The 68,549-nt window shown below is 36.9% G+C and overlaps 1 protein-coding gene and 1 long non-coding RNA gene across 2 annotated transcripts; one reads left to right on the top strand and one right to left on the bottom strand.

Annotated features, from left to right (window-relative positions):
- Positions 1 to 5,873: 5,873 nt before the first annotated feature.
- Positions 5,874 to 11,593, bottom strand: LOC141439313 (UDP-glucosyltransferase 2-like). The gene is made up of 7 exons (XM_074103585.1): positions 11,553 to 11,593; positions 9,968 to 10,260; positions 9,019 to 9,216; positions 8,566 to 8,788; positions 7,627 to 7,846; positions 6,658 to 6,874; positions 5,874 to 6,157 (listed from the first exon to the last, which is right to left on the bottom strand). The coding sequence occupies exons 2-7, from the start codon at positions 10,135 to 10,137 to the stop codon at positions 5,890 to 5,892; spliced, it is 1,296 nt and encodes a 431-aa protein (XP_073959686.1). The 5' UTR covers positions 10,138 to 10,260; positions 11,553 to 11,593; the 3' UTR covers positions 5,874 to 5,889.
- Positions 11,594 to 30,415: 18,822 nt separating this feature from the next.
- On the top strand, positions 30,416 to 31,759 carry LOC141439321 (uncharacterized). Its single transcript, XR_012452583.1, has 2 exons — positions 30,416 to 30,479; positions 30,598 to 31,759. It is a non-coding gene; the product is annotated as an uncharacterized lncRNA (long non-coding RNA).
- Positions 31,760 to 68,549: the final 36,790 nt, after the last annotated feature.

Here is a 68,549-nt window from a genome sequence, read left to right on the forward strand (position 1 = left end):
AAATATACCAAACCGCATACTTCGTATTACGAGACAGAGGTGTGGCTGCAGCCTTAACCAGGGGTCATTTGTCACTCGCCCTGAGACGAGTATAACAAGTGCTCAATATTAGATAACGAAACATTTTACATTATTAAATAATAATTCATTAATTAATAATTTCTCTCGAATCTTTAGTTTCGTTATATTAGCCGTAGAATGTCCACTGTTGGAAATAGGCCTTCCATATACTCGTAGACCTCCAGTTGCTTTGGTTGGAAGTGGCCTGCATCCACCGTGAAACTGGCTTTAACCAGCTTTAACCAGGCTTTAACCAGGTCATCCGTCTATTTCATTGGTGGACGTCTTTGAGTATCGTACGCCGCGCTTGACGATTCGCGGTCATCATTCTATAACTTTTCGGCCCAATGGCCATTTTGTTCTATGTACTATAATGGCCTGTCCATTGCCACTAGATCGAGCCAATTTGCTTGGTTATGTCAGCGACCCTGGATCTTCTACGTATCTCTTCATTTCTCATTCGATCCCGTAGAGAAACCCCGAGCGTAGCTCTCTCCATAGCGCTCAGAGCAATTCTAAGCCTATTTACAAGGCTTCACCACCACATCTCGGATCCATAAGTCATCACTGACAACACCATACTTGTTCAAGACTTTTGTCTTTAGACACTGAACATTTTTGGAGAGAAAGAGGAAAGCGCGTCCATCAACCTTCAAGCAGTTGTTTTGATGCGTGGAAATTCCGCCAAAGTGTATACCAAGACAGTCAGCAATGTTACGTATGTGTATGCTGATGATGGTTCTCCTCTGCGATTCTAAAATTGGACAGTCAGCTATCATTGAAAATTGTATAATGTTATTTTACATAAATTTCATTAGAACTATACCTACTAGTACTAACTACCTACCTGACCTGATACTATCTTACTATTTATAACCTACTTTTCACTATGAAATAGTTCTTGGGCAAGGTCACGGATAGCAACAAAATCTATATGATTTCGTGGTCTATTCGTTTAATTACAAGCTTTTGTTTAACTTGCAATATTCGTATGTTTATTTCTATGTAGTGGCTTTTAAATGTACACAGTCAAAAAGCAAAAAGTCAGAAAAAACAATATGAAATAAAAATGATTAAATCGTCAGGCTGTTTTAAGTCCATATTTCCTCATTAACGATAGAATATAATAAAACTATAAAAATAGATAAAACCATTCTACATTCGCCAACGCCAACTACAACAAGTTCAAACCTCATTTCACAGGTGAACAGAGTGCGTTACCGCATTGCAGTTTCCGATACATCCCCACTGGGAATACCGGCTTTAAATCAGTTCGGACTTAACACGGTCGCCGGTAATGCGATGAGCATGCAAATGAAAGTTCAACCACATTCAGAGGTGTTTTCGGTAAACAATGCGATGCTTCGAAAAACTGAAAGCTTCGGGATTAAAGTAGAAGATGCTTGATTTATTTGCATGGCTTATGTCACATTGAACCTTTCTGAAAAGGGAATGAACCAATCCATCATGGGTTTAAGGTTAATTCAACATGCAAATGGGTGACTTCATCATTTGTGGTTTCAGCACACGAAACGGGCCTACAACGTCCTGCGGGTGCAGTACAACAACGCGTTCAGGATGCTACTAGGGCTACCGCGACACTGCAGCGCGTCCGCTATGTTCGCTGAGACGCGCACAGACGGCTTTCTCGCTATAATGCGTAAGAAGACGGCTTCTCTTCTTCAGCGTGTGCGCAGTAGCAATAATAGTATCCTGAGCATGATTGCAAACCGGCTGACAGCCCTTTGTGGTGGCACATGACTAAAAGGTCATAGGGGCCATATAATTTTAATTTGTATTGTAATTTTATTTTTATTTTTAATTAAGTAGGTATTTACTAACATAGTCGTATAGTTTTTTTTCTATTGTTTCTTTTAAATACTAACACTAATATGGATGAGCTTGTTTTGTCTGAAATAAATGATTATTATTATTATCATCATCATCAATCAGCCGTATGACATTCACTATTTGACCTAGGACTCTCTATAGTCTTCTAGTTGTTTCGGTTGGAAGCGGCAGCTTCTAGCGTGAAATCATAGTAAAAGAGAACAAGTATGCACACTCCGACCCTTTAGGAGACTTAACTGCCAACTCCGGCGCGGACGCTTAGGGTTGTCGATGTCTATTTTAGATTAATTAATTACCTACCGCCAAATAATTTTAGTGTGAAAGTTACTTAACTTAAAATTGTCTAATATCTGTGTCTAGAGAAACAAGATTCTTTGCCGCTCTATTATAATTATTATACTACATTTTTAAAATATTATTTATAAATTCGCCGAAGTGGTGATGGCGACTGTGTACACAGTGTGGCGACTGTGTACATACTACTCATGTTTCCTACACATAATACTATTTATTATTTTTATTCGTCCTTGCACGAAACCATCACACTACACTTATATACTACTAATTTACAACTATACCTAATACAAAAAATACGTAAGTACGAGTACGCGAATGTAAAATGTGATCATCTCGCGAAGCGAGCGCAAGACGAGAGAGCTAAAATCGACTTAATCCTCCTTAAGTGTGTGCGTGCGGCGGGTGCGTGCGTACCAACCGCGTGCGTACCTTTGTTCGTAGTAAACTTACTTTGTTCTCTTTTTCTATGGTGAAATGATGGCTTGGCTATTTTGTTTTAGGGATAGCGATAAATGAATTCTACGCTGATGGAGACCTACTTTCATATCCTACTTCCTACTTACATATTATTATATTATAAATGCGAAAGTTTGTGTGTGTGTGTGTGTGTGTGTGTTTCCCCCCACGGGATAGGGATAAAATCTCGAAATAACAACCGCTGGGCCAAGTCATGAAATTTGGTATGTAGGTAGCTGGACGTCTGGACACAAAGGCTACTTTTTATTCCGATATTCCCGCGGGACAGGGATAAAATCTTGAAATTTCAACCGCTGGGTTAAAAGTCACGAAATTTTGTACAGTTGTTCTTAACACAACCTTAATGAAGATCACGATATAAATTTTGAGATTTCCCAGGGGAATTTTGTAAAATCCCGGAATTTCAAATCAATGTAACTACCACATCGAATAGTGTATGCATGCGAAGCCGCGGGTAAACTCTAGTTTACCATAAATACGATATTTAAGACACTATGTAAAACAATTATAACACGTAACAGGCTATAGTAGACGATCAAGCAAACTTAACTTGATTCTGAACAGAAAGTCAAAGTCAAAGTCAAAGTATCTTTATTTGTAAACATAGGTGGTTACATACACACAAGGTGTTATAGCGTAATTATTGGTATCACTATGTTTCGCCCACAGGCATACAAATAATTTGCAAGTTTAAATGTACATACCTAATGCAAAAATTATAAAATTAAAATTTTCAAAAATAAATAAATTACGAGTAAATATCCTAATACAATACATTTGAAAAAAACAAACCATGTCAAACTATTTAATACAATACGTTATAATAAAATTGTGGGAATAGATTTATTAAGATAGGCCAAAATTAATTTTATAATGTCATAATAATGTCAAAAATTTCTTACACCTATAAAGTGATCATCGACTCTATAATATGCCTTCTCCACACACCATTTATACAGTTTAGCTTTGAATGTTGGGAGCTCAGTCTGCTTAAGTTCTTCGGGCAAGTGATTAAATATTTTGACTGACATATACAGCATAAAGAAGAAAAAACGTTAAAAAAACATCCTCCAGTTTCTTACTCTCCTTTATATTGAAATCTTTCGCCGACATTTGTATTTCAATTTCAAAAGCAGAAACTCCCAAAGCACAGTAAATTTAGTTTTCTATGTTTCCGAAATGGGCTACAAAATTTTATTATAATTTTAATCTGCCTTCGCATGAGCAACGTGGCGAAGTATACCTGCGGGATCCATTCTCGAAATTCGTATCGACCCTGCCAAGTTCTAACAGGTTTGTGGGGAAAACTGGAAAATAAAGGAAGGAAGAATTTGAATTTTAGAATTACTTAAATTCGAAAAAAAATAAAAGAATAGTTCGAGACCTATAAATAACAAGAGAACCTATAAAAAGTTTATGGTATTTAAATTAACGTTGGGAAATTCAAAAAATACAAAACCCTCGCCTCGCGGGTTAAGCTCAAACTTGGTTTTATTTTTTATAATTAAATATTCTATTTTCACTTTTTCAATACGTGTCTCGTATATTTTTATTTTATAGAAAAACAAAATGACAAGAGATCAATGTGTAATGTTTATTATACAAACATACCAAAACAGATTAAGTGTATTATATAGCTTACTGTAGTTCTTCTAATAATTTTCATGCAAATAATGATAAAAAAGTAAGTTTGTACTATATTCTTATCTGCTTTTGTGCATCTCGTTCTTAACTGTATGTGCGAGTACCTGTCTTAGAGTCTTAAATAAATATTGAATGGAAATTGGCTCAATTGAAGAAGCAATAAGTAAGCTAGAGCGTGTAAGGCCACGAAGGAGGGTTCTGTAGCCAAGAATATAATGATAGTTTTATTGCTATGCTATATATATATTAATACATAGAGTTTAGACTATTAATATTATAATTTTGTTTATTCATAGACAGCTACTAGCTACATTTCTAAAACTGACGATGATTTATTTAGTACTCGATTAAAGAAGTAGGTAAATAATACTTAACTAAAAATAGATGAAATGTACCTCCAGTACCAGTACAAAAGGCAGATATAGGAATGCTGATAAGTAACTAAATATTAGTTTAATTATGCTCAGATTCGAAAAACATATAATTTTAATTGTAAATAATGCATGTAAAATATTATATACACAATTAGCGACTAAAATCTTATTAATTCACTGAAAACTTTTAAGTTCCTTACCTACACACGTATTATGTACATAAAATATTTTTTATTCTTTTTATAACAACGAATAGTTAGACCCTTGATTCCTTTGTACAACTAAAGACAAAAATCTTTCCTCAATCTTCCGGAACTAGCCTATTGTGAGTTGGTGACATAAATAAATGTTTGTGTTCCAGTCATGCATTTTATTTGCATTTTTTTACTGTAATAGAGGCAGACCGAAGAGGAGATGGAGGGACGACTTAGATGCCTATAGTGTGGGATGGCGGGAGCTCACCTTTGATAGGCAGGAGTGGAGCAAGAGAGGAGAGGCCTTTGCCCAGCAGTGGACACAAAAAAAGGCTAATAAAAAAAAATTGGTGTGAATTGACTTTACAATTCTTGATTTATCAAAATAATACCACCGGTTTCGGAAATCTTCGCTCAAAATTAGGACCCTATTCTTCTTCTTCAATTTAAGAGCTACGCTCTTGTCGGTGGAGTAATTGCCACTCCGCACGGTATGCGGCCGGCTGTTTGACTTCCTAATACGACACAACACCCACTCTCTCCTTCACCTGGTCAAAATTAAGAAGGTCAAAAGAATTAGGCCATCGCGCGCTGTTCCTTCGGGAACTTTTCCGGGATAAAAAGTAGCCTACATATGGCACTACTGTACTGTGTACTGTGGCCCAAAAACTATCTTTATGCCAAAAAGGACGTCAATCTGTCGCTCGCCGTTTCGACGTGAAAGAGGGACAAACATACAAACACGCAAACACACACTTTCACATCTATAATATTAGTATGGATTTAATTTCTATTCAATCATCATCATCATCATCCCAGCCTATATACGTCCCACTGCAGGGCACAGGCCTCCCCTCAGAATGAGAGGGCTTGGGCCATAGTTCCCACGCGGGCCCAGTGCGGATTGGGAACTTTCTATTCAATGGAAAGTATTTATTCACCCGAAACTCTATCAGGACTAAATAAAACCAATACCAAAAATTACTAATAATTTAATTTAACTTTTTAGAACTACAGACTATTTTTTTTGTACACTGATACTTTTTAACTAGATATACAAACACTGAAACAACAGCTACAATATATAAAACTACATCCAGAAACATTTTCTGGTACCAGGGCATCATGGATGCGGGGGAGCGCAAATGTGGCGCTCCGCCTGTTTTGATGACGTGCTCTACCCAATGGACCAACTCCTTGCCGGGAGATACTGGACGGTCGTGGTATATCTGAGAGAGTTCCATGGCCTGTTGTTTATACCTGCAGAAAGATTTTTTTAATTTTATTGCTTGTGAAGACATATAAAGCTTCTTCTAGCTAAAATAACAATCAAAAAAACTGAATCACGCACCAGAACCCTTTCGTGATCAATTTTACTAGGGGTATGATGTCTTTGGTAGATGGGATGTCAACATTCTTTCTTTCTTTTCTTTCTTTCTTTCAACATGACATTTAGCACAAGCGTTCTACCATGGTACGCAATTCAGTTTCTTTGACTGTACCTATATCAACGAGTTAATTTTCAACACACGGTTATGTATCGGTAACTGATCCCATCAGAATGGTGCGTCAAATATTTGTAATAGGAAAAGATAGGGACAAAATGACTTGAATCACACTGAATGCCCGCTGAAATTAAGAGCTGAAGTCGATATGTTAACATTAAAACGTAATTTATGTGAGTAAATTTCGTAAATTATATATTGCTTTACTTTACAAAAATTTGACCGTTTTTAAAGAAATATCATTAAAGCACTTACGAGGGATGTCTGATTTTTTGGATCGCGAGTCTCAAGTCTTCTACCAAATTCAAAGTGAAATCAACTTTGACGGTACGTCCAGATATGACATCCCTGTTCACATTGATGAATTGGTCGAAGTATAGGGGTATTCCAATGGTTGGTACTCCAAAATGAATGGATTCAAGGGTAGAGAGCAGACCACCGTGTGAGATGAAGAATTTACATTTCGGGTGAGCTGAAAAGAAAAAAAAGAAATTTCATAACATTGCGTAAAATTCGCATAAAGCATAAATTATTGCGAAAACATTCTCTCGTCATTTGTTTATTATTAAGACACAGCTGAAAGTAGATTTCTCTGTCAACGTTTATAATCTTACTCCAAGTGCCTCTCCAACTAGTAAAGGTTGACAATCAGTTCCGCGTGTCTGATTCGGTCTTTTGCCAGTTTGCAGCGGTGCTCTTTATTTCCCGTCCATTCCCGAGTATTAGTGTTCACAGTGCGTTTACATAATAATCTTATCATATGTAATAACTTTAAATTAACATTATTTATGCATTTATTTATGTGTTTCGGGAACAAAACAGTTCTAAAAATCATGATCAAATTCACAATGTGGGGTTTTTTGGACGTCAAAAATCGATTTTGCTTTATCTTACCTCTGGGAAAACGCATTTTTTTTTTAGTTTTCATGTATTATTCGTGTGTAATGAGATGGGACATTTCTTACACAAAAACCAGAATGTAACCTAGCTGACGAAACATTGTACTTGCAAATTCATTATCATTCGTATCAGCTTTAATAGAAGGTCGTAAAGGACTTTTAAACGCCATCTTTCGTTTTTGAAATGAAATGAAACGGAAGGAAATTAAGTGAAATAGTTTATTTTGCTTTAAGCACGATGATTTTGCTTTAGTCAGTAATATGGTTTAGTGATGACTAATAAATTTGAAGTAAATATGTACCTATACATTTATTGCCAACTTACATAGTATACTTTGTTGTGGAGCCCATGGCACAATATGTACATTTTTAGGTACATTAAGCAGTTTATCCTCGTATTTCCACATCACGGTTTCCTTCAAGCTTCCAAATAAATCTAGCAAGGCCTTTGTAACGTGTTCCGGTATATCCTTACTTCTCCAAAGAGAGCCCATGCTGAAGTAAATGAAACCATGCTGGGCGTTATCCAGAATAGTTTTGATTTCCTGTAAAATTATTTAATCACTTACATCTTCCTTTCATCACAAAATACCTACTTCCCGAAAAAATCTATCATTGATTCCAATTTTAGATCTAAACAAAATATTTTTCATTTCATAACGAATCATGATGATCTAATAACTTACTATGATGATCTAATATCTCTTGGCATGGAGAGATCAATTTGTTATGTCTTTTTGGCTTGTCGTTATTTTCTTTCTTCAGAAATACACATATTTGACAAGATTAAAACAATATGCATACATACAAGAGAACGAGAAATGTTTCCTTATAACTAAAAAAAATATTTAACTCACGATAATGGAAACTCTTCAGATTTTTTTTATTTAAGTATTTATATAAATTTATTCCTATCAAAAAGCAAACACCTCAATCTGTATGAAAACCAACAGTGTCACTTTTTTATATCTACTGTGACGTCTCAAGAGCGAATTAGCGATGTGAATTCCCCGATGTCCGCCCAAAATCGATTCAAATGCGCCGCCCGCCCTCGCCGTGTGGCTCGAGTCAGTCACTAGTTATGATTTAGTCATTTAGCGGTCAGTCTTTGTATGGGGCCAACCTCGACGTTTGGTCGGGGTTCGGACACGCGAAGTAGATGCATTTGCGTAATCTAGTGTAATCTATATCTGTGTGTTCTAACATGACGATATTTTAAGGACAACCGTGTGAATTTCGATGAAAGGCAACAAGCTTAACTTACAGTTGGTACAGGTTTGGTAGGAGTTTCGATGTGGTATCCTCCGATGAATTTAAAGTTCTGAGGAACGCTAGTAATACGCCCATTGCCAACATAATCGTTAGACAGAACTAGCGATGCGTTGTAAATGAGAGCATCATAATCTGGCAGTGGCTTGTTTTTCTTTGCCATCAATGGTCCGAAGAATTCGTAGTAAAAACCTCTTTCTAGCGGCAAAGTCTTGTACCTGTAAGATATTAATAAGGTTATTACGATGTCTCAGTTATTTTGCAGTATCTAATAATGGTCAATGTCATAAAAAAAATGTGGGAATCAAACCAGAGGACGCCCGTTTAAATATAAGTATAAAATTTGACAAGCAGCATTTTGACGGAAACGAGTGACTGTGGTGGCGGAAAGAAAGGAGGCCTTTGCGCAGAAGGACATGAATTAGGTTTAACAAAAATAATTATTTACCACTTCATGAATTGCCACTTTATTTGCGACCATACTTTCTTAACACGTGTACCAACAGAGTGGTGTGGAGGAATATCTGACGTGAGGTAGTCAAAAGCATATGCAGGGTTAGTGGTTTCGTCGATCAAACGTAGTGTTTGCCAGTGAGATCCCATTGAATATTCCCAAATCATAGGGCAGTCATAATAAGCAGCCAAACTGTAAAAGAAAAGAAAGGTTAAAATGAATCAGCCATTTGTAATCATTGAAAGTCTTCTAGGCTGAAACCAAACGAGCGTATTTTTTGAGTTGTAAGTCGCGTATTTTTGTTTGCGTAATTTTGGTTTCATACAATGTGTACGACTCATTTTGAATTACCGTGTGGCACAAACTGGATTTTTGTATAAAACCGAATGCAGCAGACATTACGCGACTCACAACCCAAAAAACAAATACACACCTTTGGCTTCATCCTTATTGTACATTTTCAAAAATTCTGTACCCAAGAACTACGACTCATAGCACAGAATCATTATGGTGAAGCTAGGTTTTGATGAAGTCAGTATTGACTGCCAGTACTGGCAGCCAGCGTTGGCTTGTTATTGGCCTCGTATAAACAGTTTTTTAAGACAAGCCAGAGCTGGCTGCTGGCAGCCATTGGCTGGAATAGAGCGCCGGCCTATTTTTCAAGCCCACAAGCCATAATCCAGTTGGTCTCATATAAACAACAAGGGCTAGACGCTGGCTTGTCTGGAAACTGGCGTCAGCGTTACGTTGTTCATCGAAACCTTGAATTAGATAGACTTTAGGCGTTGGAAAATATTCAGACAAATTGTCGGCCATTATCACTGTGATAGATGCCAGCACAAAGTCAAAATCAGGTGCAGTTTAAAAAAAAGACTACAGTCATGTTTGCGTAAACCTAGTACTAACTAAAATGTTACAAATCTGAACAGTTACATATACTCACGCTGCATATATTTCAGATTCAACAAAATCACAAATAACAACATCGAATGTTACACTGGGATCATTCAAAAGCGCCAGCATTTGTTTATTTTCAAAAGTAGCTATTCCTACTTCTACGCTACTTATTTGAAGGTATTCGATTTCGCCATCTTCATCGAGTGGGTGAGACATTAGATAGCTGATATTCAATGAATCATCCTCTGCGATTAAATTTAGATGAGTGTCACTCAGATCAACTTGCCGAAAATTATTACTAGAAATATCTTTCACAGGATACGCAGATACGTAAGTCACCTAAAAAGAAAAATAAACTTTACTGCTCCCTTCGGACTGAATGTTGATTGTAATGTAGGTCATCTGGCATCTCCGTCGTTGCGCCAAATTATGAGATGGCAATCTATTTCATATTTAGATTTGTCTACAATACAATGACTCTTTATTGTACACCAGAAAAAGTAAGCGATACAGAAAACAGGTACACAGAGAGAAAATCTACCGATCTATCTATCTAGTCTACTTTCTTTGATAAGATAATAATTGAAAATACAAACTGAAATATAGATGCACAGAAAAAACAGAAAAATAAGACCATCACTGGGAATCGAACCCAGGTCCTCGGTATTCCGTACCGCGTGCTATACCGCTACACCACTGATGGTCAACGGTACCGACACGAATTTCCCTATGCATCTCATATCTCAGCTTGTGTTTCTTACTTAGTCACTTAAGCAGCGACGCTAGCGGGTAGACGGGATGACCGTAAAAGTAAAAATTTGGAATTGAAATAAAAAATACAAAAAGATTCCAAAAAACCAATCTTAAGATAATAATGTTCCCAATCGTCGATGATACTGCATTTCCATTGCCACGTAACCAACACTGGCTTATGCTACATGCTAGGAGAGCTTTAAAATTAAATGTCTCTATGTTTATACCAGCCGCGAAACACACACACACAAACATCGCGCCTTTTTCTAAAATGGGGTAGGCAGAGCACACGAAACGTTACCGCTTCGGAGCCTTTTAGCAATTTTAAGTTTGACAAAAACGGTACAATACGAGTAGTGACGGGGTGCTAGCCTGTCGCCTACAGTATACCTTAAAATGAAATCCCAATTTTCCACTTTTTGTAGGTTATGCGACATTAAAAATTGTTATACGCGGCATTGCAGAGGTATCATCGACGCAATGTTATTCCAGCAATAGAAAAGTATTTATTGCAAATATTTTATCAGTGATAACTCAAAGGAATTATGTACAAATACACATTAAATCTTAACTGCAGTTATCCCAAGAAAATGCTATTGTCTTATCACTTCCTCACAACGATCAGTAAACAAACTTTATCGTTCGCCACAACATAACCTTGAACACTGTCCGGTAATTACAGCTAACCTCGTGTCCAGCGTTGATCAAATGCCGTACATAACCTACACCAAGTATGTTTAAACTCCTTATTGGTATCGGAGCTAACAATAGTATTTTATACGCAAAAGCGCGCCATGCTAAACTCAGCACTAACAATATTGACTTTAGATTCATTATAAACTAGGAACTTATAATCAATTCGAAGCAATGAGAATTACTATTTTTCCGTCGTAGTGGAAAAACGATGCACAACTGACTGAGCTCCTGAAAAACTACAATGGTATATAAATCAAATCTTAAATCACGCGTGCGTAATTTGACAATGCTACACATATGTTTTCTACGTGTTTGATAAGATTGTATACTATATCAAAACCATAAAACACCGGCGTGATATCATTAAAATATTTATCAATGTTTACATGACAATTAAAATTAGACGCTTCACTGGCAGCACCACAACTTTTTCAAATTAACTTGCCTTTTTTGAGTGCAGTGTATCAAGTCTTTATATTCTATCAGTTGCCAAAAGTTTTCCAGCCTTTTGAATCCAACATCTACCAAGCTACTGACAATTTAAGTCACTGTGATCACGAAATAGTTTCACTTTAAATTTGATTAACTCATTGAAGTTTTTCAACAAATTACAAAATACTTTAATACTGTGTGGTTAATGCATTAGTAAACAACAACTTAATTCATAAATAACACTATTATCGAAGCACAAAGCGTACGCTATACTGTATCAGAAATATGAGTGTACCGGGCGTCACTCAGGGTGATCAATTTTCGATTTTCTGGTTACCACTTGTCGGATGTAGGGCCCTGATGTTCCAGTCCAGATGTCGACACGATTTTCTAGAGACATGACTGACATCCGACACGAAACAGATCCGACACCCGACATGTGGGAACGGGCTCTAAGTTTTTAATAGTGCAAACGTTAATAATAAAACAAACATTGTTACTCTCAAAGAGAATAACAACATGTTTTGACAGACAGTTGAATTCCCCAGCAGATAACTGAAAATCCAATTCAAAACACTGGTAATGTTGAGTCAACTCAACAAATCTGACAGATATGGAACTTTAAACTATTGAGGTGACAAGGTGGAAACAAAAAACAATCGTGGAATATGCCGCACGTATTTTTAGACTTCCGGAGACGCCATAGTACGAAGACACATGGCTTTTGGTTTATTATAATATGCTCGTGTTATCCCGTAGCTATGTTACTGCGAGTACTGCCTTTTCGCAACGTAACGTTTGGCAACCTGTTTCATTTCGCAACTTTTCATTTCGCAAACTCTAAAACTGTAAACATTTAAGGATTTATTTCAGGGCCATCGTGTAGAACCCTTTGGGTTAGGTTGGGTTAGTTTTATAAAAATTCTGAAATATTTACAGTTTCAGAAATATTAAACAGTTGGGAAATGAAAAGTTGCGAAATGAAACAGGTTGCCAAACGTTATTCGCCGAAACATTAGTAAACCATGTTTCTGTCCAAGAAAGACAAAAAATGCTGAAGCTTTATTTCGACAAAGATTCAAAACTTCTGTGTAAGAACACGACATGGCATTTACAAATTCTATAATGTACAGCGTTAAAATTGTTTACTTTTAAGTTAGGACTGTTCTTTTTTTTTCTTATTTATGTAATTTTGATTGTGTGTGTTTGCAGTAACAAATAAACGTTTTATCTATCTATCTATCTATCTTAAATTGACTTTTTGTCACGTTATCAAGAGTCAATGACGTCCGTAGTGCGTTTTTAGAACAGTAAACCAAAAAAAAACGAAAAAAATACTTCGATTTGTTTTGCCGCTCGACAGAATACGCAGTAGGTATAACTACAAGAATATATACATTATACAAGGTTTCACAATAAGAGTTTGTAATATTTGGTCTAGTGTTTGAACATGTCCGTCCATAGCACCAATTCAATGATGTAGCGTCTTTGACGCGTTACATTTTGAACATCGGCCAAATATATGTACAGAAACATTCGTTAATTAAGAAAAAGTGTGTTAATGTCAGCCAGCCAGCTCCGAGGCATAAAAAATATGAAAAGTTTGCAGTTAAGAAACTGAATCGTGTACCATTTGTGCTACTGCGAAAGAAATCATAGAAAAATGTATTATGAGAAGGTTCCACGCTGGATAATTCCATATTTTTGCACTTGACTGTATCATTGTGTGTATGTTTTTGGCGAATTCCCACGGGAATTTAAAAAAAATTTTCAAAGTCTTCAAAGTTTAATTTCTTTGCTCACCCGCGAGCAAAGAAACTTTTAGTTCATTGATATGGACCTCCGCAAAGTAACGCCTGATTCAATTAATTAGGTTAGGTTAGGTTCGATATTTTGACCGTCGATATATCGTCAATATTTAACTATCGATATTTAAATTTTCTATATTCAGATACGTGACCCAGCAAAGTCACTGGCAACGTAGGCGTTGCCAACACTCACAAGAGAGAGCTTGATACATTCGAATTTCGTCCGTAATTTAAAGGGAAGTAGAAAATCAACAAATCCTAGCTATATGGGGAACTACACAGACAAGGATTACCGGATACCCCCGTCAAGATAGGGGGGGGGGGATATCCTGCCTAATATTAGCGGAAAAGGTTGAAACTGCTGATTTATCTCGACTAGGGCGCTGTTGCCGACCTAATAGAGACGGGTATGAAGTATTTCGGGTTCCAGATGTAATCGCGCTGTTTGTGCTAGACAGAGATAGATGAAGCCAATAAATTGGGAATGTCATTATTGACTGTTTTTTGTTACGGGGAAAAATACCAAAATACAAAGTATCTCTGGCCATAGGGCTTTAAATGCAAGGTTTGATTCTACTAGCATAACAGAGCTACTTTTGTTGAGGAAAGCAGGAAAATGGTCTCGGCGCCGAATATAATACTACTTTTTGAAAACACGACCAGTGTTCCTAAAATACAATACAATACAATAACTTTTTATTGAACACCAACACATAGTAGGCAGTTCAGAAAACATAATCATCATTGTCTTCATTATTTTATTTTTTTGGAATGAGATTGAGATTTTTTTGTAGACGGAGTAGCTGGCAACAGCTAGTAATTTTAAACAAAGCTTTTTCTTCAACATCCTTAAAATACTGCAATAAAATAAAATTAGGATAAATGTCTACCTTGATTAGATTTGAAATTGGACGTGGGTGGTAACAAAGCCTTATAATGTTATATATAGCAAAGGTTAGCTGGGTTCAAAGGCGTATGAAGGACAATAATACTCGCGTTACTGAATAGGTTGAAATTTGCATTAAAAATGTTGTCATCTAAATTGACTTCGAATTGACCACTTTGTCTCAGTAATCAAAAATCCTTCCATTTTATTTTCTCCAATAAGGTACTTACAAATTAATTGATGATTTACAATATTTTTTTACATTATGTTTTAAAATATAATCAGGAGATGAAAAATATTAATAATCGGCCAAAATTTAATGTGTTGTCTCACGCACAGCAATGTCATTACATTACACTGCTTTTAATTAATTAGGTACAATGAATAATATTGTTAAAACAAATAGTCAATGGATTCATTAATAGACATTTATGATAACTACCCCGTAAGTTTTCAATCATACAACTATATTTACGACTTTGCTATGCGTTTGATAATGACAACTCATTACCTAGTAGGTAATACCTATTATAAATTAAGTAAGTACCTAACAAGCTTTTGAAAGAGTAACAATGAATTTGTACCAAAAAATATTTTCAAAATAAAAATTATCACAGGAAAAATACATTGCATTTACGTCACCCAAATAACCCGCTACAGCTCACAAATACAAATTTTTGCCGAACCCGAAAATTTGGTCATAACCGGCCAAAACCGAAATAGTAAAAAAAATCTCTATATACCTGTATTTTATTTACTACTTACTTGGTGTTATGATAATGTATTGTAGTCACCGAAACCGTAACCGGACTTTTGGTCATTCACTACTATCTTTTGATCTTTTGACAATATATTTATATAATACATAAAACACCTATTTCAACTTCACATTGTTAGAGTACCTGCGCGCTACTATTTATCTACACTAAGTAAAACTAGATAAGTTTGTAAGTTTGTCCGAGTTGGTACATTCGTTGTCACACGTACTAAACTCTGGCGAGACTTTAATGGAACTAACTTGCTGGCTAAACAATGTGTAGAATTTAGGTTAGCTAGTGTAAATTTGTAGAGAAAATACTGCTTACGTTAAGAGCGTTTATACCTGCTGTGCTGGCAACGTTGCATTTTTGTTAGTTTTTGTCGATTATTCCATAAAAATTGAATGAAAATTAAAAATGTGATCTGATAGAACTGTTCTTAATATATAAGTTAATGTGTCTACTGCAATAATTATTCGTGATAGACTTTTATTTTCTTTAAAAACAGTTAATAAACATTTGTTCGTTTTTAAAGAATATAAAAGTCTATCACGAATAATTATTGCAGTAGACACGTTAACTTATATATTAAGAACAGTTCTAACAGACCACATTTTTAATTTTCATTCAATTTTTATGGAATAATCGAGAAAAACTAACAAAAATTCAACGTTGCCAGCTCAGCCGGTATAAACGCTCTTAAAGTTCTATAAAAGCTTTAGAAAGGCCTCAAAACAACATGCCACTGTTGCAATTTATTACTTTCTGTCACACGGTGACGATGATGTCAGTTTTCTAGTACCATCGGTCTCTGAGCTTACCCACGTACAGACAGACGGACAGACATGGCTAAACTATAAGGGTTCCTAGTTGACTACGGAACCCCAAAAACAAACAAGGTAAAGAATCTTCACAACCGATCACCACCACCGTAATGCGTCAGAGTAAGTAGTGATGGTGATAGTTGGGTTTGTGTGTGTTCTTACAGTGTGGAGATGGAGGAACTGCATGAACTAACAGTTATTGCAGTTGTAAGGTCGCGGTTAAGCAAAGTAATACGGTATTTGACAACTCCTGAATTTGCCATATCTTAATATTATTATGAAAATATAAATATACAGACAAGAAAAAAGAAAACTTAAATCGGTTGAAAATTGGATTTATAGTGAATTTTTGAAAAAAACTATGTATACCTGTCTCTTTCTCAAACGCTTTTCTCTATGCAGCAAGTATGGCGGTACTGGCGTGTGACGTCACATGCCAGTATGTCTTTCTCTGTCTAATCTTTAATTTCAAACCCCCATAACTTTGTTATTTGTAAAGGTAGCTTAAAAAATGTTTCTTTATTCGATAACAGGCATTGTGCAGTTTTAATTTATAAAACATCTACAAAATAGTCAAATACCGTATTGTTTGTAGTTCATTGATATGTTGTTGTTGTTCAAAGTAACGCCTGATTCAATAAATGATTCGATGATACTGCAATGCCACGAAACTAACAAGGCATTTTTATCAGGAGAGCATTAAAATTAGAAAATCGTTGTTTATAAATACCAGCTGTAAAATCTCAAATTTGCCATTTTTGTAGATTACGCGGCATTGCAGTATCATCGACGAATATTTCTCATTAGTTCGTTCAAATCCAACTTAATAGCCGGTAGCTTACGAAACTACTTACTCTCCCAAAGTCATCCGAACATTCTCCATAAACCAAAATGGGGTCATCAAAACAAACAAAAGACACACGTATGGCAGCAAGATTGTCGGCGTGCAGTACGTGGCACGTAGCGAGTCCAGCAGACGCGGTCATAACGAGCCAGACGTGGGCCTGCCTGACTGCCCATTACACAGGGCTGTCTCTACATCTATGTAGCAGGTAAGAAAGAAAATGATTATTCGGCATATCCTCGTGAGTCCTCGTGTATTTTATAAAGAACAAATTAACGCTAAGAATAACCGCCGCATGTACTTCATGAAACACAGATTGGGCATTGAATAAATTTTAAATATATTTAAATTATATCCAAAATATCAAAACTGGAGACTCACGTCTAGGTTTTAAGTATTTATCTGTTAAAAAAAGTTGGAACTCAGGAGTGTGATAGAGTGTAGTAGGACATGTTTGCTGTTCCGCTCTCTCCCGATGCTCTGGCTACTTCAGAAGTAATTATTTTGTTCAATGGCGTTATAAGCTGTGTTATGTTACTTGAAACATGGTTTCACATATATAAAAAAAATCTCTTCTATTGTGCTAGTTTCAATTATTTTCTTTCTATTATATTTATTATGTCATGTCGCAGGACTGACTGATATTTATAACAACAATTAGCGCATACACAGGCTAAAATATTACATACTAACATAAATAGTTATTTGTGTCGCAGGGGAGCAAGATGATGTATTTACGGCGACGGAGCTATATTGAATCCAGAATGTAGCGAAGGATTCTACAATAGAATCCTGAGCGTAATGACGGATTCAAGTGTTAACGCCCAAGATGAAAATAATTTTGCTCCCGAGTGACTCATACAACTTTTCACAACGAGTATGACGAAAATTTAAATTAAACAATTCTAAATCTAATTAAAGAGCATTTAGTATAGAAAATGGCGTGGTTTAACTATTATCAACTTCAAAAAATTTCATTTGCAAAAAAACACTTAGAAAAGCCTTGAAAAGAAAAGTTGCACTTTGATCCCTCTCGTCAGGGAGGAAAAGTTACTTTTCTGAATGAGAGGTGTGAAAAATACATAGATGCTGTTATAAAAAGATCCTGCATGCATGCTCTGCATGTCGCTGGTTGAACACCAGAAGTGGTCTTCGTCCAGGCCACAGTAACAACAAGGTACACAATAACATTTTATTTAAAGCCAAAAAGGCTGGCAGCTCAGCAATGATGAGATATGGAACCACAGTGTTAATAGCATTATTTCATTATGCTGGAAAGCTGCATCATTGGGCCTGCTTGATTGCTTATTACATAGACCTGTCTATAGATAATCTACCAGGTTAGAAAATAAGAAAGAAAGAAAAATTATTCGGCATAAAAACAAAGAAATAACAAGGTACATAATAACGTTTTAATGAACTACAAACACTTATTTCACTCACCCGCGACCTAACGATAGCATAGCTACGTTTGTCTATTCAACCAATATGTGTTCACACAGCTCCTCAATCTGATCTGAGCACACACATACATCACATGAGTCCAACTGTCATCACTAGCACACTACACATTCACGTTTCGAACTCAACCACAGAATACAGTTATCTGTTGTTCTTGGGGTGAAGCCAGATAGATATTTTTTTGAGTCGTGGGGTAATTTCTGCTGCTTTCGGTTTTATACAAAACTCCAGTTTGTGCCACACGGCGACTGAAAATGAGTTGACAATAACAGTGGTGATGATGGTCCTATTAACGCGACATTTCGAAAGGAATCGTTTTATTTCACTTAAGGTATCTTATCGATGGATTTCAATATCATGTTTTTTTTAATATGTAGCCTGTTATATGTCCCACTGCTGGGCAAAGGCCTCCCCTTTCTTTCGCCACTCTTCCCTATCATGAGCATGCGCCTGCCAATCGAAACTCAACGAGATATATATATTTTTTTAAACAGATTTACAATATTATTAAATGATATGTATACATCACAAGTATTTAACACAACTTTATTTTTAACACAGTAAGTTCGCTATTTGAAGGGATCGCTAATGCGGATCGGAATTATTTCCAAATATCCCTGTCCATGATATAATCGTTAACTTTATAATACGCCTTTGATATTAATGTCTTCTTGACAATAGATCTCAATTTTGTATCCGTTTCATTTATAATATTTTTTGGAATTTTATTATAAAACCGTATGCAATTTCCCAGAAAAGACTTTTTGGTTTTAGCCAGTCTGTAAGATGGAACTTTAAGCTTCCCTGTATTTCTAGTAGCCTTTGGCTTATCAACGTTAGTGGGAAAATCACATATGTTCTTCCTAACATACATGATTATTTCAAAAACATAAACTGTCTGGATGCATGCGGCAGACATGTCCAGCCCAGTCCCACTTCAGCTTGGCGGTCTTGATACCCACATCGGTTATACGGATATAGAGGGCAGTATCGTGTTTCTGATTCGATCAGTTCTTCGAACACCCAGAATATTGCGCTCCATTGCTCGTTGGCAAGCCTTGAGCCTGGACTTTTGAGCTTCAGTCAATGACCAAGTCTGGGCGCCGTAGGTTAAGATTGTGTGCATTCTTCCTATCATAATGTAGTGACAAATAAATAAATATGTAATTAAATTTGCATTTCGATGCAGAGCCAGCCCTGTGGCGGCTGTCTTTATGGCCACACCAGAACCAATTCTACACGGTACCGGCAGTCGTCTGCTCCGTTTTTATATCAACGAGCTGCTACGTGCAGTAGGGGTTTGCCCAGAAACACTACATGGTAATGCACTCTATAGGGAACTGTATTGGTTACTCCCGTATAATTAAGAAAATAATGGTCATTTTTATTTAAATCGACTCTGATATGTTCCACCTGAAGTAATTCATTGTGACCTAATAAAATTTAATTTTACTCGAAATTTAAAATAAAAAATCAGTTCAGCCAGGCTTAATCTATACTTATACTTACTAATATTATAAATGAGAAAGTGTGTTTCTATGTTTGTGTGTTTGTCCGTCTTTCACGCCGTAACGGAGCAAAAAAATAGTTTATGGGCCCGAGAGTGACATAGGCTACTTTTTATCCCGGAAAAATACACAGTTCTCGAGGGAACAGCGCGCGATAACCGAATACCACGCGGGCGGAGCCGCGGGCAAAAGCTAGTAAATTAATAAAGAAAAATAAAGTCCATGGGCAACTTAGTTTGGAAGGTCGGCCAAATATCAACAGAGCTAAGAGTTATGTCATTAAATAGGTGTTTACAGTCATGTACTTTATTTCATTCTATGGGCACCAAGTTTTCTCATAGTAGATATTTTCTCTGACTAAAATATAAATATCTCAGTTTTGCAATGGAATTGAGCTTGGTAGCCTTAAAATGAAATAAAGTAGAGAAACAGGCCTTTTTCATGACATACTCGTAACTCTCAGCTCTGTTGGTTTTTCACTTAGGACGCTATTAATTTTGATCCGAATTCAAAATTGACAATTTATATTGACGATTTTCTTCACTGAGCAGTAAATCACAAATTCAACACGTCGAAGTAATTTCACAGTCTTTGAAATACCAAACTTAATCCTTAGCACAGGAACGTAATATCATATTTATCCCCTAAATCGCCCTGGCTTCCGCTCAAAGACCATTTCCATTTGAAGTTGTCAAACCTCGATAATCCATTCACTATCCATTAAACCATTACGTTAAGCCATAACCTGATTTAATGTATTTATATAACCTGTCCTTTATGCACCATTAAATATCTCAGGCAAATTGCCGAACATGTGTCCTTAATTTGCTATAATTTTGACTTAGGGACGTACATAACAGGAGTTGACATGTTTAAACTTGTCGCCATCTCTTAACGTGCTTCTGCCGAGTACAAGCCTCTTTTTATAGCGAGACGGCTTGGGGCAACTTCACACACGCCATGGAAATACTTAATTGGATTAGACATATGCAAGGTTTTCTCACGCTGTTTCCTTCACCGTAAACCTCGTGGTAAATTATAAATGTAATTTCGCCTATAAACCCCGAAAATTAAAAAGTACCAGCCTTGGTTTGACACCACTTAAAAATCCATAGTTCAAACCAATACGTAATTTAATTATGTAGCTAAATAAGCTACCACGGTTTTCAAAAAAATATTTTCTACTAAGTTTCTTGGGACACATTATTCACACATGAATGGATGTCCTACCGAAAGTGCTGCTATAATAATATGTGTTTTATAGTGGGTGTCTATGATTTTCAAGGTATTGTGTTTTTGAAGTCCAGCTTCAGAACAGTCAACTGACTTACTGAACATCGATATTGCATATACTTATTACATGCTTTGTAGCTCCAATAGCATTTCAGCGAAAGGCTTCATAAATACTAGAGGTGAGACGTATTTACTGGAATAGGTTTTTGGATTAGGTTTTGGCTTGGACGCGTGAGTACGCCCGCCCGCGATTCTTTTAGCGTACGAGTATTTAGCAGTAGGTACGGCGACTGACAACAGAGACTGACTGAGTTGAAATAAAAAATACAAAAAGACTCCAAAAACCAATCTTAATCATCTTGCCAGTCTTGCAGCCACCATCACGTAAACCTTGTCGCGAACCCCCTACCGTCGAATAGCGAACCCCTAGGGGTTCGCGTACCCCACTTTGAGAAACCCTGAGTTATACTAATACCTACATCAATTGATAGGCGAATATCGCTAGTGTCGTGAAGTCCGTTTGACGTTATAGCACAGAATATATAAGTAATAGTACTAACGCACCGGTTCGAGTTACCCCACCCCTCAAGCGCAGATTGCAGGAAAACCGCAGGAAAGCAGTCGGGTGCGCAACGCGATGTATGTCAGCCGCACGGCACTATTCTTGGGAGCAATTATTTTGCGAAATGGTAACGGTACCCTACTTATTTCCTTTTTCTAAATAAATAATGATTTCTGAAATTATCGCGATTAATACAGGATATAACTACCTACTTTTGCTTTTGCTTTTACTTTGTAGTCGTATATCTATTGTAATTGAAAATAATAATGCTTAAATACACAGACAGACACATTTTAAGTAAGTTTAAATAAATAGGTAAGATTAACGATTACATTTATTTGCACTATCTAAGCCATACCTTATAAGTACCTTTAAATGTCATTGGTAGCACTTATTAGGGTTTTGCGATAGTCAGCCCTGTGTATCTTACGCACACATTGACGCGTGTACAGACATCGTCGTGCCTATGTAGATTCAAAAACGCGTATTTTGTACGGCGTGGCCGCGCGCCGTGTGGTTACAGCCTGTCTTGCGATTGGCTCATTTTAGTTATTTAACCAATCACAAACGTAAAGCAAATGTCAAAATTGACAAACGGATCCCACAATACTATATAATGGATTAGTTTTTGTAACACTTTGTACATTAAAAAAATCCTAAAACCTCTTACCTTTAAGCTGTGTATCTGCACATACTGCCTTTCGTTCACAAAATACGAGTGTAGACTACGCCGAGCACACATGACGCTAATTTGCCACCCTTTGACCTGTCGAAACACAGTGACTGGAAGTTTGCATAATATAACAAGCCTTATTGTTTTCTTTAATTAAACTGTTTTAAAAGCGACGTCTTATTAATGAAACGCATCCTAATAGGAATTGAAATTCCCTAGTTGAACAATTTAAAAGTGAAAGTATTTTCATTCATTTCACTTGCTCAAACTTTAGTAAAACGTTGAACACAAATTGACACACAAAACTGATTTCGGATCGATTATGCAGAATTTTCTCCATTAGTGTTTTTAGTGAAAAAATAGCAGTGATGTGATTCGATATGATGCATATTGATATAATGTTTGATGAGCTCAGAAGGACTGGCCCAATTTTTTAACTAGAAAGAGAAGGCAATTTGCAGGTCTATTTAATTTTTGTAACATGTAACTCGTCTTAATATTATGTTGTTTCTTTAAGTCTTGTTGTCCAACCGAGTCAGCAGTGTGTCACGCTGTAATCGAGGCAAGCTAGAGTTGGGAGTATCGATTTACCGCTCGATTGAATCTAGTTTCCGAACTGGAATAACTATTTTCAGTTCAGGAACGTGTGAAACGCTATTTGAAGACTCACAATGTAGAAGAAATAAAATTGGGAAAGGGTTCTGGGTTTGCGTAGGGAAATTGATTAAAGGATTTTGAAGGAAAAATAGAACGATTTTTCGAAAGGCTCATCTCAAAATTTTGGCGAAGTAGTACCTAAACCTAAATGATAGGTGCACCAAAATGGAATGACTTTTCTTCCTAAAATAATGAGCGCAAATAGATATTTCCCAGTGAGAATCTTTCGTAGACACGATTTTTTTAAGAAGTTTTTTTTTCACTAGAGATAACCAAAGCTGGTTTATTTTCCAATGTTTCAATTATACCAACTTTTATATTTAACAACGGATAACCATTCATATTTTCTGAACAATATGAAAGATAACGAACATTATGTTTTAGTTATCAGTAATCTTGTTGTGTTGTGTACGTAAAAAAAATAAAATTTTGCTTATAAAACAAATGATGAAAAATCTGAAATCAGCATTTTTTCATGTGAATTCTGTAAGACATTTCAAAATAGATTTGAGCCAGTTTCATATTGTTTGCTTGTTTAACTAAAAGCCAAAGAATATGAAAAGATTGATAGGGATTCATAAAAGGAACGCACTGAACTCAGCCCAGTTTCAATCTTGAGCCTAGCACAATTATGGCATAAAAGGGACCACAAACTAGGTAACAATATAAGCGGCCCGTCATACACATTTGCATTGATCGATGTATCACTCAACACTTCCAAGAAACAGGAACTAGGCCGTGCCATTAGCAACTCCCAACTCTTCCCGAGTCGTCCTAATTTTTGACACATCGCTCTCAACCTAGGCCGTTCACTATAAAATATTAGGTCCATTACTCATGTCACATGCTCCTATGACGTGCTATGAATTTATATAAGAGCCAACAGATGGCCCTGTTACTCTGATTTATGTGGCCGTTTTGTTTTTGTAAATAGAAAGCAAACACGTTTTATGGAGTGAAAGTTTATTTGAGGGTTGATGTAAGTTGGGAGATTTGCTAGATAATAAATCAAGATGTTCGCTCTGTGTTTTATTTTAGGGGCAGTTTAGGGTTGCGTCGATCATCATCATGGCCTCCATCATCATTATCATCATCATCATCCTCAACATCATCATAATATGAGCCATAGAACGTCCACTGTTGGACATAAAGCTCCCCCATTACACCTCCAGTTACTTCGGTTGGAAGCGACCTGTATCCAACGTGAACCCAAGGCTTTAGCCAAACCAAAACAAGCTTCCGTTAAGGGTTACTATGTATGTCTGTTCTTTCATCCTTCCGTTCTGTCTGATCGTCTGTTTGCCTGTCCATGTGTCTGATCGTCTACGCGTCTTCACTGGTCTCGTTAAAACGGCTGGACTGGTATAAATTAAAATTTGGTATGTAGCTAGTGAAATTTTAAAAGATTTTGAAATTAGTACATAAGCTACTTTATATTCCTATGTTCCTACTAGCTCGACCACAGCATGCAAAATTCCAAAATCTCAATCACTAAGGCCTCCTCCAAAATTTTCCATCATAACCTTTCTATAGCCACTTATTGTTCCACATCACTCCTGCAACTTCTGATGACAACAACATCATTTCGTCTTTTCTGTCCTTTTCCTTTTACCTTCTTTTATTTTTGTAACCCTTTTGCCACATTGCCCACCCAATATTTATGTTTATAAATTGAAACTTCCTTAGACTAACATAATAAACGTTAACATCACCAATCCATTTACGTATAAAATCGACACAATTAATCCTAAACAGTATCGAAGGAACCTAAAAGCTAAATGGAGTTCGAGTAAATCCGTTTACAATTATTACTGTGACCAAAATTCCCAACTTTTCTTTATAAGCCCGACATATTCTAACTTTCGAGCTCCCGTGAGCCAATTTCGTGAAAACAAAAAAATAACAGTACAAACAGCAAAATTGCAAACTCGTAGCAAATGTAGAAACCACGAGTCTTGGCGAATTCAATAAAAAGGATCGGATGCAGCCCTCAAAACTTGGACTGTATTCGGGTTGCTGGCTTAGAGCAGTCATTTGCTTATGATACCCTCCACATTTTGTTTGTTTTCACAGATTTTTACAAGCTTTTATTTAGTTTCACCTGTCCTGTTGTCTGTCTGTCTGTCTGTAATCACATCTTGCAAGTTAAATTTGACCAACTTTCAGTAGTTAGATTGACTTGAAATTTGGAATATTTATATAAATTGCGTGACAATACAACCCAGTAGTGACAGCCTGGTAGTCCGGCCAGGATCGACTCCGCAGGACGGAACTCTTCAACGGTTAATAGCATCAACTTTATTTTTGGTATTCATTTAATTTCATTTCAAAAAGTACAGTCAGCAAAAAAGCTTGTATTAAAAATGAAGGCACCAATGTCTGTTTGTGGCATCGTAAGTACACCAAGGTACTCTAACTAAAGTTGTTAGTTCCTAAAACTGTGTCCTATTGCTGGCCAAAGGCCTCCCCTCTTGACTTTCACATCTCCCTATCCTAAGCTATATTTGGCCACTCGCTCAGTTCCGCACAGTTATAACTTAACCAACGTTAAAAAAGTTGAAGAATCCCCTAGATTGTCAAAGTTCAAAATCTCAAAAAAGTCAGAATCGATTTTTATCAAAACATAGCTAAGAACCATTGCAAGAAAATTGCTTCCACATATAAAAACAAATCGAAATCGGTCTATTCGTTTAAGAGCTCAATGTCACAGATAGACAGACAATATTGACGACAAACTTCTAGCACCCCCTCCTTTTACGTCGGGGGTTAAAAAATCTTGAAAATTTTATTGATAAAACCATAAAACTTCAAGCTTTGCAGGTGGTAGGACATTGTGCAAGGTCCGCCCGGATTGCTACCACCATCTTGCTCGCTAATCCTGCCGTGAAGCAGCAGTGCTTGCACTGTTGTGTATCGGCGTGGAGAGTAAGACAGCCGGTGAAATTACTGGCACTTGAGGTATCCCATCTTTGGCCTCTAGGTTGGCAACGCATCTTTAATATCCCTGGTGTTGCAGATGTTTATGGGCGGTGGTGATCTCTTACCATTAGGAGACCCACTTGCTCGTTTGCCATCCAGTAAAATAAAAGAAAAAAAAAGCATTGCGGTCAGGTTCGGATCGGTCGATATCGTTTCAATAGGTACTTTCAAAAATCCCTAATTTTATTTTGTATGTCTTTTTTGTGTATAATTTGAATTTTAAAGCGCATTGTTTTTTTTACTGTACGTACTGCCGTAATTTTTTATCGGCAAATAAATAAATAAATACTTTGAATTTTCATATACGAATTATTCTCGAATCCCAAAAACTCCCAAAGCCTTGCTGTCGTACCCTAACGTTCCAAAATTAGTTTGCGGTGCCCATTGGACGGGTTCCGTTCCTAACTTAATTAACGGCCCGACAAGCAAACAAACAACATTACGGGACGGACAGAGAAGCTACATTTTACGCATCCTTAATTGAGACGATGTATACAAGCTACGTGTATAAGAAACAGTAATGTTTAATAAATCGTTTTTATTGAAGGATGGATATGAGAAAAAAGTTTGAGTAAAAAAAAACAGTATGATAGCGTCGTTGCTACTGTAATACCGCGTAACTAGCTTTATCCATAAGGTATAATTTTGACTGTCAGAACAGTACTAACATTGTACTGTTCTGACAATGAAAATTGTACCTTATGGAAAATGCTAGTTACGCGGTATTGCAGTAGCAACGACGATAGGTTGCCTGGAAGAGATCGCTCTTAAGCGACAAGGCCTATTGTTTACCTTGTTTCTAGGCCTACTTTTTTATTTCTAGTGTACAATAAAGAGTCATTGTATTATATTGTATTATACCCCGATAATAACGCAATTAAACAAGCCTACATGGATTTGGCCTTAGATAACTTTTAATTTAAAAAAGGTTAGTTAGGTCAGGTAAATTCATAAGTATTAAAAAACAAACAGAGTAAAATTCGAAATAAAAACTGTAAAAAAAACTGTCAACATACAAATGACACCGATTGAACACTACAAGCAAAACTAACCCAACCTAAGCAAATGTATTAAGATTTTTGGGCGACAGATAAACGTAGTACTTAAATATGAGAATAAACATTCATATTAGTCATGCAACCGTCTGGCCCGATCGAGGATCGAACCCAAGACCTCAAGCTTCATAGTCAAGTTATCTAACCACTTGGCTATCTTGTCGTCAATGTATCTCTTACAAGACAATTACTTTAAAAGACGACACTGTAAAGCGTAGTTAGAAATTCAAGCCATGTTGTATAACAGGCATCCATAGACTTTGCCAACCAGTCGAATAAAAAAAATAATCCCTGAAATTACTCAACACCCATATCAAAATCAAGTATCATTTTTTTTACCATTTTGATACTAAATATACCTACTCAGTTTCTACGACAGGTGAAAAAACGTACTATGGGCAACCTTTCGCATGTATCCCTCAATGTCATTCTAAAACAAACACGATACAACAAGTTATATTTCTTTGAGTGACCACTAACAGTCCGTACTTTGAAAATTTGTACTGAGAGCAAATAAATGATAAAAAAATGCATCGGACAAAATAATACATACGTCTTTTAATATTTACGTTTTCTCGCCTGCCGTAGAAACAGAGTAGGTATACCGCATTTTTCCATTGCTGTCTACAGTTGATGTCGATCAAACGCGTTCTGTCGACGAAGAACTCACAGTCTATATCGATAGTAGGTCTATTGTTCTGTTCATCCCGTTTAACCTGGATAACGACTGACCCTTGCATGCTGGTTACACTGAACAATCGGACCGTAACAATTTATCGACTTGTGATCCATTATTTATGCTATGAAAGAAATTTATACAAGTTCAATATGTATGTACGAAGGAAGAACCCAATTTAACGAATCTGTGTAATTAATTAAGACATTAACTCACGCCCAGATGGACAGTGATTCTATAAAAGTTATGTACTTATGGAACAAAACTGGACTGAACTAAAATACTTCGAATAAAAAACAATGCGCAGTGGAAAAAAAAGTCTTGGTCTAAAACTCTGTGTGTGTTAAATAACATAAATCTCAAAAGTCGGGACTCATTCAAAATCGTGACCTGCTCAACATTTTCCAGTCATAGGTACTGTACTAACCTCTTGTGTCCGTTGATTCGATGCTGGCAGCATAGTTCTAATTTTAAAATAATAATAGGAAACGGACGCAAGGGTGTTAAACAGAAGACATGTATGCTAGCTGCCAATGTAATAACGTGATCTTGAAAATATACAAAAAATAATAACGAAGTGTTTTTCTTAATAAAATAGGGAAATATTAAGCTAGTGGACCGTCCGTCCACTACAATTTGGTGGAGGTGCGGCTCTTTACAAAGAAGAGTGAGATCCGTCCTCTTGCGCAAAGCGAGAAAATATAATAAGAAGCCTTGAGTAAGTAAGGATCGACGAGAAAAGAAAAGGTAAAGTTTGCATTTATTATTATATATAGTGGGTCTCATCATGGCGAACAATGCTACGTTCGATGGTGCAAGCGACGTGTCAGATTTTATTATGCAATTTGAAGCTGTAGCAGCAATACGCGGCTGGTCGGCAGATCAAAAGAAATTTGCCATCGCAGCATATCTAACAGGATCCGCAGCATCCTGGTATAAAGCGAAATTCACCACTTTCGCTAATTATGAAGATTTAGTGAGCAAGATAAAAAATGAATTTGAGGGGGCAGTGGATTATACTCAATTATTTTATCTACGAAAACAAAACCAGTCCGAGAATTTGATACAATATTTTTATAATTTAGATTTATTGGCGGAGAAGGCCAATATAACAGACGAAGCAAGATTCGTCAAGCAGTACTTGTGCTCGGTCCAAGATGAATATAAAATGTTATTGGCATCGAGAATTTATAATACAAAAGATGATTTAAAAAAAGTGCTGCGACAGATAACAGATCTATCTAGAGAAAATGTATATGAAGAAATAAATCTGCCAATATATGGACAGGGTGAACCTGTAATCATCCCTGAGCCGAGGGATATTCTTCAAAATGTCCCACATATGCCAAGAATTACATATTATTCACCGAATGTTACAAGTACGCCACATTCAATGCCAAGAACGCCGTTCACAACACGTGCAACGCCGGTGGTAACGCCAGTTCATCCGCCGTATAATCTTAGACCGAGGCCATTCAATAGGCAGCCTCCGTCAGATGGTCCAGTATCATCATCATCATCAGCAAGTCCACCACCAGGTGTTACGGCATCGAATGTATCGACACGTCGACGAGACTACAATGCGCCTAACGTGAATGTAGTATTTCAAGAGCCAAATTGTGCATTTCAGCGAGGGGAGGAAAATGAAGACGTTCCTCAAATTAATACAATTTTTTCTAATATGAAGAGTAATAATCTAAACTCATTTGTGCCTATAGAGCTCAACGGTCAGCCATGCAAAGCGTTGATCGACACTGGGGCTTTTGTATCATTGATTTCTGTACCACTTGCAGAGAAGATTAATTTGAGATACGAGTGTGCGCTTGGTGAGCCTTTGCGTACAGCAGGGGGCTTCAGGATTCAACCAATAGGAGTTGCAAATTCATATCTTTTAATAGATAATTACTACTGTAGAATCAAGTTGTTTATCATTGAGGACAGTTCAAGTTTTTGTATTTTGGGTCAAGATTTTTTATGTGCAAATAATGCAACAATTGATTATAACAGTCATGCTTTGACTTTGAAAAATATATTTCGTGTCAATTTTGTTCATAAATTGATTGACGCACATGACACGAACTCATTTTGTGCAAATGAAGTTTCAACGAAAGAGGTTGAATGTGAGAAAGTAAACCTGACCGCAGAATGCAAAGTCCGATCAAATGAAATGTTGTTAGGGTTCTGTGCCTTAAATTTGTCTGCTTCAGGTTTGAGCAAAGGTGTATCGTCGGAGTCCAGGTCGGTTGAAGCCGATGGACAATTGGAACGAATGGTTGATGAAAAGAAGGATTTGGACTCGAAGCCTGAAAGGGGACGAGAGGTTGGAAATTTGCAGACTGGGCTGACAGGGTTGGCAAAGGAGCGAGAGGCGCATTCGGAAGGTTGTGGAAGTAGAAAAATATGGCAACGGCAGGACGTGTATGGGCCTGATAAATTTTATAAGAAAGGTAAGAAAAGGTTGCGTAAATTTTTAAACAATTCCAATAATAAAATTCTTCCCCAGCAAGGAACCCTAAAAGAACGAAATATGAAATTTAATAACGTTCATATAAGATTGAGACAGAAAGTATACGACTGCCCGGAAACTAGCGAACTTTGTGGTCGACCAGTTAACTTTTTAAAAGTCTGTTCGAAAAGTTCTGTGTCATGTGTCAAAAAGAAAAAAATTGACACTTTAGACAATTGTCATTTATATTGTAAACAATGATTTCATAATTAGATATTCAATTAAATTGTATATTTTCAATTAATAGGTAATAGTGAATTTTATATTGTTTGTTGTTATTTGTACTTAAACGTTTAGGGTTATGTTGTGTCTGATTATTTTTATATGCAAATATGTGTTTTTTTTATGTTGCATGCTCATCGGAGACGCTTTGGTTAGGAAACCAAGGGCGAAAGTTCTTGTTGGAGCAAGATAGAAGTTGCAGACTGATTCCATGCTTCATGGAATTACGAAGTTTAGAAGAAAGAATAAAAAATAGACAAAGTTGTATAATTTATTTAATCTAGATGCTGCATAGTACCAGAATGGCGCTCCAATTTAATTGTTTATAGTTTAACATATTATTTTTCTTAAGTTTAGCTTGGAACGAGGATGCTGAATTTTTATTTTTAGTTAATAGAATCTCACATTCTGAATAATAACTAATATATTGATTTTTATCAGTGGAGAATGGACTTTGATGGTATTGAGAATATAATTAAAGGACTTTCGCCGGTGGTTAAAGGATGATATATTTATGTTATGAGAATGTTTAATGTAAAAGAGTGATTAATAATGAATGTATAATTGTTTAATGAATTTATAATTGCATGTTGTATTTAAAAATATTTTCTGACTAGATACTGATGACAACATGTCTCTGATGTGGCATGACATCGTGAGTTGAAGAGCTTGGCTGGCGCAAATGCAGACTGCACTCCGTGTTGTCTGGTGCATGAATGGGTCTGGCGCTAATGCGGACTGCGCACCGTGTTGGAGGGGTGATATGACACTTCACCACCACCATCAGCCATTTCAAGGTCCTATGATGGGGACGATGCTTCAACTCATCAGTGATAGTATAATTAGTAATGAATTTTTTAAGAAAACTTAGGCTCTAAAGTCAGTGAAGCACTGTGGTGCGACACACATCATAAACGATGCTGTGTCTATACCGTTGTGTAAGGCTAGCTTTACATGCGGTTGGCTTTGGCAATATGTGTTGTAAACACGATAATGTTGGAAAGTGTCATATACACTATTAATTTTTTTTGCCTTAGCCAAACATAATTTAGCACTTAGTTTAACTACTACCATGAATGATCCTTTCGGCAGGTTTTGTTCATTCGAGCTGCGGGCTTGTGAGTTGGCCATTTAAGGGCATGTTCCCAATGATTATTAAGGCTGGTCTTATTTAACCTGCAGGTCAGCTCTAGCAGAGCTATGGTAGACCTTTGTTAACTGTTCCTGCCTAGGTAGGTTAGTCCTAACCTCAATAGGAGGGAGGGATATTGTACTAACCTCTTGTGTCCGTTGATTCGATGCTGGCAGCATAGTTCTAATTTTAAAATAATAATAGGAAACGGACGCAAGGGTGTTAAACAGAAGACATGTATGCTGTAATAAGTGTGTTGATCACTATATTATGCTGAGTGATTGATGTTTATTGAATCCTGATCAGTACGGTACCCTATTGTAACAGGCTTATGAACTAATATGTAGATTTTAAAACCTAACTTAACTACCCCTTCTTAACCTACTTAATACTACACTTAACTTGTGGTAACGCTATGGTGATTTAACTTAAATTAATTTATGGCCTTGTGATCGTGAATCGTCTAGTGGATTAGGAACCTACCTTATGCCCAGTAATAACCTAAGTGCTTTTATTTGAGAATTAATTTGAAAAGCCTACAGTTGTGTTTCTAATGTTATAATTAATTAAGCAGTACCTAACTTCGTGATAATTTTGACTCTAGATTGAACTCTACTGAACTTTAGGGTGAAACTTTAATTACTGAGATGTGAATTTAGATATACTAGTATGTTTAGACTGGATAGTTCTAGAAATGGATCTTTCAGGTTACCTAGAATAATCAGTTTGGAAAAATGAGAGGAAATATTTCTACTACGGATAGTGTTTGTGTTTGTATTACTTCTGAATCTATTTTGACTTAAAACTAAGTTTATTACCGAGACCTGAGGTCTCGGAGAGTCTCTACCTCCACCCCCGACTCTTTCCTTTCGCACTCCAGAGCAATATATCTCTATGGATATGTCAAGTTGTGATTTTACTAGACTAAGCACTAACTTTCGGTGCATTCAAATCAAAGTATGGAAATACAAACACAATGTTTTGTAACAAGTTGAATCTAATTTTAGACTTATGGTTACTTATTCTATGCTTATATTAGAATACTCTATGAGATGCTTAATTATAACTTTGATAATTAGTTCAGGAATGAGTTTAGAGACACTATAGCTTTTCATTTACTATAGGCGCTAGTATCTCTTAATTTAGATTACGTCTTATCTATCTTAGATATATGAAATGTCTAATTTGACATAATTTTATTTTGGTATAATTACTAATCTCATAGTGACTTTCACTTATTTTAATGAGCTATCTACTTAGTCTAATTTTCTAGTTCTACCAGCATTTGGCGTTACCAGAGTAAAGCAGAAAGTAAGTACCGATTTCTATACTTTACGCCCAGAACACAAGCGTTAATAATAATCTAACTAGCTTATAACTAGATAACCCTTGGGTATTCAAGATAACCTCTGTATTAGGTTGTGGACTCGTCTATGACTAGTTTTGTCTCAATTCATATATTTTAAATGAACAATAAACTGTTTCAACTATCAATCCTTAATCAATTATGTTTAAATCGAGATCGAATGAAAAGTAGGTAAATTTCCAGATAGACTGTTGCCTGGTATGTGTCAACGTAAGCTATCGACCGTAGTCAGGATTTCTACATCCGTTCACTCAATGTAAGTAGGTACGACAACTAAAGCAGCTAGTATGTATTTATAACACGAAAGACTTTTGTATTTTAATTGATAGATGGTCCAAGACCCTCTACGATTTTATCTCTAACTTATTACTAGATATAATTTGATGAGATCTTAATCAAAAGTATGAATATGATGTTTGATATTAATTTTATCAAAACAAAGCTTATTTTAGCTGGCAATCGTAATTCAAATCGAAATTAGATGATAATTGTGTTAAATATTATTCAGTAAGTTATCTGGCATTTAATTGTCCACTTAGCTATGAGATCGTGTCATATCAATTCCTGCTTATTCATTATAGGAAAGACAGCTAAAATATGTTATTGTTATTTACTCTTAACAAAATGATCAAACCGTATTTTGGTTTTAATTTGAAGTCAACTTACTAATTTTAATAAAGTTATTCGTAGTCAAGTTCTTATGAACTAAGTTTTGTATAATGAAGTTTTGACGTAAGTACTTAAATAAATTTTATGTTTTATTTTATTTTCTTAAAATCTAGTTTATGCCTTAAAACTATGTGTGTGCGAGTTTAAACTTTCCCTAGCTCTGTGTTGAAGTTTAGCAATTTGGAGGAAAACCCTCATAGGTGAACTAATTGTGTGGTGAGTTAAAAATAGTAACTTTTCCCGGTGTAAGGAAACGATACTCTAGTTAAGCCCTATGAACTTCCCTGCCTATATAGCCCTAATAAATCCTACAATTGTACTTTAAGCTTGCCTGAGGCCCCTACTCTCTGTCTGTGATTAGCAAAACTAGGGAATTAATCCCACATGTACATTTAGTGTAATGTAGAAATTCACGGTGCAATGAATTTCTTCTAATCTCCTATCAACAATGATGGTGTGTATACCTAAAGCCCTATCGGTCCCTAAATGGTGCTGAGCTCTCAACTTTCCCGAAGGAAAGTCCCTATGACGGAGAGCCCCGCGGAACAGCAGAATACCTAACGTTGTGCATAAATACGTAAATAAATAGGGGACAGGAATTCTGAGTTTCTTAAGTACAAACCAAGCGTCAACAAGACACGCATTCACTTCGACGAGCGCTACTTAGTCGTTACAAAAGACAAACAGAATCCACTGGTGGCTGGTACGACAGTAATTTGCCGCTGAAGCCGCCACAGCTTCAGGAAGTGGAAGCCTATTTCGTCCACGGTTGTCACCGTTAGGTGTCAGACGATATAGACGGACTTAAAGCTCAACCAAGGTACGTTATGGAGGAACCAAAGTCATTTCCATTAAGTTGGGAAAAACACAGAAAAGTTATGGGTTAGTACAAAATATACGTAGGCTGAAATGAAACGCTATAAAACGATCACTCCACACTACAAGAACAAATAAAGGACTTTACCGCCACAAGACCGCAAAGATTCCCTCACACAAGATTTTCCGAATGAAAATCAGCACTAAATATTTCACAAATAATTAAAAACCCAGAGAGTTAATCATTATTCCGAAGATTAATGACCAAGACCCCGACACTTTACTTCCTGAAGAAATACTCACATTTCTTGTAAATTAAAATTAATTAAAATTAAAATAAAATCAAAAACCCCAATTAAAATTAATGAAATAAAATTACCCGATACTATTGACTCTAATTTGTTAACAAAATGGCGCACAGAAACTAAACCCCCCCGACTAGCAAAATAACGACGTTGACTCTACGAAATCTAAATCCATCTGGCTCCCGCCCTTTTTGTGTCACCTCTATTTATAGCTTCTCTCCCGGGACCTCTGGTATTTTCGCGCCAAGCGACCAAACGACGCCAAGCTTACCAAAGTCGACAACGTTGACATTGCCTGCTCTCGCTTTTTCTTCTGCCAAATCCTTATCTCAAAATAGCCAAATTTTATCCGTAAAATTTATTTTTGAACTAAAATTTCCTATTTATCTTGACACTATCCTAGCTTACTATTCTAGTAAATACGTTTCGTTTTTATATTGTGCTACAACAACAATTTTCAATAAATATTTATATGTATTTGTCAAATACTTCAATTTTACCTCAACGTTTTAATTTCCTTAACCTATCTAACAATAATCTTACTTCTAATGATAATTTTCTACTTATTACTCCCTACACTCTTTGAATATAAATAGCCAATTACATACTTCTATTGTTCGTTATAAAATAGCTAATTTGCCTACAATTATAAACTGGTATCCCCAATTTGCGCCGTTTATTCATAGTTTCCTTTGTCGAATTAACGCTACTCAAAATTTGCTTATAATTTCGCCACGTTCCTACTTTAAGTCAGTGCGACAGAGTGCTTGTAATTTCATCATAACTAAATGTGTAATTACTCTGCTAATACTACTCCGTTTTGAATGAAAACTTAAATTTATAATAGATAATGAACCAATGATCTATACTACGATTACGTAATGCTTGCATTTTCGGTTTTTCTTAACTTATTTAGCTAATTTCGACAACTTGCCGTTTCCATGATGCTTCCGTTGATATTTCTTTAAATTAACATAATTATTAACATCAAATGTATCTAAGATCTACTGTAGACTAATACTAATGATTCTATTACTATATCAAGTCTATTTTTGATGAATTTGTGACCATATTTCTTGTTTTTAGATAAAATTTACATTTCCATTACCTAAAGCGACCTCTATAATTCCCACGTGAAACTAACTAAATAGCCTCTCAGGTTAATCTGCCGCTAAACCCAGTTCGGCATTAGTTCACTAATTTTCCATGACGCCTACCATTAATTCCTTTAATTGACCATAGATGGCGTTTTTTTACATTAATTATTATACCCGAACAACACAATTCTAATCTCCAATTAAATTTAACATTTACTCATTAACTTGACTGCTAAATTATCCCTGCTTTAATTACATCGACATTCTAATCTCAATTACTCTTATTTAACTGTCTTTGTCGACATGTTTTTGTTTCTAGTTTTCATCAAACCTTCATAGATGGCCCACTAACAATCTTCTACTAATTTATTCCCAGTGACGGTCGTGTGACACATCCGAACCGTTACAATGCTAGCTGCCAATGTAATAACGTGATCTTGAAAATATACAAAAAATAATAACGAAGTGTTTTTCTTAATAAAATAGGGAAATATTAAGCTAGTGGACCGTCCGTCCACTACAGTACCTACCAACTGATGAAATTTAAGTACTTAGCAAGCAGAGTTCTAGACTACGAGTATACCACTGTTGTTTCCATATAAATTTTTAATTATAGTATATCATAATAATAATAATAATCCATTTATTTCAAACACAATGTCCATAGATGGTTAGTAATATTAAATCTTACAACTATGTTAGTAGATTTATACTTATACCTGGTCAAGATCGCGGGATCGCGGTGGATACGGAAAGCACAAGACTGGTCTGAGTGGACAGCCTTGAGGGAGGCCTATGTCCAGCATGTGGACGTCTTTCGGCTGACATGATGATGATGATATTATTATACTTATAGGTTTTTGACTTTTTTTAACTAGGTACAGTTTTAGTTTACCGCGGGGAAAATTGTCTTCCGATCTTTTATGAATTAGGTATAAATCAAATTGCATGATAGTTGAACATATTAATTATGGCCTATCAGAGTCTAGTCTAGGTACTTCACAAAACTACGTCATTATTAAAAACACTTCCACTAGACTATACTTATAATATTTGTCTTTTTCGTGACGTGACCTGTAAACGGCTAAAAAATATATTGGTTTATTCAGACTTCCAGCATAATTTAACTATATAAAGGTGTAGTTTTCATTTTACGTAAAACAGAGAGCTTTTGCGTAGCGCCGTAATAATTAAAAAGTGGCACGTTGCGTGTTACGAATTTTCAGCAGCGAATATGAAGGCAAATAAAAGTGCAAACATCGCTGAAACAAATAAAGGATGGGAGCATGATAGTCCTCTCCTCGTAGCAAAATGGTGTCATCCGAAACATGATACAAAACCAGTATTCTCAGCTCTGGTGACAGTGCACTTGTACTTCAAAGTCAAAGTCAAAATATCTTTATTTAAATTGGGCTATAACAAACACTTATGAATGTCAAAAATCTACCACCGGTAACGTCGAATGGATTTACTGTCATTTGGTGCAAATGGAAAATGGTATACTCGAAACTATACGTCAAAGCAAAAAATTTACCATCCTGAATATCGTCGAAAATGGAATTGTGTGTCTTAAATATGAAAGAAAACACAAAAGTTTTCTAATATGCATGTACAGTTTATGAGTTATAACTGAAAAACTGGTGTTTTTCAACAAAAAGACGTAAGTGCTGGTGCTCTGAAAAAAAACTAACAATGTCTAATTTTTTTTTGCTCTGTGTAAGTCATCATCATAAGAAAAATCAAAACTAACACGACCAATAAATTCTTCATTGATGACAAAACGTTTAAATTGAAGTAAGATAATTAAAAAACGCACAAATTATTTCTGAACCCTTTTTTAGGGAAACTGTTCTTTTTCAATTGTTCCGTTTTACTGGAGCAATTAAAGGGTTAGATTAAAGCGGGACCAAAAGAAATACAAGATCCCACTTCTGCGTTATTTCAACCCTTTTTCAACCGATTTGAAACGAAACACCGGCCACGTGGCATGGAAGTATAGGGAATAGAAAAACAGAAAAAAAAATTAGTAGCGTCTAGTGAAGCCCACATTTGTGTATACAAAGTAAGAATTATACATGTATAGAAAAATAATAAACTTAATTTCCGACTTTTTGCCTAATTTTTTATGCGATATCAGTGATGACAAGTACGGCAGACGTTGTGTACATAACTTTACTGTAAGGTGATGCAGCTGAATAAAATTATAATCGGCCAGTTATACAGTCTGGCAGATTCGCTATTGGAATTCCAAAAAAAGATCGAACCAAAAGGATCATCCGGTGTCATCTTTATAATACAGGTATAATAGTGGAGAGTAAGACAGCCGGTGAAACTACTGGCACGTGAGGTATCCCATCTTAGGCCTCTAGGTTGGCAACGCGTCTGCAATACCCCTGGTGTTGCAGATGTTTATGGACGTCTTAACATTAGGAGACCCACTTGCTCGTTTGCCATCCAGTTGAATAAAAAAAATTATATATAGTGCATAATGTTTTTCCTTCGTCAATCAATAATTTGTATTAAATGAGAGACATCCATTAATATGTAGTTTTGTTGTTTAGTGTCAAATGTCAAAACGACTACTCAATGGGTACTAAAGTTTATTGAAAGAGCATGATAAATACGAACTTTTCCGATAAAATGCAATGGAAAACCATTATGCATTTAATCAGTATTTTTGTCAGCATTGAAGAGTATTTGAAACTATCATAGTTTCATCTCCGTTCATGTAAATCCCTAATGGCGATCCCTATCTAAAATCTTTTCGAGATAATGATTACGGAACACTGAGCTTTCGAAAAAAAATGGAAAGTGGACTAATGACGTCATTTGTACAGTCAGCATCAGAGCTTTCTACACTTCGCTGCCTGTCTATAATAACGTCATAATTCAAAAACGCACTTTTTCAAAAGGGTGTTTGGAAATTTTAACAAACATATTTTTGACACATTTGCCTTACAAAATTATAAATGTATGTATGTAAACTCTTTATTGTACAAAAGAAAAGAAACAAAACACAATTGACAAACTTTGTGGATACTAAACTTGTACAAAGGCGGACTTATCCCTTTAAAGTATCTCAGTCGATCTTTGAGTGATTTACTATCAAATCTCAGGGTGATCTCCGAACTAAACATACATACGTACACATACAAACATTATGTATGTCGTTTAAATATACAGGTGAAATATTAAATTTTAAGTATACTACCCAAAATAAAAAAGGAGTCATGGAGTTTTATTGATAAAACGAAAATACTAATTAATGGCGATTTTAGTTTTTAGGTAGTGAAATTTAAAAAGCTAAGTAGTGGGAGATGTAGTGAGATGGAGTGTAAAACCAAATTTAAAAAAAATTATAACAATTTATTCAACTTAAACAAATGTACCGGCTAGATCGCGGGTAAGTAATTTATGAGTTGAACGCACTGAATTTAAGTTAAAAGGTACAGAGGGTTCACTTCCCTGCGCACGACGATCTCGCCGCCGACGGGGCTCGCTCAGGAAAAAATTTCTATCTCGTGGTCTCGGGTGTAGACCCGGATCGGCAGAACGGCAGGGCTGCGGAGGGTCTTTAAACATTCCTTGTCTAAGGAATGGTTTTATTAAAACAACATAAAATAACACAAAACAAATACTTTTATTCAATTAAAATGTACTTATTCAATTTTTTTTTAACCGACTTCAATAAAGGAGGAGGTTCTCAATTCGAGTGTATGTTTTTTTTTTATGTTTGTTACGCGATAACTCCGCCAATTGTGGGCCGAATTTAAAAATCCTTTTTTTATTCTAAAGGACAACTTCCGAGGTGGTCCCATTGACACAAAGTCAGGATCTGATGATGGAGTCTTATAGCGATTTAGGCATTTTAAACATCAAGTCAAGTATTTACATTCAGAAAGTATCATTTAGTGAACTGGACCCTGATACAGAAGACCGTAGGTACCGGTACTCTGTTATAAAATTGTATGACTATGCTGTGTTTGAGCTTAATGGAATCGTTGTGAGATGCACTTTGGCTACAAATCACTAAAAAAAAAAAAAAAAAATATTTTCTACTAGTTTGAAGTTGGTGCCTCAGCACGAGCCTGCAGGAGTGATTGAAGCCCAATATATAGTATGTAGGTGAGGTAGACGACTATAGTTCCACTCCTGCTGGCTCGTGCTGAGGCATCGACTTCAAACTAGTAGAAAATTATGTTCAAGGTTATTGAAGTGGGTTCCATTTTTTGTTATTTTTTTTACATATAACTGAACGTGATTGACCCCTATCTCACCTGACGTTTAGTGAAGATGAAACTCGACTGGCCAAAGACCCTTCTGACTAGTTAGTATGGGTATACATGTTTGTAAACATTTACGTTAAAACCGTTGTCAAAATCTTCTTTCAGAAATGTAATGTTCAGATTTGCATTTGAAACCGAATGATAACTAGAATACAAAACGTACATGACGTAGGTTTGGCAACTGTCCGCAACTTTGCACAAGTCAGTTCTCATTAAACATGCTCTGCGTACATGTGCATGTGTGTGTGCATGTGCATCCTGTCAAAATTATCCACGTTTTGGCACTGTGTTTATTGGATTATGTTAGCCCGCGGTATTAGTTAAATCCGATTCAAAACAAATGTGGAAATTAAAGCCAAATTCCGTGATAAGAATATGCATTGTTGTCCATTTTGCCGGTAAAAGATTTGAGATTTGAATGGATGCAAAATTTTATACAATCCGTGACCTCTTAAAAGAACCTTCGGATTTTAGAAGCATGCTTCGGATATAGACGATGACACGCGATCGTGATATGCGGTTCTGTACTGTTATCAACTTGCAAAACTTTCCAGTTACCGTAAAAAGTTATATAAAGAATAACCATCAGTACAAAATAAACCTTACTGTTATAATATTACGCTTCTTTATCTTTTTCTAATTTTAACACAATAGGTATGACTTTTTGTCATAAACAAATATTCAGCATTTTAGAATTCTTCCATCAATGAAACACTAATAAATAAGAGCTGTTGTTATACTGTATCTATTACTCTTCAGTATGTCAAATGTTTTTTTGGTCTGCTTCGTTTAATATTTTTTTAATGTACTTTTCTAAATCCCCGTTGCTTCTATAACTAACTTAAATAAATATGTAAGTGGTTAAATGCTCTATATAAATCAATATAAACACAACGAGTGCACTCTTCGCGTAATGGGTTGCTACTACGTCAAAAAAACAATTGTCATTTTCTACTAGCGAATCCTTCCGATTTCCCCCGAAACCCGAAGGATTTTCAAAGAGCTCACGGATTGTAGATACTTTAAATATACTTTTTTTTCTGTGGCCCGTCTAACTTAGTGCGAATGCAGCATACGCCAATTAAATGTTTCAGCGAGGTTGCATACTATTTAGATAATTAAATACTGGCCGTTTTAACGTCAGTTGCCAACATTATTCTTCTAAAAACGGCGAAATGCAAGTACGCAACTCAAGTAGACTTACTGACTGCAAAATAAACGAATGATATTTAGAAATAGTTAAGTTACTTGTAAATTATTTTTAAGCATTAAACTAACTTAATATAAAAAGGACAATGTTTTTCACTTATTTAATTATCACTTTGTTTAAAAAGAAAAAAATTGAATGTAGTACTGTACCTACAATAAAATCGAACCGAATATTTATTGATTTTAGATAAACTGACCTGAACTTGAATGGACGCTACTGAACGTGATTTGTGGTCAAATGGTTTTGTATTACGTATAAAAAAGTTGTCACTAGCAGAACATGGACAGGAAGGGACTTGATGGATTTTAAAACACTCTTTATCCAATATCATTCGGTCTTTTCTAAACTAACAGTCATTGCAAATTGTAAGGTCGACTCGTAGTGTAGAGATACTGTTCCTCTCAATAGTATATTTTTTTCCTTTTAACATGCGGACCCCAAAAAGTTGAAAGCGAGATATTTGAGAAACCAAAGGCCGCATTTTCTGTAGTGCGGGCGCTCGCTTGCATTCGCCATCTCTTTCTACACTCATCCATACCTACACCGCGTGACGGAAAGAAGTGGAAGCGATTGTGATTCCGAGGGCGTTAGACAATAAAGGTCACAGCTCATTACAGCCACCCGGCATCTGACCAGCACCGCCTCGCCTCGAGCGATTAGTATTCTTCATATAGATTTGTATAGGCATGCGCACTACATCTACTCCGTAGCGTTACCGGATCGCCTCAATCGCGAGGATGCCAGGCGCGGACGGCGAGTGGACCACTCGCTGCCAGCACGCTTGCGATGCGGCGCTCTCCACCCCCATTTCACCCCCCCTACTCGGAAATTCGTGGACCGCGCGAGGTCCATTCGTTGTCAACGCGGCGTCCACCCGTGGACCACCTGTCGACAACGAGTGGACGCCGAAAGTCGAGGCAGTGCTGGTCGGGTGCCGGATGGCTCTAATGAGCTGTAACCTTAAGGGCTATGAATGAAAATGAAAAAATATTTATTATTGTTAATTAAGACATCTTAATAAACATTATTTTGAAAACTAAGCGACTGTATTAATCGACAATAAAGTAATACGACTTTTAATTGAACACCATATTAAATAAGCATCACAGAGAACAGTAGAGAAAAAAATCTAATGTAAACAATTAAATAGGCGGCCTTTTTGCTTGAAAGCGATCTTTTCCAGACAACCTTTACAAAAGAAAGAAGTAAGAAATGGGTTTTAGCAGGTAGTGCGATTTAGAGAGCAATAACAAAAAAATGAAACTAACAATACATAAAATATAATATGCACACATTTACGACACGTTGTACAACAGCACCATTAGATTATTTTGTGACCAAAGCAACCGACGAAATGTGTTTTTGATAAACCAATAGAAACGCTACATTTATCTATCCTCACTTCACTCAGCTGTTCCACTAGAGCTGTGCTGTGCGAGGACAGATCAATGAAGCGTTTCTATTTGGTTAATTAAAAACACATTCCTCGCTATACATCCTCACACATCTCTGGTGGTAACACAGCCTAACGCTACAGAGACTGAGCTATTTTGTAATTTTAATTACTTTTGGCAATCCGAGAATCACTCGAAGCCTAACAAACTCGAAACTTAATGATTAGAATTATCCCTGACAGCGCCCTTAAATTACGAAAGCATCATGTTAATTATTTTTAATTAACAACGGAGTTTCATGAAGTATAACCTAATTACCTTTTTGAACCCTTGCACTGCCTAGAGGCGTCTCCTTTAATTGGCATAACATAAATATTTTCTATTATGAAAACGCATAACTAACTTGGCATAACGTTAAAATGTATAATATTTAACTGACATAATAATGAAATCGCATAGTGCTTATTAATAATAATGTTGAATACACATTTATTTGAATTTACTAATAACAATACATTTAGCTCTACAGAAGAACTTGTATTATATCTACGTAAATAGGTTACGTTCGGTGAGTTTATCTCCTCAGTCAGAAGGCTCAAACTATACAGCAACAAGAACTCTGTTTAGTAAAGTTCCGTCAACTCTGTTAAACGTACTCTGTTATGCGTATTAAGCCAATGCATATTATTATGATTGTGCATTCTCAGACTCATGCTATGCGTTTTCAAATTAGGAGAATTAAAAGCCTAAAAACGTGAATTGAGTGCGTTTGATTATAGCATTATACCTTTATTTTTTATTACATTCTTGCAAATCCGGAGCAGGTCCTTAGTACAGTATAACGTAATTATCTTTTTGAACCCTTGCACTGCCTAGAGATAATATAAAAAATGTAATGATAAACCGCGGACCTTCGAGTAAATTATAGCGCTACTTAATTAACAAAGGCTTATCATAATAATTAAAAGCCGTTTAGTGAGGTGCTTTAGCCTAATGCCACACGCTCGAGGGTTTAAAGTGTACGCTGGATGTGTCTTTTGTTGAGTCGTCGTGTTTTATTATAGGTACTCACTTTAAAAAGTTTTTTTCTAAGTCCATACGTACACAATCAAATAACAACTAAATAAAAGAAAACAAGTAAAATTAAATTAAATTACAGATACTAAAATTAAATTAGATCTAATTAAATTAAACGAATCAAAATTGTAGTCAATCAAATCAACAAAAACGTAATTGTATTCGTAATCAGTCGGCCTGGGTTGGAGTAACAACTTTGTTCAGATATGTTTGTCAAAAATCGGACTAATGCGAGTCGAGCTTAAGTGAGGGTTTAGTGTTATATATAAATAATATGTTAGTAATCATGCTTTTAGGGATCTCATAACTAAAACGGAAAAAACGGAACCCTAATTATAACGGTGGAAATAAATCAAAAACTTATCGATTACAAATTACCTTCTCAACTCAGTCCTCAGTCTTTCGGTGTTTATTTATTGTATTTTCCTAATTGCATTATCCTTTTATTACATTTCGGCCTTTTGACAATTTCTATTCCTTTTTATGTTAGTAGTATATGTACTATTATGTATTATGTATTGTATGTATTTATATATTATATCATTTTTATTTATTTAGATATTAATGATTTTTTTGTTTGTTCTTTCTTGTTTTTTGTTTCTGTATCCGCTTTGACATAATCTTAAGGTATTAAGATGAATGTATGTGTAATATATAGATATTTATGTACTGATTTGTGGTGTGCAATAAAAAATATTTTTTGTATTGTATTATATTTTTTAATGCTTAATTAAACTGCACAAAGGACACGGCTACAACAAGACACGCGACACATAAAATTGAGAGATAGAGGAGAAAAATCTTTTTATATATTTGCTTTGGAGAGCCAACACTGGATACATGGTTTTTAAAAAAGTTTTATAACTATAATTTAACTCTCATTAAGTTTGCTGATTATTAGTACGATACAAGTGGACAAAATATTTTAATTAAAAATATATATGTTATGTATCAAAGTCCTCATTCTCAAAAAAAAAATTTTTTTTTTTCATTTTCCAATTTCGATTTTCACTTTTTGGACGCATGAGTCACGTCACTGCGTACGGTGCGTCAGCGTATTTAGAGCAGCGGTGTGGACGGTCCTCACAGGGATGGCAACAATAACTTACGAGTAGCCTTACTGTGTGTTATATAGTTAGTTACAGGAATTTTTAACACCATGTATACCTACAAAGTACAGAACCCTCGGTGCACGAAGCCAACTCGCACTTGACCAGTTTTTTTCTATGTACATCCTCTTTTTTTTTTTATTCGACTGGATGGCAAACGAGCGAGTGGGTCTCCTGATGGTAAGAGATCACCACCGCCCATAGACAACTGCAACACCAGGGTATTGCAGATGCGTTGCCAACCTAGAGGCCTAAGATGGAATACCTCAAGTGCCAGTTATTTCACCGGCTGTCTTACTCTCCACGCCGAAACACAACAGTGCAAGCACTGCTGCTTCACGGCAGGATTAGCGAGCAAGATGGTGGTAGCCTTGCACAAGGTCCTACCACCTGCAAATTGCTCTTCCAAAAGCTCCGAAGCATTTCCTGCTAAACCATATATATCCATGTCCAGCTGGGCGTTTTTCATGGCCATTACATCACGGAAACACTTTATACGAGTATTAAGGTTAATGAACCGTAAACATAATCATGACATATTATCTAAATACCCAGAGGGTCCACTTTCTTATTGGCTTGTTGCTAATAAACATAGATTAACTAGCTATAAGCGTCCTTGGATGTTTTAGATAGCGAAACTAACTGCCCTGCAGATATAGGTAATGATAAGAGAGTTAGAAAGTCATGAGTATTTTCGTCTTGAATTAATGTCGTCGTTTTAATGTTAATTTTTTTAATAGGTTTTGTGTAGGAAAATAGTAAGGTTTCCATTTTTGTCTAAGACGAATCATATTGTTTATTCAGAAACTTGATAATAATATTAATGAGTCATGGACATAGGGATGTTTGAAAATAATTACGATCCGCATTGGCCATCCCTTACTTCAAATAGCGAATCTACAGTGTTAAAAATGTAGTGGTGTTAAATACATGTGATGTAAATCATTAACATTGTAAATCGATTTTATTAAAATACGCCTCTGAGGGATAGCCATAGAAGCAGAGGGCCTACTCCGAAATTCGAAAATCGAAGTTCGTATCGTACCATCCCTCTCACTCTCGTATAAGCGTCAGAGAGACGGAACGCCACGAACTTAGATTTTTGAATTTCGTAGTAGCCCTGCAGAGGTAGCCCAAAGAGGAGATGATGGCGGGACGACCGGAGCGCTTTTCAACTCGATTGGCAGGTGCATGCGGGATAGGGAAGAGTGGTGGAGGAAAGGGGAGGCCTTTGCCGAGCAGTGGAACATATTACGGGTTATATAAAAAAATTGCCTCATTGAGTTTGTTGCCGAATCCTGCTCAACAGAGATTTTTCCGAACGGTAGTAATTTTTTTGCATTTATTTGCTTGTAATAGCGTAAATTTTGTACAAAAGTATTATGATTTTGTCTATAAATTGTGAAATATACTACTTTTGACCTGCATGACATATCTACGAGTATTCATCTTTATTATTATTTAGTTCTTTGCCCCTTGGGGCCAACACGTTATTAAGTCCGGGTATAATGATATAAGTTATTAACTTATTATTCTTCCATTTTCTCGTAGTAAAAGAATAACGATGGAAATTTACTAGAACTAAGACACGCTAGCTTTTTCAGGTTCCGTATCCGAAGGGTGACATACGGATCACTGTTACTATCGTTACGCTATAAATTTTAGCTGTGAATTTAATTTGATTTTTATTATTTTTTACATATAACGGCCATTGCACACCGCTTTTTTTACAACACGGTTTTCTTTCCATAGCCTCCTCAGACCCTGCGTACAAAATGATGAACATAATGTCTAATCAAATGTCAACTTTTCTTCATTGTTATTAAGTGAAAACATCTTGCGTTAAACATTTGACGCAGGAGATTAAAGCAGCCATACAACTCTCGCGTTTCTATCGACACAAAAACGCGGTGTGGAAAGGCCCTTATGTAAGAAGTAATAAAAATTAAATTAGAATTAAAATTAAAGGTGGCCATGTACAAGAAACGTTATGTGTGTGTGTTATGTACATACAAACTTTAAATTTGGAGTGCTTTAAAATAATAGCGATAAATATGCATATAAACAAATAATTAACACCGGCGGTGTCTATCAGAAAAAATAAAAACTGCAATTTATCCATTTAGTGGTGCGGCATTTATGAACTTGAACTGGTACCTACTTAGACCTTGTTTGGTTTTTAGAGAGTAGGCGAGCCCGACTCGCACTTGACCCCGCCTTTATGTCACGTTTTGCTCAGACCCTAATCGAATCCCAGGTATTTTTTGCCGGTGTATTTTTTGCGACACAGTCGAGGATTAATGGAGTGGTAGGTAAGAACATATTGCTTTTACGATTCGCTCGTACGAAAGATAACTAGGTTAGTAACAAGGTCGCCAAATATACTGGCAAAGATTGTTATCTCTTTTTATCGCGACACACGGTTGCGAACTATGTTAAGTATACGAGATTTTACCCGCGGGTTTGCATGCGTAAATCATAAGATCCGACATTTGAATTGAAATTCCCGAAATCCCGTGGGAATTTACAAAAATTACATCATGGTCTTCATTGACGAGACATTAAAACAACAGTGTCAAACGTCATAACTCTAAGCCCAGAGTTGAAGGAAGCAGTCAAAGAAGAAAGTAATGGGTATCAACAAAAAAGTATGTACCAAGCACCCAGAAGAGTAAATAGGAGAATCTCCTCTCAGGGTTTTTCAGCAAATAGCTGAAGTTAAGACTGCCAGATGCCACTGTGTGCCAGATGCCTGTTGCTAGTGTTGGCATATGGATCTGAGACGTAGTGCTTCACTATAGGCCTTATAAATAGGCTCAGAGTTGCTCAGCGAGCTATGGAGAAAGCTATATGCTTGGGGTTTCTCTACGGAATCGAATCAGAAATCAGGAGATACGTAGAAGAACAAAGGTCACCGACATAACCAAGCGAGTTAGCTCGTTGAAGTGGTAATGGACAGGCCATATAGCACGGAAAACAGATGGCCGTTGAGGCCGAAAAGTTCTCGAGTGGAGACGGCGGATCGGCAAGCGCAGCGTAGGACGTCCACCAATGAGGTGGACGGATGACCTGGTTAAAGTCGCGGGTTCACGGCTGATGCAAACCGCTGCCAAACGAAGCAACTGGAGGTCTATGGGGGACGCCTATGTCCAATAGCGGACGTCCTATGGCTAATATAATGATGATGATGATGATGATGACGAGTATTGGGAATTTTATTTTGATGGGAATTTAGTAAATCCATTTAAGGTCATATTTGAGCGTTTCAATCTCCTCATTAATTTTCGTGGTCACATTTCGTTATTTGAATGTAATAGAAGAAGAATCCGATTCCGTTTTAAATTATAATGTAAAGCTGTTATTTTTTTAGAATGTACACAAGCATTGCAACCTCTCGTAATAAGATAAATAATATATTAAATATTTCAGTTAACTTTTGCCGTCGCTTACTAAGTATAACTTGATACTTCGAGAAAGCTTTCAACGGAAGAAAGTTTCTTGGTATGAAAATAAATATGCTTCGAAATAATAGTTGAATTTTTAAAATAGGTCAGATTTTCTAAGTTTATCCGGGAATATTATTAAAATAAAGTTATGAAGCATAATGGAACACAAAACTTCTTTTTTATATATGAATTGAAGAAATTTACTTATTTTCGTGTTTTACTTCAGAACGGCATCTATTTGGTTAATTCTCTTTGTGTTGTGTTTGTAGTAATTGTCAGAAGAAGGTTTGCATGAAAGAAAATGTTTAAAAAATTGTTGCAAGAAAAAAAGCCGAATAAAAAATCTCCATAGTGAGTGTGTGACACAGAAGATTCTTGAGGGGAAGATTTAGTCCCACGATCCTCATCGGATGACGACGATCACTATGTAAAGAGTGTAGCAACTTAAAAGAACAATCATGTTAAACCAGAACAATACAGTGGTCTCGGTACCGAATATACCTAATTTTGTATCTTTCGGCGCCGCGCCATTGGTCCGTGGGGCGCTGACTTTCTGAGTCTCTTCAAAGAAGACTCAGAGATACCACAGGAGACCGAAGAGCTGGCAGTTTCCTCGCTCAACGCATCAGTCTTATGATCCAGCGAGGAAATGCTGCTAGCATCTTTGGTACCATGCCGCAGGGGCCATTTCTACATTTACCTATTATAGTTTTACTTTATTTATTGCAATCTACCTTTTATATTATTTAACTTTGTGCATATTTATTTAAAGGCAATAAGTACTATGTGTTGAAGAGTAATTCCATTTGAAATTCTGTGAATGTTTTGTTTGGCATGGTGCGCGTCACCTTGTTTAAGTTAAGCTTAAACATGTAAAATACAATCTGTGGGATCTTTAATTGGCTCTGTGTTGCTATTCCTACTACATAATATTGTGTTTTTAGCTTTTGGTTCTCCTTAAATAAATAAATAAATATTATTCTATAATAAAGTATTTAAAAGAAAATAAAATATGATAAAATTGTTGTGTGTGTGTGTTTGATTGTGTTCTAATTATCATTCTTTATTTCAACAAGAATCCAATATTCCATGACGCGATCGTTTTCTAGCATTGAACGTAAATTTTAACAAACCAAACTCGAAGTCAGACATTAGCTCAATCAAATTATAACAACAGGAAAGTCACCACATCTTGCAAGGCAATATCAAAATAACGGCGGAAATGACTTTCAAAGCAATAAATATAGCAGAACATTCGAATAAAGCGAATAATTAATTCAAAATAAATTGAGACGTAGGGAGGCAAATGAATTCGTTCCTTGACTCGATCAAGGGTTCGCCGAATTATTTGATCTGCTGCTTGTCGTTGTAAGTTGACGTTATGTACGCACTGTGCTGTAAAAATATAATACGGGTGGTAGGATAACCGGGCCTAAGAAAGTGTTAAATACGAGCTATAGCAGGTAGATGCGTGAATGAAACACGGCGGTCCGATACTCACTGGCTGTTTATTATTATACAAGTTGGTAGGTAGGTACATAACACTTTTCCCTCTTTAAACATAAGCACATCACAATAACTAGGTCATTCATTCACACTCATGGGATTAGTTCGCCTTTGTACATATGTATTTAATTATAATGTTTTATTTTTACATTTTTATGTTCTTTCTTAGAGTTATAGGTATAAACATTATGTACATTTAAATTAAGACTACGCATTTGATTATAAGCCAGTGTTTCTTTCAATAAAAGATTAAAACTAACATGCAGTACAGAAATTTAAGCATTTTGTAATTTCTCAATACAACGTAAAGCTGCCTGTCGGCGCACGCGATCCTTACGATCCCGCACAGGCGTCCCCGAGCCGAGCAGCGGCGCAGGCGGTGACCCCGCCCCACGCCCCGTCTCGCTATCATGGAACTCGTCCTCGTCCTCCGTACATTGCGACGGTGTGCCCGGTGGCTCGGGTACGGGTGACTCATCAACCATTTTTTCCTCTACCTTACTAAGCGAATAGCGCGACTTCCGGCTAATACTATTTTTCGTTAATAGCTGATCAATGTGACGTTTCTGCATACGCCCGTCAGGCGTCTTAATTACGTATGATACAGGGCTCGCCCTGCAAACCACGACACCTTCGTCCCATTTATCACCGGATTTCGAAAAGTTCCTCGCCAAGACCTGATCGTGTGGGCGCGCTACGCGAAGGGGCGCGTTGCGGGCTTGCTCGTGCGTCAGCTGCGCGTCGCGCACCGCCTCGGCCGCGTCGGGGCGCAGCAGGTCGAGGCGCCCGCGCAGCCGCCGCCCCAGCATGCCCACCGCCGGCTCGCGTCCAGTAGTACTTTGCTCCGTATTTCGGTACGAAAACAAGAATCGGCTAATGGCGGTTTCAGGATTTTCATTTTCCATTTGTGCTTTTTTCAAAACACGTTTTATAGAACGCACTGCGTTTTCTGCGGCACCATTACTGGCAGGGTGATAAGGAGCTGTTAACGTGTGTCTGATGCCGTTACGCTGTAAATATACTGCAAACTCTGAAGACGAAAATGGTGGTCCATTGTCGCTGACTATCCTTTTTGGGAGACCGAATCGCGCAAACATCCGCCTTAGATGATCGATAACTACAACCGCTGATGTGGTTCTTACTTTCTCTGCCTCTATCCACTTAGAGTGTGCGTCTATAACTACTAAGTAGTAGTTATTACAGAATGGACCGAGAAAGTCGAGATGCAAACGCGACCAAGGTTCGGTCGGCCACGGCCACGAGTGTAGTGGCGCGGCGGGCGGCGCGGGCCGCTGCCCGCGGCACGGCACGCACTCCCGCGCCACGCGCTCAATGTCTCCGTCTATGTTTTCCCACCAAACATAATTTCTAGCGATTTGCTTCATCTTAATAACACCGGGGTGCCCATCGTGTATTTCTTTTAAAATACTGCTCCGTAACACTGTTGGCACCACGATCCTATAGCCCCATACCAGACATCCCTGATCTACGTGTAATTTATCCTTTCTATTGAAATACTGTTTTTCCGCCTCGTTCATGGTTCTGCCGTTTGACGGCCAACCGAACATTACGTAACCATATATTTTATTTAGCAAAGAATCCTTCCCGGTCTCAGTTTTAATGTCTTTAAAACTGAGCGGTAGGCTTTCTTGTACAAAATTAAGATAACTAAATTCCTTACTCTTATTACCTTCGCATCTAGATCGCGAGTCGTTCGATCCTAGAGGAAGGCGGGACAGAGCGTCAGCAAAACAATTTTGCGCGGACCTAACAAATTCAATTTCGAAATCGTAAGCGGCTAATTTAACAGCGTACCGCTGCAAACGGCTCGCGGCCGTCACCGGTATTCCTTTATGTTTGCCAAAAATGTAACTCAAAGGGTGATGGTCGCTACGCAATATAAAATGTCTCCCATATAAATAGTGATGGTGGCGAGTCACCCCGAACACAATAGCGAGTGCCTCTTTATCCAACTGCGAGTAATTGGCCTCGGCGGCGTTAAGCGTGCGCGAGGCGCAGCAGAGCGGGCGTTCGCCGCCGTCGACGCCGCGCTGCGTCAGCACGGCGCCCAGCCCATACGCGCTGCTGTCCACCGACAGGATCAGCGGCAGTGCGGGGTCGTAGTGCGCGAGCACCGGCGCGCTGCTTAAAACTTTTTTTATTTTCGCAAATGCCCGGTCACAGCGCTCGTTCCATTCCCAAGGAACATTTTTTTTTAATAAGTTGTACAATGGATTTAAAATATCACTTAGATTGACACAAAATTTGGCATAGAAATTTACGAGTCCCATGAAACTCTTTAATTGCGTAACGTTAGTCGGCGCGGGAGCTGCTACAATGGCTTCTATTTTTTTTTTGTCAGTGTGTAAACCGGTTTTATCGATTTTGTAGCCGAGGTAGGTAACGCTGTCTTTAAAAAAATCGCATTTTTTGAAATTTATTCGCAGTCCATTATCTTGAAGCCTCTGCAACACCGCCCGCAAATTCGACAGATGGGTCGCCCTATTTCTACCAGTGACGCAAATGTCATCTGCAAAAACAGCCGTTGAAGGCAAACCACTCAGTGTTTCCTCCATTATTTTTTGAAAATTTTCAGGGATACATTTTATGCCAAACGGTACCCTCTTATACACAAACGTACCAATATGAGTGGTGATTGCTGTCATCGGCTGTGATTCACTTTCCAGCATACACTGTTGAAAAGCGTTAGACAAATCTAGTTTGGTATATTGTTCGCCGCCGCCCAGTGCAGCGAACAGATCTTCGATCCGCGGCAGCGGGTAGTGGTAATCTTTAAGCAGTGGATTTATCGTAATTTTATAATCCCCACATAGGCGGATGCTGCCGTTAGCTTTGACAACGGGCACGACCGGCGTGCCGTAGTCCGACCGGTCCACCTTATACAGCACGCCCTCCCGCTGCAGCCGCTCGAGTTCGCGCTCCACCGGCCGGCGTAGCGCGATGGGCAGCGCGCGCGCCTTCACGAACACCGGGGTTGTGTCTTTTAAATGTAAACGCAACTCCGATTTAAATGTTCCCAACCCATCTGCGAAAACCTCCGGGAACTCGGCTTTTAGGGTACCCGTCATTGAATCGTTTTCCGCGATATTGTGGCATTCGACTACAGATAAATTTAATTTTTTAATCCACGTTCTACCCATTAATGGCGGGCCCCCGTTTTCGATAACATATAAATTTAGAGAACTCACGTTAGTTCCGAAGGTGACCTTAACTATAATATAGCCCAATGTGTGAATGACGTCACCCGTGTAAGATCGCAATGTTAATTGCTTCTCTTCGATCGATAAGTTCGAGAAGTGCTTGTCATAAAAAAATTTTGATATGGCCGAAATTTTACTTCCCGTATCGACCTCAAATCTGCAGAGAACATTTTGGACCTTTAATGACACATAATACGGGCCGTCACCCTCACTTTTTACTTTCAAATTGTAGAATGTACAATCTTCATTATTGTCACTATCGTCTGAACTATTTAAAAAAAACTGACCTTTCGTAGCCTTGTTGGGATAACCACCAAAAGCACTTTTAACTTTACACATTACCTTCAAGTGTCCTTTTTGACCACAATTGTCACAACTATATTGCTTGAATCGACACTTGCCATCCGGGTGACCCGTCCTGCCGCAACGGCCGCAGACGTGACGCGCAGCGCCGGGGCGCGCGCCGCGTTGCCCACCGCTGGGCCCCGCTCCAAACCGGTGCAAGCCGTCGTCCGCCGCCGCCTGCCGCGCTGCGCCCGCGCTGCTCGAAGCACACGCCGCCGCCGCATGCCGCTCCGCCGCCTCCAGCGCCAACGCCAACTCCACGGCGCGCTTGTAGTCAACATTCTTCTCCGCGAATATTCTAGACCTCATGTCTTCATCACGCAGTCCCGATACGAACTGGTCCCGTAGACAAGTTTCTAACCAGCTGCCAAAATTGCACGTTTTTGCTAAGTGTTTTAAAGCTTGGAGGTAGTCTCGTACGCTTTCACCTTGCTGCTGGACTCTCTGTCGTAAAATGTGCCTTTCCGCTATTTCTGACCTCTCGGGTTCCAGATGATCCTTAACTAGTTTCACGAGTTCATCAAACGTTTTTGATTCCGGCGTACTTGGTGCACATAAGTCGCACATTAACTCGTAACACTCCTCGCCTACAACCGTCACTAACGTGGCAACTTTTAGCGCATTATCGATTTGATTTAAAGTGATAAATTGTTCCACACGTCTCACATATGCGTCCCAATTTTTGCTACCGATATTAAAACTTTCGATATGACCGTACGGCATTGTAACAGGTGATAAAACAAAAAAAATCGCGTCGCTCGATACCGATCCTCGTCGTCACTGTTAAATACGAGCTATAGCAGGTAGATGCGTGAATGAAACACGGCGGTCCGATACTCACTGGCTGTTTATTATTATACAAGTTGGTAGGTAGGTACATAACAAAAGTAAATGACCTTATAAAGTTAATGATTATATCATGGACAGGCATATTTGGAAATAATTCCGATCCGCATTAGCGATCCCTTCAAATAGCGAACCTACTGTGTTAAATACTTGTGATGTATACATATCATTTAATAATATTGTAAATCTGTTTAAAAAAAATATACCTCGTTGAGTTTCTTGCCGGGTTCTTCTCAACAGAGGTTTTTCTGAACCGGTGGTAGATTTTTTTGACATTCATAAGTGCTTGTTATAGCCTAAATTGAATAAAGATATTGACTTTGACTTTGAATACATAAAATGCAATAATTGAATTATTATGAATTATTAATTCTTAGGCCCGGTTATCCTACCATCCTACTAATATTATAAACGAGAAAAAATTGTGTGTGTCTCTGTGAGTGTATTTGTGTGTATGTTTGTAACTGCTTCACGCTAAAACGGCTGGACGGAGTTGGATGAGATTTGGTATTCAGATCAGTGGCGTGGCGACTGATATTTCCGTGGGAAAGCCGAAGCAAAGATCGCTTACGACTTTTATGAATTCTGTATGGCTTGTTGTTTTATTTTGTAAATATTGGGCAAGCTGGTGGGAATAGGGTTCTATGGACGCCTCGCCACTGATACAGATAGCGCGACATTTGGAATAACACATAGGCTACTTTTTATCCCGATATTCTCAAGGGATTGGGAAAAAATCCCAAAATTTGAGCCGCTAGGATTAAAAACCACGAATTTGGCGTGGGTATTTTATGAGCAATGTTAATGAATTCCACGGGCACGGGAGTGCCCCCGCCAAGTCGCATAATTCAATTTAACCGCCGTATCTTATGGTCTATGTGTGTCTCATCATCATCATCATCAGCCGGAAGACATGCACTGCTGAACAAAGGACTCCCCCTTAGAACGCCACAATGAACGACGACTCGCCACTTGCACCCACCGGTTTCCCACAACTCTCACGATGTCGTCAGTCCACCTGGTGGGAGGCCTGCCAATATTTCATCTTCCGGTTCGTGGTTACCACTCGAGGACTTTTCTCCCCAAACGGTTATCTGTTCTTCGAGCGATGTGGCCCACTTTGTGGCCACTTCGCTATGCTCGCTTTGCTCGCTATGCTTGAAATTTCTTTGCGCGATAGAATCCGGAATACGGAAATTCGTCGAAGAACTAAAGTCACCGACATAGCTGGAAAAATATGCAAGTTGAAGTGGGTAACGTCTAATTAACAATAATTCGTGAGGTAGTTTTCTAGGTAAAAAATAATAGTCCGTTTAGGTATAATTCCAAAATTCCCCTGGGAATTCCCAAAATTTATATCGTGGTCTTCATTAAGGTTGTGTTAAGAACAACTATCCAAAATTTGAAGACTAAGCCGTGGTTAAAACTTCAAGATTTTATCCCTGTCCCGTGGGAATATCTGGATAAAAAGGATCCTTTGTTTTATCCAGGTTATAAACTAACTTTTTGCCAAATATCATTCAAATTCGTCCAGCTGTTTCAACGTCACAAACTTTTCGCATGTATAAGACAATGACATGACATGAAGGACAGGACATAAATTATTGTACATCTATATATTCAATTTAATAATTGTATATAGGAACTCATGTTTGACAAATAAATTATCTTTATCTTTATCTTTATAGTAATAGTAGGATACTGGACGCGTAGGGCGCTGTAAGCTACTACAAATAAGGTAAAGCAAGCATAAGGTGTAGGTGGTACCAATAAGTTTAAAGATAAAGATAAAGATAAAGATAATTTATTTGTCAAACATGAGTTCCTATATACAATTATTAAATTGAATATATAGATGTACAATAATTTGATGTCCTGTCCTTCATGTCTTGCCTTTCAGCATACAAATTTTTAAGTTATGAATTAACGCGTGTATGTGCATGTATGTTTGTTTGTGGCGTCGTAGCTCTGTAACGTAGAGTCATGTGGGGTAAACGTACGCAGTGGGTAAGTGTACGCACACATTTCAGACTAAAATGTGTGGAATTGCGTACACTTACCTACTTACACTTTTACCTCACATGACTCTATGACCCGATTAAGACACGATTTTTTCAATTGAAAACTAGTTTATACTGATATTTTTTAGCTAAGATTCTATTAAATCGATTTATCGGTTGTATCGAGAGGCGACCACAAATCGGAACACTAAACGTTTGCAGGCATCCCACTAGCATCATCTGACGACATCGTGAGAGTTGCGGGCAAACGATGGATGCAAGCGGCGAGTTGTCGATCATTGAGACGTTCTAAGGGTGCCCTTGTTCAGCAGTTGACGTCTTCCGGCTGATGATGATGATGAATCATATCCGGTTCAGCCGTTTTTAAAATTCTTGACTTTCATGAATTCTGCGGTTAAAAGTCGTAAATATCGCCGCGTTTTAAACCTCAGTGCGTCGCCCTTGAAGGAAATTCGTGGATAGGTATTTTCAATTAACACTTTCGTTTGTGTTCGACTACTCAATTTCTCGGTCGGCTGGCCGAACACTCCAGCGACGCCCTATTGCCACAGTATAAATCAGTTGGTAATCTACTTACAACGGGACGAATTTGCACTCGCATAAATTGACGCTCTCCGTACCCAGTCGCTACATAAATTCTCTGGCTTAGATTCTGGTCGATACGCTCGACGAGTGATATAGGAAACAGCGAAGAAGCCAAGATGTTACGTGACTACGTTACTCGTAGTACCGCAAGTCATGCTACACGTCATACTCACTGCTGCTTGTTTATCGGTTTTGTCCGCAAGTCAAAGGATAACAAAAACGAGTAGAGCAATGTGTTATATGGTGGCAGCAGAAACGCATTGAACATCGACCAATGTAGAGACTGACTTTGTAATAATGTCTATGAGGCAATGGGTTTAATTGCGGTTGTCTGTCAAGCGCAGCATCAGTCGAGGTTGTGGTTTATTTATAGATTAATATCCCGGAGTGAAGAAGAAGGTCTTTTTATAGGGTGTTAATGATTAAGAACGGATGTGCCTGCAAAGTTCTATCAGCTTTTTCTAGCATCGCGGCGAGTTTGCGTCATTCGTGGATGATTTTATCTGCAAGGTATTTTTACTTTATTGCGATATTGTCTGAAACAATTTAATTTTAGTTATTTTTTACTGATTTATTATGGGAATATAATATCGGCGCGTTCTTTGTTGGTTTACTGATTCAGACTGTGTGTATATTCTAATTTATTATCATCATTATGAAAATATTTGAAGGAGATCTGATTATCTAGGCTAGCTTTTAATTGAGAACTGTTTGATTCGAAAATCACGTTGTTTTTGAAATACGGCTATGTATTGTATACCGCATTGTTTTCTTAAAACAACGAAGCACTACCCTCATTTTATTTTGTATGTTGATTGATGAGGCCTGTTGTCGATTTCATTCTTGTACAGTCACCAGCATTAATATCTGCCACAGCGGAGCGAACAAAAATATCTGAAACGTCCTTCTGGCCTTAGAAATAGAGTAGGCTAAAAAATGCAACATGCGCCAATTAAATGTTATACAATTTTGATAATCTTAATGGTTTTTTGCTGTCAGTTTGAATTTCTCCTAAAAACGTCGAAGCACAACTGAAAAATAAAAATTATTAATGTAGAGTTTAAAATCAAGTAAGTATAGGTAATTACTGACTCAACAAAAACAAGATACTTTTTGACATAATTAAGGTAAATTGAAAATAAATGCAATCAACTAACTTATAAAAAAAAAAAATCTGTTGGGTCTCTGAAGTTTTCTGTTATATAATGAACACCTTGTATAAATGCTAAGGCTTGTGTATGTGTTTGGAGGCTTCCTGTATTCGAAATATTGATGTGTTCGAACTACAAAAAACTCAAGACGATATCACCATTTTCAATGTCCTTTAATAAGGCCGCATCTTTACGAACGCCAATAGCCTTTAACACGTCACATAATAACAGGCTTTCATTATGTTTTACGATACAAGGGACCAGCTTAGTCCCTCATTAACGCTTTTATTGTGGACATGTCGGCCTCAATGCGGCTAGCATGGCGATAGTAATTCTTGCAGGTTCCCAGTTATCGTTGTCGCCGGATACATTTTGGCTTGCATAATTTTTGAAACTCATAATGGTGATGTTTGAGATAAAATACCTACATAAAAATAACAGTTTTTCATTGAGAGATCGAAAAATGATTAATATTAGTCACAAATAAAACATTGTTTTTCGTAAATATTTTTTCTCTGAATCCATTGATGTTTTGAATTGTTACATGACAAACCTAACCATGATGACCTACAACTACTAACATATGACCATATAAAAAATTCTGAAAAAAATACAGTTTCGGCGGGAAACAAATAAGTAGGTAATGGCTAACAAAAAATAGGACAAACATTTTTGATGGTTTTTTTTTGAGTTTTTTTTTGTATTTCTTATTTCAACTCCAAATTTGTTACTTTTACGGGTTTCCCGTGAAACCATATCTGGTCTCTTTTTCTGGTTTTTCTGTGCATCCATGTCTCAGTTTGTATTTTCGAAACATTTTTGATTTTAATAAATTATGCATATCATACTGCAATGTAAAATATACCCGGGCATGCTTGCCCTTCGTATAATATTTCCCGCTATGTTCCAACCAGCTGTTATTAGCAATGAAAGAATCATGCGGTAACGTTACGCGTCGTTTGATACGTGCCAATGCTTTATTAAAGTCGTATTCGCCATGTGTTGTAAGTCATTCAGAATACTAATAATATTATTTTGTCTTTTGAAAACATCCACCCTGCATCTAAACCCGGATTTTTAATCCCACGGAAAAAATGTAAACATAGTTGCGTCATTGTCAAAGTGACATTTCAGGGGATTTCAAGGTTGTTGTTGCCATGTTTTCTGTTTTTAATAAACCCTTTTAAACGGGAGCCAACTTACAAGTCGTCTTTTGACCGAGAAGTAGGTAGTCGGACCGGAGTCCATCCTTTCATAAAAAAATGAACGAAAAACAACGGAAAACGTAACAATAAACAACTAAACTACAATAAAAATATAACTACAATGTCGTCAGTAAAAAAAAGTAATCAAGGGTCACTGGAAAACGATTACGAATTCAGTCTCGAATGTTAGTGCATTGAGTGACGTCTCGCGTCAAGCGGCCCTCGGCTTAAAATCCCGGTGTAATACCAGGACAATAAATAAATTATGCATACGAAAAAAGCACTCTCTTTGTAAATTAATATATCAAAGCGTAGTAAATGCCAAAGTAAAGATTTTCATCAATAAATTAAAATATTTTATCTTGATTAGGAAATACTTTTTCTTAATGGAAGTCGATTTGTGGCAAATGTGGAAAAAATAAAATATCTTGAATTCTGTAAATGTTTTTTGATATAACGGCAACACCTGCAGGTGGTAGGACCTTGTGCAAGGTCCGCCCGGATTGCTACCACCATCTTGCTCGCTAATCCTGCCGTGAAGCAGCAGTGCTTGCACTGTTGTGTTTCGGCGTGGAGAGTAAGACAGCCGGTGAAATTACTGGCACTTGAGGTATCCCATCTTAGGCCTCTAGGTTGGCAACGCATCTGCAATTCCCCTGGTTTGCAGATGTTAATGGCGGTGGTGATCTCTTACCATCAGGAGACCCACTTGCTCGTTTGCCATCCAGTCGTATAAAAAAAAAAAAAAAAAAAACTAGATCGGGTGTATACAAGCTCACTTGTAATGACTGCAGCAAAGTATATGTTGGTCAGACAGGTCGCAGTTTTAATACTAGGTTTAAAGAGCATGTTTCGGCATATAGGAATGAGCATCCTGATAAGTCGAATTTTGCCAAACATTTGTTGGAACTAAATCATTCTTTATCGGACTCAGATTCGTATGAAGTGTTACATTATTGTGGCAAGGGGTTTCGTCTCGATGTTTTAGAATGCATGGAGATAATTAGATACAACAGTATGGGGTCTATTATTAATGAGCAGGTAAATTTAGTTTCATCTCCCTTGCTACGGCTTGGATCTAATTTCAGCAATGGTAGTTAATAAAACATGCCTTGACAGTAAATAAATAAAAATCAAGGTAGTTTTGAAGGACGGTTAAAAAATTATTAATAATTTGTGGGTAGTTTTGTTTTGTTTCATAAAACGTATGTGGGTACTTGGGGAGTTACAGTGACAAGTTAAAACGGTGGTTGTGGTTCGTTAGTCTAACAACTGGTAGCATGGTGTACGGTTGTGTCACTCTGAAGATGAGCTCTGGTTGAGTTCGAAACGCGTCAGTGTAGTGTGGTGGTGGTGATGGATGGGTTTGTGTGATTTGTGTGTGTTCTTACAGTGTGGAGGTGGAGGAACTGCATGAACACGCATATTTTGCATAAGCTTAGCTATCGTAAGGTCGCGGGTGAGCAAGGAAATTATTTTAGTTCATTGATATGGACCTCCGCAAAGTAACGCCTGATTCAATAAAAAAAACCTATGTTTACATTTTTTCCATGGGATCAAAAATCCGGGTTTATGATACACATTTTTGTAACTAAGCGGTTGCCCGCGACTCCGTCCGCGTAGAAGTATAAAAAGTTTACGTCCTATTCTCAGACCTACCGAATATACCCAAGAAAATTCATAAAAATCGGTCAAGCCGCTTCAGAGAAGTTTGGTTACATACCTGCGACACGAGAGTTTGAAATATTAGATTATTTATTTTATATTATAAATACAAAGGCTTGTGTGTGTGAAATTTGGTATGCCGATGGCTGGACAGCTGGAATAACACATATGCTACGTACTTTTTATCCCAATATTCCCACGGGAACGGCAAAAAATCTTCAAATTGCAACCGCTGGTTTCAGAGTCACGAAATTTAGCTCGTTTATTTTTATTGCGACGTCAACGACTATCATGATGTAATTTTTGGGAATTTCCATGGAAAATTAGTAAAATCCCAGAATTTCAATTCAACTGCCGCATTTTATGGATAACGCGTGCGAAGCCACGGGTAAAGTCTATTAGAAACTTAACCAGTCAACTGCCTATGTTCTATATAAAGAACTTACGGCAGCAGTGTTAAAATTTATGACGGTGGAAGCATTCTACACTTCCACTGAACGTAGATATAGTTTAGATAAAGTTATTGTTTAGTATTGTAACTAAGGGACCCCATACATCCCTGTATTTTTATTTTTATTATTTTTGTATTTTTTTTCTTTCATTGTATAATATAAATTTTAAGTATTTTATTTGTAATTATATTATTATGAAAAAAATACTTTCTGCCAAGTTTCTTGCGGCGCATTCTTCTTGGCAATGATGGTCTTTCCGAAAGCGCTGGTAGTTTAAAAAACGACGTGTACAAGTGCCCATTGCTGCCTATTTACTGAATAAATCATTTATTTGAATTTTATAAAGGTAGCAGGCTAACACTTTATTAAATCGTCTAAAGAAACTTTACAGCCAGCTTCGCCATAACATTCAGATCAGCTGTAAAACCCCTCAAGTGATTTATGGTGTCTCTTGTGGCACTTATCTACGAAACTGTCGGACAAGGGACTGCCGTTTCTCGACAGATTTTATAGTTTCACGAACAATCCAGCAGTTTGGGATCTGCATCACAAAAGGTTTTGTATATGCCACCTACAATGTTATTCAACTATATTATTATAGTACAGTTGCTGAATATTCAAATGAGATAGAAAAATAAACTATATTTTGTTTCGAGTTCTGAAAGACATTAGCAAAAAAGTTTAAGTATCAAAATGCCTTTATGTCAAAATGTTTACAGGTTTTAACAATTCACAGTCCAAATACATTGCTTTTTTACATTCATAACGCTACTTAACTAGAGCATCAAACCACTTTCAGTTAAAAAAGGTAAATACACATTATTCGTGAGTATTCTGGGATAAGTTTAGAAATGAAAAAAAATCGTGACTATACAATGAAAAACAAGTTTGTATTTAAATGCATGAAATCTGCAATTTGAATCATCGAAATGCTAAATAAAAAATGTTTTTTTACATGATTGAAGAGTGCGTAAGCAGTTCGAAATAAATAATATTTAACCGAAGGAATGGTTACTTGTTCTTTATCTAGAACTTAATCAAATACTTCTGTTTTATTCTCAACCAGAGCTTTAATTAGATGAAAACACTTAAATGTTGTCGTCAAAAGACGTTGGCTTGCGGCCAAATTACATTTTTACTTTTTATGGTTTGAGTTAGAACGATCAGTCATGATCCATCAATTCTTTTGTTATTGCGTTTCAGACTTTGAAGATATCAGATACCTATACAATGTCTCAATTATATACAAATATAAGAAAATAAAAGTGAGTTTATTAAAGTAAAGTACACAAGTTATACACGTATTATAGTCGAGATATGGCCGACTCCTGACTCGTCTATCTACAGGGTGGCTCATTTAGATCGGTCAGTATGCATATGAATGCAGTATTTCTTGTTACTAAAACCGATGACATGGTTCCTAAGAACAGATCTTCGTATGTCTTATAGTTTCAGACTTTCCCATACTGACTGATCTAAATGAGCCATCCTGTATATTAATAGCTATATTATGTCTGACTTATGTCATGAAAAGTAGTGTTAATTGAAATAAGTTTGGCAATCAAATAAAATTACAGAATTTTGTTTTTATTTGTTGGAGTAAGATAATAATACTATTTTAGGACATACCATTGAGGATGCGATTATTGTGGTACTTTACATGATTCATACCAATAGGTATTATCTGTTTTTAACCACGATTTTCCCTCACGATGTTTTTAACCATAGCTTCAGACCCATAAAGATGATGAATACTGGTTGTTCATGTCTAAGTCTAAGTGGGATTAAAATGTATAAAAAATCGCACGCACAATTTCCTGCTTAAAACAGGTTGATTAATTTTATCAGATATTGGTGCGAGACGCATTCGAGACGGTTGTAATCCCTCATGTAATTACATGAAACCTCCCCGAGGCAGCAGCGTTATTATAAATGTCAGTCAGTTTTGATGAATAATTAATTTGATTGTATTATATCTCACAGTGCACATAATTGCAATTTCTAATAAATCAATTTTAATATTTACTCGAAGATGCGTGGCCTAGATGTTGGATGTATGGCCTCTCAAAGATTGTGGGTTTAAACCCGGGCTCGCTTCTCTGAGTTTTTCGAAATCTATGTTAGAAAGTTACCTTTACGTAAAAGAACAATGCGTTAGCCCGCGTGGGAATACGACATAATCATTTGTAATTACCCCAATATGCCAGAAAAAGTGCCAAATGGTTATAATTAACAGTATTTTTCGTCTTGAAACTTACTCCAAGATTTCTAAATTTCTTTTCATTAACTAAGACTATAAATAAAGTCTTAACAGGGTAATGAAAATATAACCAAGTCCTAAAAGAAGTTGACTTAATGAAATCGTTAATAACGCTCGGCCCTCCACTTAATTCACTTCGGTGAAATTAATTTCAGATTTTAATTTCAACAGTTAGGGAACTCGTGACGACAGAAATGTCTAGGGTATCTATCTTTATTTTTTTCTAGAGTATAAGCTTTAGTCCAGTGACTCCATCTGCGAAAAATTCGTTTATCGCTATTTTGCGGAAACTACTCGCTAAACAAACACAAATACAAAACAATTTTTTTTTGCAGAAAACACGTTTTAAAAGGTCTGAGTTGAAGCCAGTAAGAGAAAACCATATCTACCTAACATAAAAGTTTAAGCATAGGTACTCGTATATAATAATAACGTAAAATTCAAGATGGCAAGCGCTTGGTCATTGACCAGCAATCGTACGTTTACCAAAATGGTCAATCAAGACACTTCTACAAGCAATCTTGTCTCAAAAACAAACAACCCCCTATCCCATTCTTAACCCACAAAAATATAAAGTTAAAAATTCGTTAGTAAAAATTGCATCAAGTGCCCAAGTTTCTCCGCTGCGTTCAAAGTCAAAAAGTTTGTTATTAAATTTTGTCACGGTTAATTCAATACGACAAGGGTGTCAGTTTGGGCTAAGTTCACAACTGGGTTACAGCAGCAGTGCGGGGAAAATACGGTCATCTTATTAACATAACTAACGTGTACCCGCAGCTTTACTCGTGAACTATTAGGTCTGGTTTAGTTGAAATTCCACAATTATACGCCGAAAAAATCACAATGAAGGAATAGACATTAAACGGTAGAGATAGCAAAATAGCTTGCATATTTTTTTCAAAGAAAACTGAAAGAATACTGTTGAGGAAACTGAAGCCTTAGCGTTCTGATTCTGGAAGGTATGTGTCCGTAAGTGGGACGTATATAGGCCGAGATGCGATGGATGACGTATAAATTATACTTAAGGGCATGAATTATCTCACATTAATAGGTAATTTATTCCGTGTCAGTTATTACTGTATATCTGATCCATCTTGGTAGAATACCACTGTCATTTAAAATGATAAAGTTTGTCTCATCACTACGTAACCAAGATTAATTCACCGAGGTAGGACGCCAACTTCAAACTTTGTCTTAAAACAACGAAATGCGGCGTAACTAACGGTCACAAGTTCCCAGGAGTAACTAGGGTGGTAATTGTATAATACAGGTCAAAGACCTGAGCATTATTTACCGTAAAATGTCAACTACTTGGAGTTCAGCCTCAAACTAGACTGACGACTAGAGTTTTCAACCAGTTTATGTTGCCGGTGATGACCTATGGTTCTGAGATACCTACGATCCATTACTTTTGGCCTGTTGAGGCTCTTAGTCCCGCGACGAGCTGTGGAGAGAGCTCTGAGTGCCTTTACGCGTTAGGATCCGAATATGGAAGTTCATCGAAGAAATAGTCACCGATAAAGCTCGAAGAATGTGCAAGTTGAGGTGGAAATGGGCGGGCCACATCGCTCGAAGAACAGATAAAAATTGGGGGAGAAAAGTCCTCGAGTGACGACCACGAACCGAAAACGACACGTTGGCAGGCTTCCCACTGGGTGGACTGGCGATATCGCGAGAGTTACGGATAAACGGTGAATGAAAGTGGGGAGTTGTCGTTCATTGAGTGGGCGTGCTTCAGCTGATGATGACGAAGCGGCCCAAAAACTTTTTCGCTTCTCATAATCATACTAATTTGACTTCTTTGAATCATAGAAACTTTGACGACCAGATGGCCTAGTGGTTAGAGAACCTGACTACGAAGCTTGAGGTCCCGGGTTCGATTCCCGTGTCGGGGCAGATATTTGTATGAAAAATACGAATTTTGTTCTCGGGTCTTGGGTGTTTAATATGTATTTAAGTATGTATCTATCAATATAATTATATTTATCCGTTGCTTAGTACCCATAACACAAGCTTTGCTAAGCTTACTTTGGGACTAGGTCAATTGGTGTGAATTGTCCCTTGATATTTATTTATTTTATTTATTTAATAATACAAAAATTAACACATTGTACATAATGGTAACAAAGACGTTTTTCCGTCGATTGCTAATAGGCCTGTTTATAAAAAATAAATGTGGGAAAACGAAGAAGAAAAAATATATCAGGGAAATTGATTTATAGATAGGCTGATTAAGGTCTCCCGTTTCGACGGCGAAATGACAAACGCTGACTTATTTTCGGTTCGATCATGTGAGAAATGGCAAAATCGAAAGTTCTTTCATATCGAAGGTCTTTGTTTAATGAGCTGTAAGGGGAAGAGTTTTCAATGATACGGAATAGTCACTTGTCACACCGTAATGTATTTTATTTTTATAATTTGTATTTAGTATCAGAATGGATGTGATCAACAGCGGCGTATATTACAAACAGACCCTATTCTGCGAAGCGTAAAATTCGAACTTCGTCTCTATCTATATAATTTAATACAAGAGTGAGAGGGACGGTGCGATACAAACTTCGACTTCGAATTTTGTAGTAGCCCTGGGGAGGTCAAACGGGAACAAACTTACGACTACAAATTATTAAAATTGCATGTCTTGATTGCGTGAACTCGGAGACTTAATTATAATGTTTTATAATTATTTAAAATAATTTCAACTTTATTTCCACAAGTACCTTGGATAAAAATATGTTAAGAGTAAAATGGACAACCAAGTGATCCAGTAGGAGTCCCTATTTTTCTTTAATAGCACGAAACCCAAACAAAAATTATTATTCTTATTTTTGGAAAAAAAAATACTAACCCAAGAAAGATATTAGAAAACTTTATAGAGTTTTGGTTTCGTTTTATTTTCTTTAATTTTTTAATAGCCTCTTCTGCAGCCCAGAATTGTAAAAATATATCCTTAAACGTTGACAGTTCCCTGCATTTTCAAACTTATGAACCCTGGATTCATACTTTTATAATTCAAGCAAATATAACGTTACGGTGTGAGATACGCCCCATCATATTTTCAAACTTGAGTGCCGATCCCGTTTTCCCTTTTTTGCATTTCCTTTAGCGAAATGAGCAAAACGTATCTCGACTTACGTACCTAACCATGAAACATGAATACGCCTATTTGAAACAAACTGCAAATGCTTATTTTTATCCAAACAAAGATTTTCTAACAAAAAGAGCAAAACATCGTTGTAAAATATTTTGCGAGCGAGATCTGCATTGTGTTGTGTTAGCCCGTGTCTCCCATGTTTCAGAACAGGACTCATCGCTTCCCAAGGATCATTTTCTTACCTCGTTGAGTTTCTTACCGGATTCTTCTCAACAGAGGTTTTTTCGAACTTGTGGTAAATTTTTGACATTCATAAGTGCTTGTTGTAGCCTAAATTGAATAAACATTATTTTGGCTCTGAAAGGTGTAGTAAAAGGTGACTAAGGGACCTAATAATGAAAGTGGGTAACAGCGCTATCTATACTCGTATTGCTAACTACGAACTCCGGTCTCCAGATCTGCGGTATGGAAAGCAACTACTACTACTTAGTATTTGTGGTAATTGCATTAATACTTTTCCTGTGAATTATTTTGTAATAATTCTATATTTTTTTTATACTTAGTTGTTGTTGTAGCGGCAATAGAAATACACACCTATAACGTGTAAATTTCAATTGTCCTATCTGTTACATTTCTTAAGGGCCAGTACCTACAGACGGAGTGCATTCCACGATGTAACTGCCAACTGCCGACTGAAGGTTAACTGGAAGAGATCCTTTAAGGGATAAGTTCGCCTTTGTACATCTTATATTATCCTGTGTTCTGTTTATTTTCACAGCTAGCGTTTACCCGCGCTTCGCAAGTGTTAATTATTAAATACAGCAGTTGAATTGAAATTTCGGGATTTTATTAAATTCTCGTGGGTATTCCCTAAAATTACATCGTGGTTTTCATTGACGTTAAATTAAAACAACCATACCAAATTTCATGAATCTAAACCCAGCTGTTGTTATTTCGAGATTTTATCCCTATCCCGTGGAATCATCGGGATAAAAACTAGCCTATGTGTTATTCCAGACGTCCAGCTACCTACATACCAAATTTCATGTCTAAGCCCAGCGGTTGTTATTTACAGATTTTATCCCTATCCCGTGGGAATATCGGGATAAAAAGTATCCTACGTTTTAATCCAGGTTATAAATGAACTTATCCGCGTGAAGAAGTAACAAACATACTCACTCACTCAAAAACTTTCACATTTATAATATTAGTGGATATAAAGCGTTTTACGATACAATACAATACTGCCATACAATTTGTAATAGCAGTTCCATTGCAGTCAGCACAACTGCACGCTCACTGCGATGAAAATCAAAAAAAACAAAAAAAGCAAGAAAAAAAAGAAAAGAAAGAAGAAGAAGAAGAAGAGTGAAGCAGTCGGCAGTTGCGGTTACGGTGCAGTTGGAATGCAGTCTATCTGTACTGGACCTAAGATACAGATTAAAGTACGAAATCCTAAAATTTTTAAAAAACTTTTTTATTTTATTTTCTTTTTATTTAACTGGATGGCAAACGAGCAAGTGGGTCCTCTGATGGTAAGAGATCACCACCATCAAACTTCAGCAATAGTGTTATATTGGTCCGATTCAATCATTGGATTCAATATATATGGGTTAATGAACTTTCTTGTTTGTTATTTCGTCCCGTTGTCAAACTCGTGGTTTAAACAGTTGTCCAGCAGGGACGTAGGCGTGGCAACAAGTCATATAAAACAATTTAGTAGCTGATGACATTTTTGTACAAGTCATCTACGCCTAGAAGCTAGAAAACTGAAAGTAATTACAGACAATAGCAACGGCCAAGTAATTATTCTCATTACTACAAAACTTTTTACTTCGAA

The sequence above is a fragment of the Choristoneura fumiferana genome, chromosome 20 (genome assembly GCF_025370935.1).
Source record: "Choristoneura fumiferana chromosome 20, NRCan_CFum_1, whole genome shotgun sequence".
In the NCBI taxonomy this organism is placed as follows: domain Eukaryota; kingdom Metazoa; phylum Arthropoda; class Insecta; order Lepidoptera; family Tortricidae; genus Choristoneura; species Choristoneura fumiferana.

Excerpts from the sequence above, each read along its gene's own strand:
- LOC141439313 (XM_074103585.1), bottom strand. The coding sequence starts at position 10,137 with ATGTCTCACCCACTCGATGAAGATGGCGAAATCGAATACCTTCAAATA. Across the intron at positions 8,789-9,018 it reads AAGTGGCAATTCATGAAGTG|GTACAAGACTTTGCCGCTAG; the intron begins GTAAATAATTAT and ends AATATCTTACAG. Across the intron at positions 6,875-7,626 it reads TCCACAACAAAGTATACTAT|CTCACCCGAAATGTAAATTC; the intron begins GTAAGTTGGCAA and ends TTTTCTTTTCAG.